Raw genomic sequence first — 72,089 nt, forward strand, 5'->3', positions numbered from 1 at the left:
CGAGAAAACACTGAATGAACTTCAGCAGTTTTTAATATACTCCAACAGAATACATCATAGCACAGATTCTGGAACACAGGAACATGAAGACATCTAACACCCGATGCAGGACACTGGATTAAGTAAGGCAAACAATGAGGACTTAACTAGTTAATTAACAAGACACACCTGGAACTCAATAAATACAAATAATATAGCGAGAATCAGAAAACCAAATATGGGCATACATGTGAGGAGCAAAACACAGGGCAAGGGAACACAAGTCTGACACTACTCCCACTTCTCAGAAGGTGTGTCCTCGCACCTCTAACGTCCAATGGTGAGAGGAGGGTGGGAGCTAGGGAGGGGGGTGGACACCCGGAGGGGGGAGACAACACAGTTCAGTGATCATTCAGTAAATGCACAGCACATTTTTAGTCTGGATTTAAAAGTGGCTAACGTTTTAGCACATCTGATCTCTTCTGGAAGCTAGTTCCTACTACGGGCAGCTAAAAGTGGCCTCCCCCTTGTTTTGTGTGAACCCTTGGTATTTCTGACTTGATCCCGATGAGTGGTCTGTTAGGTTTAAATTCATTGAGCATATCTGCAAAGTATTTAGGCCCTATGCCATTAAGTCATTTTTAAAAGAGGAAAAGTACTTTAAAATCTATCCTAAATATAACTGTGTTCAGTGTAAGGACCTGAAGACTGGTAGGATATGCTCAGGTTCTGATTCTGGTCAGATTCTGACAGCAGCGTTCTGGGTGAGCTACAGCTGTCTAATGGTCTTCTTGGGAAGGAGGAGACCATTACAATAATCCACCCTGCTGGTGATGAAGGCATGAACAAGTTTCTCCAAGACTTGACTGGAAACAAAACATCTAATTCTTGCAATGTTTTTGAGATGATAGTATGCTGATTTAGTTACTGTTTAGACATGCCTACTGAAACTATGGTCTGTCTCCAGAATCACACCAAGATTCTTGACTTGATTTTTAGTTGTTTGAACCCTAGAGACAAGGTATGCTTTCACCTTTATTGCTTTCATCTTTGTTTCCAAATGCTATGATTTCAGTTTTCTCCTAGATTAACTGAAGAAAATTCTGGCACATCCAACTGTTAATTTCATCAATGCATTGGCGGAGGGAGTCAAAGGGGCTATAGTCATTAGGAGATAAAGCTAGGTAAATCTGGGTATCATCAGCATAGCTGTGATAGGCAATTTGGTTCTTTCTCATTATCTGACTTAGTGGGATCATATACAGGCTAAACAGGAGCGGTGCAAGAATTGAGCCTTGTGGTACTCCGCATGTCATGGATGTTCACTTAGACTTATGCTCTCCTATGTCCACATAATAACCTCCCCCTTCCTGAACAATTTGAGTACCATCCCATATTTGATATTCTGTGAAATCAGAATGAAAGCAAATGCCATTAATTATTTTAATGAGTTGTTCAGCTGATTAAAAACTACCTTTTCAGTCTTGCCTATGAAAGGAAGATTTGATATAGTTCTATAGTGGCTCATTATGGTGTTATCACGATTGCGCTTCTTCAGAAGGGGCTTAATAACTGCAGTTTTCAGGAAGTTTGGAAAAGTCCCAGACAGAAGTGAGGTGTTCACCACTTCTAAGAGATTTTCTTCTAAACAGTTAAGAGCCCTTTTGAAAAATAAAAACTGAGAAATTGTGTCAAGATGACAGGTTGACGATTTACCGTTTCTTCAAAAACAGGCATTGTTTTGTTTTTTTTTAAATTGTGGTCAAATCTGTGTGACCTCTGCACAAGAAGATGTCCCAGTCGCCTTTTGATGTTTCTGATCTTCTCAGAGAAGGAGGAATTTGACTTGAGGAGTTTGTCAGTCTGTCAACCATAGCAAGAAGAGTGTGAGTGTTGTTTAAGGTTTGAGTCTCACTGTGGCTACATTCGTATTGAAGGCATGAAGGTTGTTTTTATAGATGATACAGTAAGTTTTGTCTTCGCCACTCTTAGCTTTTTTTTGCATTGTCTTTTTAAACCCTGAACTGCAAATGTTTACCGGAGCAATTTCATCAATTACATTAACTTTTATATTAAAAGAAAAAAGGAGAAGAGTTTGCAGAAATGCTTCATGTTAAAGATATAGCCTCCATAAATAGCTTCATGGTGTTCTCGTTAATGTATCTCTTTCTGACATCTGGATTCAATGGTAACAGATCAATATATTAAAGAAAATATAGAAGTGATCACATAATGATACATCCTTAATAACAACAGATGGAATGTTTAGACCTCTACTCTACTCTACTAAATTAAACCTATAGTGTGCCCACAAATGTGTGTGGGTTCATGCACAGGCTGTTATAATTTCTTTTGTAGTTTTGATTATCTATATGAATATTAAAATCCCCTGCAAAAACAATCAAACTTTAAAGAAATCATTGATAGCAGTACTGTGAACTCTTCAAAAAAGGCTGGAGAATATTTTGGAGGCCTGTAAATAATGATGAACAGAATGCGTGGGGGACCTTTGAGCGCAATTCAAAAGGCTGACCAAATGAATCTTGCTTGCACTGATAGACATCTTTAAATAGAGCAGTTACCTCCACCTCACCTAAATGTTCTGCAGACACTTATAATTTTAAAGTTAGGATGGGCTGTTTCATTGAGGACTGTTGACTGAAGCTGTCTTCTAGCCATGTTTCATTTAAGAACAGTTATTAAGTGGCTGATCAGAAATGATTTATTTTTTAGTGATCAAATGTTTAAAAATGCTTACTTGGTGGCATTATTTTGTCTCTTTGTGAGTTCTCACCGGAGGAGAAGGAGGGCGAGCTGGGCCCATAGGCTTTGGTGGTTGTGGAGCCTGTTTTTTGTTGTTATCTGGGAGCTTGCAGCGAAAGAGTGGGAGAGTTTGGTCCCAGCATACACCAGCTCCTCCATTTTCTGTAAAAAGCTTAGAAGTTGAGATGCTAGAGACATAGATAATGTGTCTGGTGAGATGGGCTCTGGCGTTTTGTGCTTGTTGTGGCTGCGTGGCGTTATCTGTGTCCTTGTGGGATGTGTCAACCACATGATGACTCAAAAGCTGATATGAAGCTCTCTGGTCACTCATATTCTGTCCATGTTTGTTTGCCATTCACGTTGAGTGAATTGGCACACACTGCTGAAGGATGATGAAGGGAGAAGTAGATATTGTCCTTTAGCAGTCTTCCACCAAGTTTGTTTGGGTGGAGGCCATCCAGCTTAAACAGTTGTCTATAGCCCCAGAAAAAATCGAAGTTGTCGATAAAAATTGACTCCTTTCATGCTGCAGGTTTTTTGTAGCCATGTGTTCAGCCCAAGCAACCGTGAAAACATGTTAGTTCCCTCTTGCTAAGAGTGGTACACTGACCTTGAGCGCCTGTTAGTAACCATGATAGCTGCTGGCTGATCCGATTTGATCACATATGAGGATTCCTCACCAACATTCTGTTCTGGATGTCCCTCTACTCTTGGTAAAATCTGTTGAGATTCACTAGATTCACAGGACTCACTGGCTGAATGCTGAGGGGGTCAGTGATGATGATGTGTGCTGTGTGTTCTGGGGGTTTTGAAAGTCCAACTTTGTTTCAAGAACCACAATCCTTTGTAGAAGTTTGTGGAAGTTCATGGAGCAAATAGATTCCACAAGAGGCATTTTCTTTCTCGTCTGTTTGACTGTAGGCAGTTGTGTTTTTCCTTCTCGGGAATGTTATCTGGATGCAGTATTCCAGTCCCGAAAAGTTTTTAGTTTAAGTGTTTCTGCCAAAAATGTGTTGTTTGAGCACTGTGCTGATCTGCTGAAGTTAAAATCTTAAAAAGAATAGAAAAAAGTACATATGCAGGGAGTATAACACAGAGCATCCAAACAGTAGCAAAGCCGGAAGCCTTCAGTCATCACGGCAATATCTAAGAATTTATACATATATACAATATACATGTGATGATCCAGAGTTTGTCTCAACATCTTCTGAATACCGGGAGATGTACAAGAATAACAAGCAATAAGGTATGAGAGGCTGGGTTGTATCGTGAAGGGCATTGCTAGGCACGACTCGAAGCTGAGAGAGATGTTGGAGAGGGGGATAATGTGTCTGGTGAGATGGGCTCTGGCGTTTTGTGGCTGTGTGGTTTTATTCTGTTTTTATTTAAGCTCATCTAATGAAGCTTGAATAAAAACAGATAATAGCTTATCACCCGCTGCATCATTTATTTTTTAACACCATATCCGATATTTTCTCTCTCACCGACGCGTCTGCTTATCTTTCAGCATATTAGAACCTCTGTTTGCTGTCTTTTAATTTCAAAACAGACTGATTCATGCGGCATAGTGCAAGATTGCAAGCATCATTACTTTGTAAACTGATGGACATACCTGAAACAGAAAGCTAGTAGGTACAGTAATATTCCCTCATCACATGGAAAAACCGCAGGCTGTCACACAGATGCGCGACGACATCATATATCCGCATGAGAACCGTTTATTAGACGAGGAAGGTTGTAGTCTCAAAATTAAAGATGAATGATGCAAAATAACGCAAGCAGGGGTCACTCATACTTTATTAAAATAGATAACATTTAATTTAGCAGAAATACATAATACACGGAACAGTTTTATGCTGTATTGTTGATTGTTTATGTTGCTAACGGTGGTTGCTAAGGGTATTGCTCAGCTGATACACAGAGTTGTTGAGTGAAGTCATATATATATATATATATATATATATATATATATATATATATATATATATATATATATATAGCTTGAACAGTAGTGCATAATTAATAAATTGTATAATTTCTATAATTTTTTGTAAAAAAAAAACATGGACAGATACATTTGTATTAGGTTCAATATAGATCTCCTCTTTGTAAATATTCAAAAAATTCTAACTCTTCCTTTTAGTTTCTTAACTGGTGATTGTAAGGCTGAAAAGAATGTAATAAAATTGATGCTAAGACTATAATATGCTCTCTTAAACATTTATAGATGATAGATCCAAATGCCAAATGGGTTCGTTCAGGTCAGAACTTGCAAAAGCAGTCTGACTCTATAACCTATTCTTTTAGAAAATACCCCAAAAATTTTTTATCAACAATAGGAATAAAGTAGAATAATTTTTGAGCCGTATCTTGGAGGAAAGTGACTGTATGTGCCTGATTAAACATCTTACCAATATCCCTTTGTAATGTGAGAAAAGCGGTAGAAAATGTATGACGAAGGAATCTGATTCAAGTCTATTTTACAGCATGTAGGGTTCAAAATTTTTCTAGCTGCCTCTGGTAGTTATCTAAAGATCTGAGAAATTACTAAAGATCTTTTGTATCATAAAGAAATTCGACAAATTTTCATGGTTTTTCCAAAGCATTTTTGGCCTAATTGGCTACTTTAATGTAAACAGCTGATTAAAAACTACCTTTCAGTCTTGCCTTATGAAAGGAAGATTTGATATAGTTCTATAGTGGCTCATTATGGTGTTATCACGATTGCGCTTCTTCAGAAGGGGCTTAATAACTGCAGTTTTCAGGAAGTTTGGAAAAGTCCCAGACAGAAGTGAGGTGTTCACCACTTCTAAGAGATTTTCTTCTAAACAGTTAAGAGCCCTTTTGAAAAATAAAAACTGAGAAATTGTGTCAAGATGACAGGTTGACGATTTACCGTTTCTTCAAAAACAGGCATTGTTTTGTTTTTTTTTAAATTGTGGTCAAATCTGTGTGACCTCTGCACAAGAAGATGTCCCAGTCGCCTTTTGATGTTTCTGATCTTCTCAGAGAAGGAGGAATTTGACTTGAGGAGTTTGTCAGTCTGTCAACCATAGCAAGAAGAGTGTGAGTGTTGTTTAAGGTTTGAGTCTCACTGTGGCTACATTCGTATTGAAGGCATGAAGGTTGTTTTTATAGATGATACAGTAAGTTTTGTCTTCGGCCACTCTTAGCTTTTTTGCATTGTCTTTTTAAACCCTGAACTGCAAATGTTTACCGGAGCAATTTCATCAATTACATTAACTTTTATATTAAAAGAAAAAAGGAGAAGAGTTTGCAGAAATGCTTCATGTTAAAGATATAGCCTCCATAAATAGCTTCATGGTGTTCTCGTTAATGTATCTCTTTCTGACATCTGGATTCAATGGTAACAGATCAATATATTAAAGAAAATATAGAAGTGATCACATAATGATACATCCTTAATAACAACAGATGGAATGTTTAGACCTCTACTCTACTCTACTAAATTAAACCTATAGTGTGCCCACAAATGTGTGTGGGTTCATGCACAGGCTGTTATAATTTCTTTTGTAGTTTTGATTATCTATATGAATATTAAAATCCCCTGCAAAAACAATCAAACTTTAAAGAAATCATTGATAGCAGTACTGTGAACTCTTCAAAAAAGGCTGGAGAATATTTTGGAGGCCTGTAAATAATGATGAACAGAATGCGTGGGGACCTTTGAGCGCAATTCAAAGGCTGACCAAATGACTCTTGCTTGCACTGATAGACATCTTTAAATAGAGCAGTTACCTCCACCTCACCTAAATGTTCTGCAGACACTTATAATTTTAAAGTTAGGATGGGCTGTTTCATTGAGGACTGTTGACTGAAGCTGTCTTCTAGCCATGTTTCATTTAAGAACAGTTATTAAGAGGCTGATCAGAAATGATTTATTTTTAGTGATCAAATGTTTAAAAATGCTTACTTGGTGGCATTATTTTGTCTCTTTGTGAGTTCTCACCGGAGGAGAAGGAGGGCGAGCTGGGCCCATAGGCTTTGGTGGTTGTGGAGCCTGTTTTTTGTTGTTATCTGGGAGCTTGCAGCGAAAGAGTGGGAGAGTTTGGTCCCAGCATACACCAGCTCCTCCATTTTCTGTAAAAAGCTTAGAAGTTGAGATGCTAGAGACATAGATAATGTGTCTGGTGAGATGGGCTCTGGCGTTTTGTGCTTGTTGTGGCTGCGTGGCGTTATCTGTGTCCTTGTGGGATGTGTCAACCACATGATGACTCAAAAGCTGATATGAAGCTCTCTGGTCACTCATATTCTGTCCATGTTTGTTTGCCATTCACGTTGAGTGAATTGGCACACACTGCTGAAGGATGATGAAGGGAGAAGTAGATATTGTCCTTTAGCAGTCTTCCACCAAGTTTGTTTGGGTGGAGGCCATCCAGCTTAAACAGTTGTCTATAGCCCCAGAAAAATCGAAGTTGTCGATAAAAATTGACTCCTTTCATGCTGCAGGTTTTTGTAGCCATGTGTTCAGCCCAAGCAACCGTGAAAACATGTTAGTTCCCTCTTGCTAAGAGTGGTACACTGACCTTGAGCGCCTGTTAGTAACCATGATAGCTGCTGGCTGATCCGATTTGATCACATATGAGGATTCCTCACCAACATTCTGTTCTGGATGTCCCTCTACTCTTGGTAAAATCTGTTGAGATTCACTAGATTCACAGGACTCACTGGCTGAATGCTGAGGGGGTCAGTGATGATGATGTGTGCTGTGTGTTCTGGGGGTTTTGAAAGTCCAACTTTGTTTCAAGAACCACAATCCTTTGTAGAAGTTTGTGGAAGTTCATGGAGCAAATAGATTCCACAAGAGGCATTTTCTTTCTCGTCTGTTTGACTGTAGGCAGTTGTGTTTTTCCTTCTCGGGAATGTTATCTGGATGCAGTATTCCAGTCCCGAAAAGTTTTTAGTTTAAGTGTTTCTGCCAAAAATGTGTTGTTTGAGCACTGTGCTGATCTGCTGAAGTTAAAATCTTAAAAGAATAGAAAAAGTACATATGCAGGAGTATAACACAGAGCATCCAAACAGTAGCAAAGCCGGAAGCCTTCAGTCATCACGGCAATATCTAAGAATTTATACATATATACAATATACATGTGATGATCCAGAGTTTGTCTCAACATCTTCTGAATACCGGGAGATGTACAAGAATAACAAGCAATAAGGTATGAGAGGCTGGGTTGTATCGTGAAGGGCATTGCTAGGCACGACTCGAAGCTGAGAGAGATGTTGGAGAGGGGGATAATGTGTCTGGTGAGATGGGCTCTGGCGTTTTGTGGCTGTGTGGTTTTATTCTGTTTTTATTTAAGCTCATCTAATGAAGCTTGAATAAAAACAGATAATAGCTTATCACCCGCTGCATCATTTATTTTTTAACACCATATCCGATATTTTCTCTCATACCGACGTCTGCTTATCTTTCAGCATATTAGAACCTCTGTTTGCTGTCTTTTAATTTCAAAACAGACTGATTCGCGGCATAGTGCAAGATTGCAAGCATCATTACTTTGTAAACTGATGGACATACCTGAAACAGAAAGCTAGTAGGTACAGTAATATTCCCTCATCACATGGAAAAACCGCAGGCTGTCACACAGATGCGCGACGACATCATATATCCGCATGAGAACCGTTTATTAGACGAGGAAGGTTGTAGTCTCAAAATTAAAGATGAATGATGCAAAATAACGCAAGCAGGGGTCACTCATACTTTATTAAAATAGATAACATTTAATTTAGCAGAAATACATAATACACGGAACAGTTTTATGCTGTATTGTTGATTGTTTATGTTGCTAACGGTGGTTGCTAAGGGTATTGCTCAGCGATACACAGAGTTGTTGAGTGAAGTCATATATATATATATATATATATATATATATATATATATATATATATATATATATATATATTTTTGAACAGTAGTGCATAATTAATAAATTGTATAATTTCTATAATTTTTTAAAAAAAAAAAAAAAAACATGGACAGATACATTTGTATTAGGTTCAATATAGATCTCCTCTTTGTAAATATTCAAAAATTCTAACTCTTCCTTTTAGTTTCTTAACTGGTGATTGTAAGGCTGAAAAGAATGTAATAAAATTGATGCTAAGACTATAATATGCTCTCTTAAACATTTATAGATGATAGATCCAAATGCCAAATGGGTTCGTTCAGGTCAGAACTTGCAAAAGCAGTCTGACTCTATAACCTATTCTTTTAGAAAATACCCCAAAAATTTTTTATCAACAATAGGAATAAAGTAGAATAATTTTTGAGCCGTATCTTGGAGGAAAGTGACTGTATGTGCCTGATTAAACATCTTACCAATATCCCTTTGTAATGTGAGAAAAGCGGTAGAAAATGTATGACGAAGGAATCTGATTCAAGTCTATTTTACAGCATGTAGGGTTCAAAATTTTTCTAGCTGCCTCTGGTAGTTATCTAAAGATCTGAGAAATTACTAAAGATCTTTTGTATCATAAAGAAATTCGACAAATTTTCATGGTTTTTCCAAAGCATTTTTGGCCTAATTGGCTACTTTAATGTAAACATGCAGAAATGGACCAAAAGTATTATAAGTACGTTTTCAAAAACAAAACAAATCTCCATAAAAACGCTTTATGCATATGATATATTCCCCTGTAGTTGTCGGAAAATAAGAGGGGAAAAAATGTAGCATAGGCTGTTTTATATACAATATTAATCAAAAGCAAGAAGCTAAACACATTCTGTGATGCCCACTGAATGTCTTGATGTTTAATAGTGACTCTTTAATAATGAATGTTGTTCTAAATTATTTACTTTTTTCTGTCTTGGCAGACCGCTTACAGCATGGTGTACAATGTTTGTGTTTGACAGCTAAGTTTGCTTGTAATTGGCCAGACCGGTTCCAAACTGTTGACAAAAAAAAGACAAAAAAAAAAATGTACTCGCTTCCAAAAACAGAAATCGAAAACGTCCAGTGCGGCAGCCTTTAGCAATCCCAAGCTCTTTCCTTGTTCCAAAGTGCTAACCATGTGCTTGACGCCACCACAAAACAACGGATAAATGGGTTTCAAAGAAATGTTTGCTTTCAGTCAGATTTTCTTTTGATATAAAAAGCTTTGACTTGTGTCCTTTGGAAGGTCGCACGCTGTCTTCTCCAGCTTTCCATATTAATGCATTCACCTTTAATCGAGCAGACCCATAAGTACAGCTCACTCCAGAGAAGAGCCTTCTGGAAGACGGCATTAGTGATTAAGCCTTTGACAGGTGACTATTAGGCTGTGTACTAGTGCTGTCTCTTTGCTCTCTTTGGATCTGTTTTCCATCCCTATATCTCTTCCCCTATTATTTGATTAGCATCCGAGTTATTGTGCTCGCAGTGTGTTGTAGTGGGTGTTACGTTTGGTTGATCAATACATACAAGACAGCGACAGAGCAATGCAATTAATGTCTTCCTTGCTTTTTCAGCAAGCTGTTGAGAGCTGTAAATATCCTCCTTTTCCGTTGCCAAGTTTAGTTACCCTTCACCGCCCGTGATAATTTGCGCGTGAGCTTGTATGTGCATGTTTGTAAGCCTAGGTGTCTGCTCTTGAACTTCTGTTCTTAGAAAATGCAAAGTATATACTGTTATGCAGTGCAAGTACGTATGTTGTATTATACCGTTATTTCTTATTTAATTGGCTTTGCTTTCCATGAAAAGTCAGATGCACTTCCTTCAGCCTGAGGCTCGTTCTTTGCACTTTTGGTGTAAAAGGGCTTTACAGTAGTCAAAAATATAACGTATGTTTTTTTTTTTTTGTAAATAAAAATACATTTACTAAATTTACTAGGTGTAAATACACATTTTTGGAGTCTGTTTTACAGGAGAGAAGATGGAAATAACAGCAAAAACTAATAAAATAAAATGCAACATGATTCTACAAAAGTTGTCACTGTGTTGGCTTTTATTAAAAGCTACAAATACGCACCTATGAGATACAATATTCACCCTTTAGGTCTAAATAAGGTACAGTGGTGCACCTTTCGAAAAACTACCGCCTCAGTGACATCTTCTGTACCTTTCTCTTTTTTCAGAGAGAATTTATTATATGAAAACTCAACTTGCGATGAGATGTTGAGCCTGGTAAAACAGCACATTTTCTCCAGATAGAAGACTATTAAAGGCAATCAATAGAAAGAAAACTCAGCCCAACCCGTGTTAAAGTTCTAATTCACTCAGATGGAGCAGGCAGAAATGATCAGTTATGAGAGATTTCCTTTATTACTCTTAAAATGTCACATGCTTATTGAAGATATTGCCAAGGGAAATGCATTTCTTTCTTCCCACAATCACACAAGGCTAGAACTTTTCGTGAAGCTCAGCGTGCTATTTAATTTGTGAACTTCAATCCAAAAAGCCTGTTATGACGTCTCATAATCATGAAATATTTATGATGCCCTGGGAGAGATATTGAGAGCCATGTAATTGGCTTACATCAGCATAGCAGAAGCTCTTGGTGTTGTTTCAAGACAAATGGGTGACAATTGGTTTCCTGTCTAGGCTCAGATTTGTATTTTTTTTTTTTCACTTATCATCACATCTATCATTCACTCTCTCCACTTAATCAAAAGACCGTTCTTTATAAATCAGCAACTGCTACATATGTGATTTTTCATTTTAAGGGCGATCTGTTAGTTTAACCTAGCCGGTTATGCAACGAAACTCTCGTTAAAAGTCTCGCTATTGTCCTACATTTGTCGGTGGTTTAGTTAATAAACAAACATCTTTCAACACAGCATCTAAAACAATGATGAATTAAGATATGCTGCCAGCGGTGACCTTGTTTTGCCGTCGTCCATCCTCGCATCGCCACCGGCTACTGCCTGTTTGCGCCTAACTACTTGCGCTGCTTAAACTGGATAATCCCCTGCTAAAATATATTCCATTGCTTAAAATTATCTGCATGTCTTCAATGCGGCAAGAGATCAAATAAAGCCACAGCATCCTTAATCCACTCATATCACGACTGCCAATGTGCAAGTTCCAAGGATTCGTTTTTTTTTTTTCTTCATTGTGAAAATCTTGTATAAGGCAGCCAAGATGGAACTGAGTTAAGGAGAAAAAAAAATAATGGAAGAGAAAAATAGCTGTTCTAGCGAAAGAAGCGCATCGTATTGTTTTTTCACTTGTGGATACTCTGCCAGAAACGGGTCGAAAACATCAAGAACTGTAGGTGCACCTTGTTAACAGGGCTTGTGACAAAATAATTGACTTACGGAGCGTTAAATTAGATGGGTTCGCAGGTAAAGATCGGATGAAAACTCATCAACATGCATTCATTTCATGTTTTATAACCAGCTTTAAGTACTTTGCATTTATCCACCAGGATGGTTAGAAAAAACAACAACGTTCCAACCATTAAAGTAGGGTTTTTTTTGGCGGTTTTTAACTCTTTGCTTTGCTTTGAAACATATATGGGAGTCAGGTCAGGCAGAGAACAAGAATAGCTTGAAAGAAACCTGCTTTTGAAACCAGAAGATGAATCAGAATAATTGGTTTACACAGATTGCATGAGTGTTTTCTTAGTTCGGCTGCTGGTCTCTCTATTTTTTACTTGTGCTAAGTGCTCATACTAATCAAGACATGGAGAAATGTTTGTGACAAAGAACATCAAAAAAATAAAAGGGTATGAACATAGAAACTCTTCTGCTTCACGTTGACGGACTGACAAAACAGAACGAACGCAAAAAAACATTATCCTGCTTATTATGCAGTTTTAGTAAAAAAAAGGCATTAAAAATGGATTGGGATTATTTGAAGATGTGTGATCAAAAGGCTTCCAGATCAAGGTTGGCATGGTCATATAAATAAATTAATTTAAAAAAACCAAATAAATACAAATATCTATGCCGAATTCCACTATGAAGTCGAATATTAAAGATCTCTTGAATTTGTTTAAGCAAGAAACATTTTTCATTTGCCTAAATTAACCTGAATACGTGGCATTGCATCGATCAAAGCTATTTTAAAGTTGAGGTTCGGTTAGAATTAGCGCTGTGAAGCTTGGGCGCATTATGAAACGCGTTAAAATATTTATTAAAAAAAAAAAAAAACTAAAATATTTACTTTTCAAATATTTTAAATGTGGTTCAAATGCATCATCGAAGTAGTGACCGTCTACTGTAGTTCATCCTGTTGAGTGTCCCGCTCTAAACAAACAATGGAACCCCTCTCAAAACGCTTAATGGGTTTAACGGTTATAATGACATTTATAGTAGTTTTAATGGAAGCTGTTATGGTAAGTGATGGTTTTCGTCGGTGGGATTTTAAATACGATTGGAAAAATGGCCAAAACGCACTACAAAAACATATTTTGTAATGGTTTTACCAGAAAACGCTAATGGCTCATGATGGCATTTTAATGGAAACCGTTGGAATTTCTGTTAGATGGTTTCTATTGTTATTTTATTAGCGGGCTGGACCTCCCCAAATCATAAATCTTTCAATGAGACAATGATTCCAGGCATTATGACAAAGTAATTGAACAGCTTGGTAAAAGCTAGTGTCTGGATGTATATTAAAAAGTCTCTTTCTGTTAAGAAAACAGTCAGACCTCGTTGGTGACCAAACCTTTAAAGGCACGCGCTGGACCTCTCTTTCGATTGTATAGTGATTAGCAGGGAGTCGTTTACATTCATCAGCTGTCCCGGTTGGTATGTTCTGGCATTCTGCTAGTGTTTACCGCAGCACGTTTGCCTCCGGGTCACCTTTATTATGACTGTAGAGGACCTGAGGGCGGGAGCGCACAATCATCACGGTCTGTGATATTTCTCAGGGACGGAGCAGCTCCGAGACTCTCTACTGCGGCGGCGAGCACAGCTTTCCTCTCACGCAAAGCCCTCAAGACTCAGTCTTTCTCGGCTTTGCTTACCTCTGGCACCTCCGGTCGATAAGATCCGCACGATTTAAACATTATCGTTCCAGTTATGCGACCCAGAACAACTTTTGCCCTCATCTTCAGTCAGTTGCTTGCTGCGTAGCGAGAATCCGTTCACGTTCCGTTTGAACGACGGATGGCCATCATGTTAATTGCTGTTGGATATACACCGCTTTGTCGCGTTGTTGGATTAAACGGGGGACGCGGCGCGTTTTAAAGTGTTTTGCGATATGGAGTCGGATCGATAATGATTTTAGTTGGGCTTTAATACTGCTCGGACTAAAGGTAAAAGTCTTCGTTGGAGTGGATCCTGAGAGACTGAATATCTGTGCAGTAACCGCAGGGATTAAACGCGAGCGGAATCAAAAGCGCGCGGCTGATATGGGTGAGTACTTGGCATCCTGGGATAAAGTTTATCCATTAGTATTGATGAGGATTCGTTCGTTTTAGATTTCAGATCGATGCTGTATCATTAGCAGATTTAAAACATTAATCGGTCCATTTCTGTAAAATGAAAGAGGGTTATAAAATGCACTCTTAAAATTTTAACGTCCGAAATGAGGAAACTACACGTTTTCTTCTTATGTAGGCTATTTGTTAGACAGGTATTGTTCGTGGAAATATGAAAATCATCTTAGGCACAGGCATGTAGCTTATAGCGTCGCGTTTCAAGGAAACGTTAGCTTGTCCGTCAAAATGACTGGCCCTTGCTGTCATTTCAACGTTCAAATTATGGGAAGTTCGATTTTCTCGAATCGGTTCTTTCGAACAAATGCTTTCAAAGAAGCGGTTCGAAAAACTGCGTTTTACGCAAGCACGTGGTCTCTGACAGTGTGGTATGCAACAAGAAGATAAATCTCTTTTTATGCAAATATTGCTTTTTATTACTGTTATTCTGTTGTGTTTTGGTTAATATGTGTTTCTTTTTTTATTTTGTCCCAATTGAGCTTGCATCAAAAAAGACCCTAAATATAATTGGTATTAAACTATTTTACAAATAATCTCCGATGAAAGCAATAGCATGTTTTGATTAAAAAATATATATTTTTGAGCTAACTTCTAAAACGGATCTTTGGAATCAGTTCACTCGGTTCGTCACTCTGTTCTCTCTCGGTTTATCGGTTTACTTGTTTATATATATATATATATATATATATATATATATATATATATATATATATATATATATATATATATATATATATATATACGTGATATTATTACTATTGCTTATTATTACAATTATTATTATTTACTTGGTGAGCCTTTAACTGGATCACTGGGAGTCGAAAGATCCAAACTATGATCTTACTGATTCAGTTCGTTGTCCAGACCGATTTTGTCAACTGTTTAAACATTTCAATAAAAGATCCGACTACAAAAACGATTCGTTCGTGAGTCTGACATGTAATGTGTTGTTTACAGATGACGAAACTGTAGGTAATAAAAACTAAAAAAAAACACAACTCAGTAGTAAACGCACCACACCGTTCATTTTTAAACAGAATAACAAATGTCATAAATGTGTTTGATAGTTCTGAGGAGATCCAGTCACTGAGGAACATTTTGGTCTGTTATATTAGCTTTCATTTTCTGGACCTTTTTTTGCCTTCAAAACTAAGAAATGAATGTGATATTTTATAGAGATTTTTTCTGTGTGGTCTTAAAAACATTCATATTTCATCGATGTATCTTTTAATGTATATTGAAGTATAGATTACCTGACAAAACACAGTTTTTTTACATTGCAGCATAATATGTAACCTACAGGGGAGACTGGGGCTAGTTGTCACACTTTATACACAAGTGATTATTTCTCAGAGTAATTTTTTTTTTTTTTTTTTTTTTTTTTAAAAATCTAGTTATTTAAAGCCTTAGCTACAAGAAAGCCATTCAATATTTCCACTGTTATTTCAAAAAAAAAAAAAAAAAAAGACACACTGTAAAGATTGACCTTTGCCCAATAGTATACATTTATAACATAAAACACATCTTGCCCTGGCTTGACATTTATGAAAAAAAATAAAATGTCCTGAGTTTCCAGTTCGGCCTTTTATAGTTGAGTCCTTTGTTTACTATAGCTGACCGTTGTCTGAATTTATGGGCTTGGTTTTTATTTACAAGTCATTTGTTTAATTAATGAGATAAAGTCCTTTTGAGAACTTCCTTGTACTCTTTATGCATATTATATTAAATTGTATTATGACTTGTAATGCTTTTACAGTGAGTGTGGTGACTATTACACTAGTACACGGTTCTTCATGTTTTAAACATTCTAATTCAGTATTGGATTCCAGAGTCCCAAGCATACTAACCTCGCTAATATGATTTCACATTTATTCCTGCTGAGTGAAGAGTAGAGATGGGCCATGGCAGGGTCGGGATGATGGATTGCACTTAGAAATTGCCAGTTGTCATGAAAATACACGTCTACATGAATCAGATCCATTCTTGAGGCCATTATGTTGATCACTTGCATACTTCAAAAGCCTACAGGGAAGGCTTATATTAAAACTACAGTGCTTTATCACTTTACCATGCTGAAAACGACTCTTTAATATGTCAGCCCATGCGTTCTGAGAAGATCCAAGGATTTCAATCCAAGTGTGGACTAAAGATCCTTTTTCTAACATAAGAAAAACCTTTAGGGAGGCAAAGTGACTCGCATTCGTACTCTACTTACCTTGTTCCTTTCAAAGCGGGTATTTCTAGCTTGATTTGCTTTTTAAAGAAGGCATTATACTCGCTTACCTTGTTAATGCAACGCCTTAAGTAAATACAACTGAGAAAGGGTGTTAAAATCACTGCAAGCCTTGGAAATCTGTGGTTATTCCACTCCAAATTGAAAATTTTGCCATTAATCACTTACCCCCGTGTCGTTCCAAACCCGTGAAAGTTTTGTTAGTCTTCAGAACACATTTTAGGACTGCCCAAATAATACCGTCAAGGTCCAGAAAAGTATGACGTTATGAAGTGATGAGAAAAATGTTTGTATGAAAAGATAACAAAAACAACGACTTTATTCAACAGTTCAACATTTTACGGTATCAAAATGGAGCTACGGTGGCACATTTTTTATTAAAGACGTTATTTTTGATTTCTTTCCATACAAAAAGTATTCTAATCGCTTCATAATGTTACGGTTGAACCACTGATGGCAGATGGACTGTTCGGATGATCTCTTAAATTGTGTTCCAAAGAAGATTTGGAGAAAGGAGGAGTTTTTTTCAGGAAAAAAAATTCATTTGGGGGTGGACAGTTGATAATAAAACTAATAATGAAACTCTTGCCATTGTTTACTCACCCTCACGAAGCTCCAAATTTGTATGAATTACTTTCTTCAGTGGAACAATACAATCAAATTCACTTGGGTCTTGTTATTTTGATCCCTACTGAATTTCCCTATATTGACAAAAATAGTGAAAACAAGAAGAAAAGAAGGTTTGGAATTATGACAGAATTTTCGCTTTGGTTGAAGCATCCCTCACAGCAGAGTATAAAGCTGCACAGTGAAGTTTCTCTTCTTAATATTGAATGAAGAAACATGACTGGTCTCTGCACGCTTATCTTTACAGTTATGATCTTATTGGAGCATGTTTAATTTATTTGCGAATAATCGCCACCGGGCTTTAAGCATGTTTAATCCTGAGCACCATCGTGAAGCCTGTCTCTTACTGTGTACGATTCAAACGTACAGTATATCTGCCTTACTGCAGCACACTTTATTCATAGCGGTGGATTAAGCTGATTTTACAACCACAATTGTGCCATAAATAGTGCTTTTAGTATAAATCACGCTATTCGGCACTCCACATCCTGACTGAGGCACAGTTACGGCACTCTTCAATCTCGCAATTAATGCGTGTTGAATAATGTGCTTTAAGTATGCGGGAGGTCCATCGTTTCAATATTGCAGCTTTGGTTTGACCGGGTGAATTATGTGCTTGAGCTGTGGTCTCGAAAGCATAGAACACAGCAGCCCAACTCTGGAGTTAGCTCTCTTGATAATTACTGGATGTTTCCCATCCTGCCGAGTGATCTCTTATTTAACCGCCCTAAAATTTCATTATCCTAAAACTTTTTATGATCTTGAAACACTTTAAGCAGGTGCTTAACATTGTTACAGAAGAACCACAGCGTGCTCCGTCCAAATAAAATGGCAATGCCTCTAAAGATGTTGTTTTGGAATCTATTCAGAAATCGCCTACTTTCTGTGCAGAGCACTTTTTATCCTGCTGTACCATTTTATTGGGTTTTCTTTACTACATTGCATTTGACATTATTTGCACTCAACATGTTGGACCGAAAACGAATACCTCGTACAGATTAAACACTGATTAATTTCCGTTTCACAGCCGTGTTTTGTCCTCGTGCTCAAGAATCAGTGAAATGAAAAGGTTTAAGAGTCTCTTTTAAGAGTCTCTTTGACTGTGTATGTTTGTATATGTTCTGTGATTAGAACCAAGTCGTGCTCGAGAGGGGGATACTGTAGAGAGGCAAAAAACTTGAGAAGGGCTTAAACGCATTGTGCAGCGGCTGTGAGGCGTATTTCATCATGCTTGTAATTCGAGGGAAACCTTTGTAATGAAAATTACCGTTATTTTACAACCCAAGTATAGGCATTCGCATTTCCTGTGGCCACTTTGGTCTCAGGTAAGTCATTAATATTGCATTTGCACTCAATTTTCGCCTCAAAGTTTAGCGTCGAGAGATATTCCGTAAGTGCAGTTCTTCCATTAAACATTTACCCAGTCTATCGTACAGCTGACGTGCCATTTAAAATTAGTGTTGATTTGACAGCTGAGTTTTATGCAAGCAGCATGGAGTCGGTTATAGATTTTTTATTTATTTATAAAAAATTTTTTTGAAGTAGTCTGCTGAAACTGATATAAACGGGGAAACGTATCCATCAGAACCATTTGATTCCATTCTGTTACAAAAGTTCACGTTTCATCCAGGTTTTGCCATTATCTTGGCACTTTGGGTAATAGCCTTAGCTTCACCGTAGCATTTATATGAAATATCAGGCTTGTCACAGTGCCAAGGAATACGACAGCTGACTCTGCTGTATGTGCCAGCATCTTCCTAGCCATTTGAATAGGGGCCTGCCACAGTTGTACAATGTTTTAAATGAGTGGCTTTTAAATGAACTAACCTTGGATGAGCTATGGCGCATGGACCTTCAAAGTATTTTAGTTCGCCGAGTAAAAGAGTGGTGTCTGGATCGATTTTTATCTGCAGTATTACTCACAGGTGGCAGACTCGCCACCGAGCTCTGCCGTAGATCTCTGATTCGTTCGACGCCGAATGACATTTGCAGTCAAACGCTGCCGCGCCGCTGCATTTGTAAGTGGCTTGTTCGTCGCTCTCTTCATTCGAGTTGTATCATAGACAGAGTCTGAGGTTTGGTTTATGAGGTGTATTGTAAATATTTAAATTTGAGTGCCATTGATTGGCACTGCCTTGGTAGATAAGCACCCCGCATTAGAGAGTCAGTGCAATCAGCTGACAGCGTGTTGGTTTGAATAGCAAATGTTGCAACTGAATAGCTTCGTACCAAATTGCTGCAAAATGTGAAATGGTGACCAAGGGGATTTTGTAATTGTAACATGCTAATGTAGCTAACGCATGCCTGATGGAAAAAAAAAAATAAAAATCAAGATTAGTAAAAACACGTGATATTGCATGTGTATGTTTAGTGCTTTTGAGTCTCTTATGCTCAACAAGGATGCATTTATTTGATCTATTAATGATAATAATTGTAAGCATTTTATTTTGTGAAATTTTAAAATGTAAAATTTCATTTATTCCTGTTATGCAAAGCTGAATTCTTAGCATCCTTACTCTAATTACCTCCAAAAATAATTCTAATATTCAAGCACCAAATTAGCTTATTGAAATGATTTCTGAAGGCACAATAATAAATGCTAATAACATTTTATATTGTTACATGTTTTATTTTATTTTATAAGTAAATGCATCCTTGATGAGAATAAATGACTTATTTGAATTTGTTTCGCAATGAATTCTTTAGTATTATGTATCTCCTTACCATTTTTTTGCTTGATTAAATCAGTGAGACTCTTTTTATTTTCTTTTTCTTTATTCATAGTTGATCAGTGTCTTCTTAGTTTTTGAAGCCTCTTTAGTTTACCTAGTTTCAGAAAACATTTTTACGAATAAACAATAACTATAAATGCAAAATTATGTTAATTGGGTAACTATTCTCATTGGATCAGACTTCTGGTTGTGCAGGGTTTTTTTTTTTTTTTTGTTTTGTTTGGTTGCTATTATTGTTTAACAGTCATCTGTCATCTGCTTGCAGTGCAATTTCAGTTTTTTTCTTATTTAATTTATTTCAGCCTGGCAACTCACATTCCACAGCTTATGTAGTTTGTGATTTCTTTTGCTATGTGGCACTGGAGAATCAGGAGAAATATGTTCTTTGCGGCCAGATGGTCCAGTTAGGGCATGCACAAGCCGGAGATAACAGGGCCACGCTTTCGAGCCAATCCCTGACCCCTCGGGTTAATAATATCCATTACAGTAGGAAGCGCATAAACAGGTAATTCTTACACATTTTCATTTGTACCTGCAGAGTTTTTGCTGGAATTTGAAGCCGAGTACAAGACCACATTAGTATTTTTCCGGCTGCAGTATGTGGACGGCTCAGTGTGCTTTTAGGGAATCGCTGTAAAGGTTAATCTTGCCTCGCTCGTGGTACATCTGATGTTTCCTGTAGCTCTTACAAGAACACCTATAAGAAAACATGCCAGACATAGTGTCACTTCATAAATGTGTGTCCTTGTGTAATGGACTACCAGCGAAGCATAAGAATTGATAATAGCCGACAAGTCATTTGGAAACACAGAGAAATGTCCCTGGGTCATTTTTTTTCCTCCTCAAAAAGCCTTGGAGAACGGTTAATAGCCGGTGTTCATTGCCATCCATATATTTACAGGTACTTGGAAATCTATACTGAGCCACTGCATGCTAACACAATGATATGCAATTATGAGATTGATTGCTCGGACTCTGAATTGTTTTCGAAGAAAAACTATAAAGAGCCCCTAAAACGACTGTACTGTTTAAAGATATAATGACAGTGATCTCTAGGTTTTTTTTTTTTTTCTCCAGTCTTCCTCTGAAATTTTCTTAACAGCATCAGAGGGATTATAGTTTGGTAAAACTGATGACTCTGTAATTTGCTATGTATGCTTGGATGGCCTCCGTATTCCTTTTTTTTTTTTTAAGTAGACAATGAGTTCATGGTACACGCAGTGCAGATCTTCAAATGCTTATACATTAAAATTTTGATCAATTTTTTTTTCCTTTGTTCCGCATATTGCTGTATTTTTTTTTTTTTCCTGGCAAAGAAAACTGTTGCACTTAAAACGTATGAGATGCAAAAGATTGTAATGAAATTTTCCATTTTGCATCATCTTTTCTGGCATGGATAACACGGTATGAAACACACTTCAGATAGCAGAGGTAAAAGCTTCGGAGTAATTATGTTTGATGTAATGATTCAGCTCTAAATTGACTAATTAATTTCCATAGAACGGTATAAAATATGGTATTAAAGATATTGCCGGACATTAGTCACTTCTTAAAGTTGATTAGAGCATAGGTGATGATTACTTTAAAGAAAGCTTTAAAAATGTTCCTAGTAAATTAATCCAAATGAATCTCTTGAGACTCCTTATGTAAGTCCAGTGTAATTCAAAAGAGAGTGCCAAAGGCTAAACAACAGATTTAGAGTGATATAGAGCTGTGAGCTGTAGAATTTCTAAATCATGGGTGTTATGTTACTGAATAATATATGTGTAGATGTCATGATAGCTGAATGTGTACAACGTCTTCCATTGGTCGTTTTGAAGTCTTCCTAGGATATGAGATCATTATGAGGTCTATATGAACCCATATGCATATATGAGATCTCATTTTCTGAGACAGGTGTCAGATGCAAGCCGTTCAGAGCTGTGTGTGATAATCTTGACGGGGAGAGGGAAGGTTTTATACATGATCATGAATTAATCTATTACCTCTCAGTTTGAAGAGACAGACAAACCACAAATCCCAATTATGTATTCAATCAGCCCTGAAATATATACAGAACAAAAATCTGCATTTCGTAATAAAAAAAGAGAATTATTATAGTGTACAAACAGAATCTGTCACTATATGCAGATAATGCTGAGTAACATTTAACTAAATACGTAATTCAGAAGCACCATGTGGATTTTTTTATGTTTTAATATTATTCTTTCTTTTTTAATTTAAATTAAAATGTTTATTTATTTGGTGAGTATCTATCACATATAATCAGCTTTTCATAAATATAAATACTCCAAAACAGAAAGCAGTCCTCTTAAAGACCATTTTTATTTACCGCTCTTCCCATTAAAGGAAGTTCACCCAAAAATGTGAATTGTGTTATTAATTTCTTACCCTAATAGTGTTTAAAACTCAGTTTAGGACCTCATCAAAAGAGGTCACAAATTAAGATATTGTTGATGAAATTTGAGAGCTTTCCAACCCTCCATAGACAGCAATGCAGCTGACATGTTCAAGTGCCAGAAAGGTACTAGGGCCATTGTTGAAATAGCCCATGTGACATCAGTCAATCAACAACAATGTTATGAAGTTACGAGAATAATTTTTGTAAACAGAGAAAACAGAAATAATGACTTTATTCAACATTTACCATGATGCATGCATATATATTTCACCACAGCATTGCAACACTGTAGTTGCATTGTTGTCTATGGAGAGTCAGAAAGCTCTCAGATTTAATCAAAAATATCTTAATTTCTGACTTAGATGAATTAAGGTCTAATGGGTTTGGAACAACATGAGAGTGATTAATTAATCACATAATTTTCTTTTTTGGATGAACTGTCCCTTTAACATTTCTGTGAATGACAGCATTTCAGTCCTGGGTGAAATTCAACTTGAACTCGTTGTTTCGCTAGAATGCTAATTAAATTTCACCAAGATTGCAGATGAGTCATACAGAAGAGTATCAAAGAGTTATGTCACATTAGATAATGACCCCTTGACCTTAGAAAAATATAATAGGTGTGGATGGTAAGCAGCAATTTAATCATATGAGCCTTGACAGCTGAATATTTTGCAGTAAAATTGGTCTTCTTGTTAAACATGATAAGCTGATGTTGTGCTCTCTCCCTCTGCAGGTTCTGTTATTTGTGACAAGAGATTAGCGGGCCTCCTCCTCCTTCAAGCCTCCTCCCTCCTGCTATTCAGTTCTGGGGAAAGGATGTGCCCCTATAGTTGCCGTTGCGAGGGAAAGATTGTCCATTGTGAGTCGGTTGGCTTTCAAGACGTCCCAGAAAACATTTCAGTTAGTTGTCAAGGTCTATCCCTACGCTACAATGACCTGCACACAATGCTCCCTTACCAGTTTGCCCATCTTAACCAGCTACTGTGGCTGTACCTGGACCACAATCAAATCATGTTTGTGGATAGTCGTGCTTTTCAAGGGGTGCGACGATTGAAGGAGTTGATCTTGAGCTCCAATAGAATTTCACAGCTTCATAATGCCACTTTTCACGGAGTACCTAACCTACGCAGTCTCGACCTCTCCTACAACAAGTTGCAAGAGCTGCAGCCGGGCCAGTTTTTTGGTCTTCGAAAACTGCAGAATCTGCACTTGCGCTCCAATGGGCTGACCACAATCCCTGTCCGGGCATTTCTAGAGTGCAGAAGCTTGGAGTTTCTAGACTTGGGCTATAATCGGCTTCGGGTTCTTACTCGTACCGCATTCCTGGGTTTGTCTCGTCTTATGGAGCTCCACCTGGAGCATAATCAATTTTCACGAATCAACTTCTTTCTTTTTCCTCGCCTTGCTAACCTCCGTTCCCTGTATCTACAATGGAATCGTATTCGAGCTGTTAACCAAGGCCTTCCGTGGAGCTGGTACACCTTGCAAAAGCTTGATATCTCTGGCAATGAGATACAGGTACTAGATTCTGTAGTATTTCAATGCCTTCCCAATCTTCAGGTGCTCAATTTAGAGTCTAACAAACTGGCCAATGTGTCTCAGGATGTTGTGGCTGCCTGGATCTCCCTAACAACCATTAGCCTTGCAGGCAACATGTGGGATTGTGGGCCAGGCATTTGTCCTCTTGTTGTCTGGCTCAAGAATTTCAGAGGCACCAAGGACACTAGTATAATCTGTAGCAGTCCTAAGCACCTTCAAGGGGAGAAGGTCATGGAGGCTTCGAAGAACTACATTGACTGTGATGACTACGAAATTACTGCTCAGTCACCTTTGTATCTGCAGACCTTTGATCCAAATTTTGACCTTACCCTCGAACCAACTGACTCGACAATGGCCCCTACAACACCACCTCCACCCCTGCCTTCACCCGCCTCTGAGGCGCCATTTCCACCTCCCCATCCTCGACCGCCTCAGCGCCCCACCTTCCCCAGCCATGCAAATCCAGATCCCAGAGACTCCCATCAATGGACACCCTCACCATCCGACAGCTTATTGGTCACAGCAGCTCCTGAGCAAGACAACGTGTCATTTCACAAAGTGGTGATGGGTGGGGTGGCACTGTTCCTCTCAGTGTCCCTTGTCTTGTCGGTAATTTATGTCTCCTGGAAACGTTACCCCGGTGCCACCCGGCTGTTGCAGCAGAGTACAGTGGGTCGTAAGCGAAGGAAAAAGAGTCAGGAGCCAGAGCAAAACCTGAGCTCCCAGCTCCAGGAATATTACATGAGCTACAACCCTGCAGCCACGCCAGAAGCCTTGGAGGTGCTGGGCAATGGGACAGGTACCTGCACCTGCACCATATCCGGCTCCCGGGAATGTGAGGTATGACATGTGAAAGCAGCCTAAAATCAAATCAGATCAAAACAAATGAACGACTCAGGAAATAGAGGTAATTCTTCATTGTGCATGCTGCAAATGTTCATCAGAGCAAGGGTAAGCACCCTTGACTCCTTAGGTTCTTGAAATGTCTCATTTAGTCTACTTTTCTTGACTCCCTTTTTTAAATTAATAGACACACTATCTTGGTGTGTACTTATATGAGCATTTCTGTCTGGTTTCAATAATTTTTTCCTGACGCAAAAATGAGAGCCACCATTTGCCAATTTTGTGGGTATATATTTTAACAAACCAGAAGCCTCACCCATAAGCTTATTTCCGCGTTCAGGAAAAAGGTGGATATTTGGAACCGGTTTATAGGCTAATATTAGCTGGCGGTTGACATCTTATTTTAAAGATCAAGATACCTCCATGCTTATACTGATACCAAACGTGTTATGAACTATATCTGCATTTTTATTTATCAGACTGATAAACAGTCACATTTACTTAGTGATACCAGTATGGCCGCAGAAACATTGGGCATCCCCATGAAATGTAAACCCTCAACCAGGAGTCAATGGTTTCTTTACCAAAAAGCACTGCCCTGCCGCACACATCTGCATCTTGGTTTTGGCCTCATTATTTCACTTGTGAAAGGCTTATTCATTTTGTTTGTCCTAATGATTATGATTAGTATGCTTTGTGTTTGAGACACTGATATTCACTTGAGATGTAGGCTAAAAGGGTTTCTGAATTTGATTATTATTATTATTATTTACTTGCAGACAGTCAAAACCCAGCCTATTGCACTGGGAATGGGTTTGCATCATTTAGCCTCTGAGAGTACAACAGAAAGAACTTTAAAAAAAAAAGACATCTGTCGATAATTAAAATTGCAGTGCGGGCTAATGATATATTGATTGTCACAACCCATTAGAGCATGCAAAATGGCCCCTACTTTACTCTCTAATGTCATGTGTTTAAAAGCATCGTTCTCTCTATCTGTCTAAATCCATAATTGGTTTTTATTCAGCTCTTTTGGAAGATTTTAAAGACTGCATTTTAATGTGGGATATTTTTCATGTGCGAAGCAATGGATTTTATCTTTTAATCACACTGGAATGACATAGGTGATGAAAGGCAGGGAAATAGTAAAGTTTGTCACCAGCGTTAATAGTGTGAAGTGAAGATGCTGTTTTTAACAGTCATGCGAAATCCCATGATGCGGATCTGCTTCAGTTCAGCCAGAAATAGTCTGTAAAAAATCTGTAAAATCGTGATTTCCGTCTTCCCCTCTTTGATGCTGTAAAGAATATCTCACCGCAAAGAGATAAATCTTATCAATGGACGTGCACAGGGCATGTTTGAACAAAAAGGTTTATTTGCACTTGAAAGAGAATCTGTATATGGCAAGGAAACCAAAATACTCAACTGGAAGTAATCTACTTATTCAAATTAGATAATGGAAGTAACCAAACATGAGTGAATAAGAAAAGCTATTAAACTCTGTAAATGTTTAGTTTGAGCAATGAAATCACTGAGTAGAATTAATGAGACAATGAACATCCGTAATAGAACAAACAATAAGAAGTGCTAATACAATGCCACTCAGTACAAGTTTCCTTTTAACTGGGGCTTCAGTTTTCAGTGTTATTTTAGAGATTCTGTGTGAAACCACCTCCATAACAAGGTGGGTGGTTACATGGCAGATTCATTTGCACCTTGTCAGTGCACTTGGTGTTACCCCAAGAAGATACGTCTTGTTTTGAATTGTGAGAAAGCAAATGAACACAAGTTCAGGTACTTCAGCAGCTATACATCTTTCTAAACGGATTCTTCTGAGAGAGTCGCGAACCTAAAGGTGCCTCTCGATCCTATAGAAGAACTTGTCTAAATGGTTCCATAAATTACCTTTAACATCTGAAAAACCGTTTTGCACTTGACAAAAAAGGTAAGAAAGAGATGGTTCTATAATTAACCGTTGACTCTGGTTCTTTGTGGAACCAAAAATGGTTCTTCTATGGCATTGCTGTAAAGAACTTTTTGAAGCACCTTTATTTTTAAGAGTGAGGGGATTCAGTGGAGCTCCATGATACTGTATGGATGCTTTTCATCACTGTAAAAAGATGTCCTCCCCAGCTTTTTTCTAGTGACTCTTTACATTTTTTTTTCTGCAAATCGATTATTTTTTTCAATTGTTCTCTATGAGCAATAATACGTTGGGGCAAAAATAAATTTACCAAATAATGTTATTGGCCAAAATTAATTATTTTAAATAGTATTGGCAGTATTGGCATACTTTTTTTGTTTTACCTAATCTAAAAATATACATTGGCAAATTTATATTGCTAAAGCAACCTTACTGAATTGTTTATTCCTTGTTGCCCCAAAAGAAAATATAAAAAATATTAAATGATGATACACATGATACACATGAACACACACATTTGAATTAATTTTTTTTATCAAATCTACAACAATATTGTAAAAATACCTTAATGATAAAGATTCTACACAGTAATGCATTTTAATTCTAAGATACACTAAAAATGATTAAAGGTCTTACGGGTTTGAGTGGGACATGAGGGTAATTAATGACAGTTTTCATTATTTTTGTGTGAACTCTTGGGGCTCTTGGAGTGCAACTGCTGCTGCTTACTCTTCCAATTTTCACTGCAGTTGAAATAGCAATATCGATATAAGTGTACATATAACTTCAGTAACTTGACGTTATTGCACAGCCTGTGTAATGCGCACATTACACAAATTACACATAAGAGGTAATAGTATTTGACACAAATATGGAATAAACAAATTCAATATGAGTTAAATAGTCACTGAAATTCGTAGTGGCTGCTTTTTTCTGACTTGTGACTAAATGGTGCCTCGTAAGCTCAGACCTAGCAATGGTGAGTTACCCTGAGGGGAACAAAACAAAAATTATACCAGAAACATTTTTCTTGTGTCTCATACATTTAATATAATGATCTTAGAGTGAAAGAAATATATTAGTTCAATACGTATTAACTTATTAGAGATATTGCATGTGCAATATAGACAAAAATGATATTTCAGTATTTTATAGGATTTCATCGATAGCAGTAGTTAGACAATATTTTGCTGTGTTGGGCTGACATTTTGACTACCATGGACTCCTACAATTTTGATATTCTGAATATTCTGTGTGGTGGTCACCGGTCAGTTCACAGCTGTCATAGAAACTTTTCCAATACGTTTAAATTGAATTTTACCTTTTATGGGCATTTTTACCTTCATAAAGTCATTTTTGTAAAAGTGTGCATCATCTTTGATGTCAGCTAACCTCTGCTTTTCCGCAAAGCGGTTGTACCTTCACACCGGAGACTTTTGTGGAAAATGAAGGAACAACTTGAAATAAAAAGACATAAGCTCAGATTTAAGACTAATAATGTTAATGTACTTACAGTCAGGTTCTTTTTTGCGAACATTATCCTACATCTTTCCTTTAGATGGTTGGGAGGTTACCCTGCAGCAATGTTACAGATTTGCTTTTATATTTGGATGAAAACGTATAAATTATTTCCATTTATTCCCTGCATAATTTCTTTCGGTTTTTGCTGTTAATATCGTAAGTGAGTACACTGTGTAAATTCTCTGTATATTTACCTGCAAGAATAGTTGTTCTACAATAAAAAAACACAAACTATTTTTTTTACTATGGGAAAAATTACATGCACACAACAAAATTTTTTAATAATAAATATTAATACTAGTTTCGCATCCATAAATGCAAATGATCTAAAAAGAAACCCAGTATTATCTAGTCCAAGAATAAAATTGCTTTATATACGATTTTCGTTAAAAGCTATATGCTTTACTTGTTTTTATCATTAAAATTGTATCACGCTTATCAAAATAAAGTGAAAAACTGTGCTCTGTGGCACCTCCTGCCTAGGTACAGTGGCCCCTTCTAATACAAGGAGGTTGTTTTTGCTACCCACTCTCGTCTATTGACCAGGGGGACTCCATGTAGTCCTATTCCACCCCAGTGTCTTCACTATATATGGTGAAAGTAGTGAATGGAGTTCTTTTCCACCCAAGGTCTCTTTACCATTCCTTAGTCTAAGTCTTAGAAGAAGATTTTGAATAGAGGCAATAGATTCCCCACCGTGCTATTCACACCAAATACAAACTATATCGCCCGCTGAAACTTTTTTTTTTCTTTCTCCCTTTAGTGGTGAGTCCTTTTTATTTCCCGTGTCCAGCATTGAAATGCATCGGTTATTAGGATGTTCAGAATTCACTGTGGGCACACATATCAGGGCATAATTTGTGACCGACGTGTTCTAATAATTGGATAATTGAAGTGAAATGACAGTCAAAGCGTAGGCTATTCTACAGAAAGCCTACCTGCGGAACTACTCTGCAAAAGAGCTCTTTAAAAATAAACATCATTAAACATTGCGTTAAAGCCATTTTCATCTACACAGTGCACAACCTGAGCCACAACATTTGAGCCTTACATTTTTTTTTTCTGTGTTATAAAATCATTTCACCCCTCATAGTCCAGCGCCTCGGTCCACATCACTTTTATATCCATTTATTTTGATCAATTTATAAAGAGTCTTTCTTCAGAATATAATTAAACATTACCCAACCTAAATTTTTGCCAAAACGCATCATGAAAAATAATCTGAGCAGGGTAACCAGTGCATTAAAGCTACTATTAGCATCAAGGCAATTTATAAAATTGATACTGTGCTTTTATTCAAAACTCTTTGAAGAGGTTTAATGAACCATCGAGTGTTTGTAATAGCTCTTGCGGTCGTGGTCCAATGTGCTTTTTTGGTCATATAATGTTGTTGAAATGTTATTTGTGGCCTTTTAATAATCACTATACCTGATTACTATTTTAATACACAAACATCTTAATTGTATGAAAATGCCATGAAATACCCTTCCACGAAAGTCACATACAAATCGTATACTATCATAATCGTGTTTATTAGCTTTATGTTTCAATAACAGTAAGCAAAATATGAGTGACGTAAGCAGCAAATGATCTTCATATGAGTGATGGTGAAATACAAAACACTACACTAAATTCAGCAGATCGCACCATTAAGTGTGAAATGAACAGAAATTATGATTCTGTCAAAAAAAATATTAAGTCAATGTGTAAATTTATTAGTTTTGCTTCAAATGTGCACTTTTTTTTTGGAGCTCTTAATAGGCCTGACTTCAGATGTTTACTTGGTTACTTAATGATTGTATTAAGGCGTTAAAATTCATAAACGTTTAATTTAATTCAATCATGAAGATCATTACCGAGCAAAATGTGTAAGAATCATAAATCATTTTTCACATACCATTATTTTCACAATTATTTCCAAAAGTCGAATCCTGCTGGGTTTTTGTCAAGGGAGTCAGGGTGATGTTAACTCCTGACGTGGTTTACAAAAATATGTTATTCCCTATAATTGTCGATTTTTGTTTACTTATTTATTTATAACTAGAGTTTTCAACTCTGAGAAGTACAATTTTTTTGCTGCTTACTTTCTATTACGTTTAGTTTTTAATTCTTAGCCCAGATATCATTTTAGTCATCTCTTAGAGCTGAATGTCTTCGTTCATACATCTCATTATGACTCAATAATAAACATACTGTAACCTCAACAAGAGAAGTAAAACTTTTAAAGAAGCTTGCTTAGTATGATATCTTTTTATTCTTACGATTAAAGCTCTTTTGACGATTACCAAAAGAAAAACAATGAAAAAGCAAAGTGTGTGTGACAGAAAACATACTTCAGATATAACAGCATCACTTACTAGACCGATCAGGTTCATGGTCTCGGTAGAACCTCTGTTTTTGTTATTGTGCCGGTTCTTCGCGATGTTTAATAATACAAAAGCAGACGTCCGTTCTGCTTATGCGAGCACAGTGCTGCCGCGCCAGGTTCAAAGCTTTTCATTTCAGGCCATGCGCTGTGGAGGCTGTCCCTGTGGATGCCGGTAAGACGCGCTGATCATGAGCGGTACCCATGTATCGCAGTGTGCTGAAGCTTTTGGTCTGTAATAGAATCTGCAGTGGCGAGCAGGAAGGGGAGAAGGAATGAAAGCCCAGGCAGCTCTTTGGACTTGAATGAGCTTATTCATCTCTTTCTTTCCCACCGAATGCATTAGTACGATTCAGATATGTTGGCTCTGAATTTTCAATGTGCGAAAATAAAATCACAACGTGGATGGGGAAACACGCTTCAGATATCTCGGGGATAGAGTCAGCAGCTCTTTAGACCCCTGTATGATTTAATAACATTTCGGTGAAATAGTTAAAGAAATGTTACATTTAGATGCAGGAAGACTGAGATGGACTCACCGGAAATATACGCCTTGAAACTCCATTTTCACCCAATTGCAGGTTCACGATTTACGATTAACGATGAAATTTATGGACAAGCAAAGAAAATGAACACACCAAGATAAAAATAAATAAAACCTTCATTTGTCAGCGGCCGATATTTTGTATATTTAGTGAATATCTCCATGAGATTCAATTGCCTCTATTCAAAATCTTCTTCTAAGATTTATGGTGATGACTTTGGATGATTTTTGAATTACTCCATGGATACATTTGTCTAGTCTATTACATACTTGCTTATAATACTCATGTTATAGGCGGTGTACTGAAGTCACTGTATTTCATATCTGTTGTGTGTTTTAATTCAGTCCTTGGCAGACTGTCAACTCAGTAACATGCAAGAACACTGACATATTTTTCGCAAAATTATGGACTACTGAATACATCCTGCCAGACTTTAACACATGAACAAAAAGATGCAGCTATGTCAGCAATAAGGACAAGTCCGAACAGAAACATTTTTTTGCTAAAAACTAAAGGTTCTGAACATCTTTAATCTTTGAAAACCAACTAGCAAAATCACAGCTCCGGTTTTTAAAATAGTTTAATAGTTAGTACAGTGCATTATAAACTGCATTTCAGGAACAGCTAAAAAAAACACATTAAATATTAAGTTGTATACAAAAAGGTCACATTCTAACACTTCTGCAACAAATTCGGTTGTTTGAACATTCAGTCAGTTGAGCCTGTTTAGAATTTTTTTTTTTTTGGTCATTAAAATTGATTTTTAGCATAGCCTTATGAAGTTTTAAATAAATAAATAATATAAAAAGACTAAGAGGACTTTAAGCAAGAACTCTTTAAGGGAGAGCGACTATGCCACTATTCTTCAAAAAAAAAAAAAAAAAAATAGGCCACATGCTAAGTTTGGTAAAACAAAAATAAAAATTAGGATCAGTTTAAGACAACTAGTTATGTGCTCTAGAGAAACATGTCAAATGTATTTAAATGACGTTTGTTTCATGTATATTACAAGTACATTTCTGCATTTATGTACCTAACAAAAATGCTAGTGTACTGTATGCTTAAACTGCTAAATTGGAACAACTCATTTTGTACTTAATGTACTTTAATTGTGCAGAAGCAGTGCTCAAGTCAAACTAAACATACAAAGAAATATATCTGATTGCGCTGAAGTGATGTATACCTCAGCTACACTTTAAACCATATTTTTCAAAGGTCATTCATTCCTCGACAATGGTGCAATCAAAAGACATTTTAGGATTAATAATAAGAAACAGCAATAATAGGCTCTTATAGTTTGAGATAATAGTGACATGCTGTATAATTCATGTCTCTACTGTAAGCCAGCTTTTCTTTCTTTTCTTTTTTTTGCATATTATGAAGCAGATACAGCACATATGCCGATTGATTTTTATTGCCTCATCAGACTAAAATGTCCATTAAATACTTAATGCCTCTAGATGTCAAAATGAGTCGTCATTATAAATGTTACGAATTTTATGATTTACGTCTGTTATGTTTTTAAAAGCCATTCTTATAACACCCGTTTCCTTTCGCACCTCCTTAAATTCCCCCTTAATGTGTTTAATCAATCATTCGTGGAGATTATTAGTAGACTGGACTTTTAAGAGTAAAAATAGTTTCAAGTTAAAAGGTAACGAGAGAAGTAGAACATGTCTTTCAAACTCGTGTCTCCTTCTACCCTTAAACAGACGTCCCTTCAAAAATAAATACAAAACTAGGCCACGTGGTAAGTCAGGTGTAGGAAATTATTATGTGTAGGATGAATTTAATAAATTAGGCCAGACGTAAATACTTTTCTACTTTCAGTGAACCAAGCGTGAAAGTCTTAAATCATCTTGTTTGTACATTGTAAACGACTCTAGGCTTGCCCCAGATTGACATTTTATTGTACAAAAGGTCTTGCCTTTTATTAAAAGCCCCAGCTGGAACCATCTACAGTCCTCGGGCGAAGACAACCGGGAAGCCTGATTTTCTTCTTCTTGGTAGAGCTTTAAAATGAATGTAGCGATTTGTGAGAAAGAGAGAAAAGAGATACTCTTGATGTACTGCAGTGGCAGAATAAACAACTAAATGAGTAAATTGACAAGCTGCTTTCACTCTGGGCATGTTGAAATATTTAAACTTAAGAACATTTGATGAGCACACAGATGGAAGGATGCACGCTTTAGCCCCAACGTGCCAATCGAACGGGGCATTTCAGCTTTGTTGAGTGGAGCCTCGGTGTTTGGCCAATACAGGAAGCATATTTAATCACTGAATTCTTTATCGTCTTCTGTTATTGCGTTATTTGGACAGGCCAGTGAAATCTGATGGCAACACAGTTGAATTTTTGATGTCTTGGTTTGTGGTTATATAGTTTACGCTTTCCGACCATGAGTTAACGGAATACATCTTTACCAAACAGCTTCAGTGAATGTGCGAGGATGGAATACAGAGAAAAGACAAAAATATGTGTATTCTCTGAGGCCTTGGGTTTACTTTAGTGCAATTGAGATTGTGTGGAGTGGATGCTCTACTGTGTAAAAGTCTCAGCAGGGCTTCAAAGGTCAAAGACTGTTATTCTTCAGCTTTTGTCTTGAGCACAGAGTACAAATCAGCTGATCCGTTCATCATTTTCATGGCAAAGATTCAGTTTTTACAAACAAACACATGCCCCATTGTACGAGACCTCAGCCAAGTACTTTGTACTGAACTGTGGACAACTTTCTTTTTTTTTTTTTTTTTTTTTTTTTTTTAGAAAAATGTGGAATATTATTTAACTAAGTAACCAAAGCAGTTGGGGTTTGGGTTTTTTTTTTTTTTTTACACTGTAGTCACTTTTCTTAGAGGTGCAAGTCTTTTCTTTGTATTTATTTAATTGTAAATTTTATTAAATGCAGTTGAGCCTGGGAAGATAGAGAAAACATTTTATTTAACCTTGTATGATATTACAAATGGCATAAATAATGGTTGCGATATGCGGTATTGACGATAACCGCGATACTCAAATCGTGAAAATATCGACGTCTTGTTCATTTTGGGTGTAATGATATACCGGTTTTGGTGAAAATTCATTCAAAGATTTGACGAGTGTGACATCATTCATTTCTGTGAATAAATACAATTTAAATTCCCGTCTCGCAAGCTTTTCAATGCCCTTTGAATGGAGCGTATACTTCTGCTTTGAACTGGAATTACGGCGTGATAGCCTGATGTCCGCTTCGCAGGCCACTTACGTTCAAATACAACAAACGTTTGAAGCGATAAGAGAAACATATCAAACTGAGAACCTGAGAACCGTCTACATATACGTCTCCCTGCAGATTATGCCTTTTTAAAGAGAGCCAAGTGCGATTATTTTACTAATCATGGAATGGGAAATGTTACATTAACCTGTTAACCTGTTCGCTGCATGGGTTAAAAATCAAAAAACAATTTGACTGCTAAAGTTTTTGTCTCCAAAGGTTTCTATAGATATCGCGATATACCGATATCGTGAATCCTTTTGGCCACAATATCTTGTTTATACTGTGATATATATACCCTGGCATGTATTTATTTATATATAGCTTAATCTTTTAGTTACTAATTTCATAAATTGGCTTTTAGGGTATAGTTTTTTTTTTAGTCGGGGGGAAAAAAAGATCATTAGTCATATTTCATAAAGCTACCTTCTATTAAATTTTTCACAAATCCATGAATTATTGAAGGCTGATGAGCAGCGCAAAGATGGTTGGAGAGGTGCTTTTTTTATTGCCTGTGGGCGCACGAATGCATGTTTCACATATGGAGGCTGCAGTCCGGCGAAATGAAACAATCTCTCTCTCTGCCTCTTTTTCATATCGTGCCACAAGGGACAGAGATACTTTTATGAAATAGGGTTTTTTCCAGCTCTTCTCACACCGAATATGATTCAGTTGAAATGACTAATGGGAAAATAACCCACACTTTTTCCATGACTGTATGACACTGGTCTGTTGGGGGTCATTACTGTACACTATGTACGCGTATTAGCGGGAATTGCTCAACTGTAAAGCACATTAATGTTTATCTGAAGGGTCTACTTCAGAAAATCGAAGCGAATGTTCTCGAAATCTGATTTCATGCCTTTTATTCTTTTTGACACGCGCTACCAATATTGCTTTTGATAAGGCCTTCGATCAGTCTAGACGAGATCGTTTTCTCAGAAAGCATTTTCAGATAAGTTCACAATAAGAGTAGATAAAATAAGAGTTACAAATACCGTCCCCAATACTTTAACAAGCTAAAATAGTTTGCAAAATGCGTAAAAGTGCAAACTGGTCTGTACGTTATCTCGAAAGTAGGGTAATTACGCTTTTGAAAATCCCCTATCACTGTAAAATAAGGTCTTTCTGTAGCATTTGATGGAAACCGTGACACATACCGCAACTTGTTAGCATCGCTATTGTTAGTGGAAGAAAATGCGTCCAGTTCTTATTGTAATAACCCTCTCTACTGAATTTCAATATTGCATTTCTCAAGATTGGGACGGAAAGATTAGCGATATCTGTCTTGTGGTGAATAATGTGTCCGGGTGCTCAGATGTGGCTCAGCAGTAATGAGCTCAATAATGCAAAAATAAATAAACACAGCCCCAGGGTTCAAACAGACCGCCGCTGTCCTTGGATCAGAGAGATTGGAGGGTGGAAATGCCCCGTGTAATGTGATTTGTTCTAGATAGTGAACGAGTCCAAGGGCACGAGAGCAGAACGGACTTCCTCTTCCTCCTAGACACACTAGGGCTGCGAGCGATCGGCTAAACATTCGGGATGTGTTCTCAGTCACTTTGTTGGTCGTATATTAAGCAACGCTTGGGATCATGTTAGTTCAGTTTTGATTTGGACGTTAAGTTTCTCGAGGTGAGATAAATTAGATCAGTTCAGTGATTCCTGATTTGAACTTCGTGCCCAAAAAGCTGAAAAGTCGATAAGTTTTGATTCACTTCTGAGAATCATTTCAAAACTCATTAAATTTTTAAATACCTAAAGAGAATTTAATTAGATTAGCTTTATGATTTTTAACTTAATTGGCAAAACATTCAGTTTGAATCACTTCTATGAATCATTTCCAATTAATCAATTTAAAACTTTGATTCTGTAGCTCTCCAGTTTCTATGGAACGTTTCATTACATTACATTTTTACGAACGAATTAAATGAATCCGTTAAAACTTTCAGTAATTCTAGCTAATAATTCAGGAATGTTTATGCAAGACCCAATTGGGTTTGGTATTGTTAATTAAACTATACTAAAATAATGTTAGTAATAAAGTAATAAAATAAATGACCAAAAAAAATTGCTAAAAAGCTTTAAAATACAAATGAGAAATGTGGCCTTGGTAAGTTAAATCAAAGTTGAAATTAAAATCGGCTAAAATTATATAAATAACAATCACAATGACAAATACACATCAACTTATGAAATGTAAAAGAAAAAAAATAAAATGACAAAAAGCTAAATAAACTAATCAATTTGAAGCAAAAATGATAAAAAAAGCTAATTAAAATAATCATAAAAAAGCTCATTTAAAATAACAATATAACTATACTAAAACAACAATGCCCAACAATTTTGGCAATTGCATAATGTAAAATGTTTTACTTCTAATATATACAGACCACTATTGCTGTGCATTACTTTATCCATTTATTGGACCATATCAATTTATACATTTAACAAAACAGCACCTTAGTTACATTTATTACCTACTCGTTTAGTGTTTAACCTCTTGATTTAAACATTTTGAACGTTGCTGGCTCGACCCGACTCTTTTATTCAAACGATGCTCAAGATTCACCTCAAGATTCACCTCAAGTTATTTTGACAAGTCATATGCATAAAAACACATCTATCTGAGAAACCAACAGATGATCACACATCCAGCCTCAGTTCAAAGGCGTCAGTTCAACAAGAGCACAGCTCACTGTAAGGTTGGAGCACTTTTCAAAGGCAACCTTTTCTCCTCAGTCTGAAACTTCTCTCATTTGCTGACTCTTTCATGTGATATGCGAAAAAGGAAAGCAGGAGACCCTGCGCGCAGCAGCTGACCTCCTGTTGTTTGGCAGACACAGTGGGGGTAATTGGAGCCTTGGGCCGGAAACTAGTAGCAAAACAGCGTGGTTTTACTGACAGGTTTAATCTGACATATGTCTCACTTAGCGCTTCATACTCCTGACGCAATGCAAACTAATTACTACATATTTCTGCTCCTAATTAAACCTCGCTAATATGATCTAATTACCGCTCTGCCCACGAGGAAAGGAGGTTAATTTTACTTTCCTAAATCAAGACAATCACCTTGGCCTATAAAGCGGAAGTCTAAGTGATCATCCATTATTTAACTTGGCTTTAAGTCGCGTGTGTTGTGATAATTGGAGGTGCCGAGGGTTCAGCCAGGCAAAACTTATTAGCACACTAATTAGTCAAGTCGGCTTTACCATCGGGGGGGGGTTTCTGTGCATCTCTTTGTTGGAATGTTTCGCCAGCCGCGTTCACCTCTTTAACTGTCTTTCACCTCGTCTGATTTATCGCATCTTTTGCCGTGTCATTTTTGATTGGTGGCTGGTCTGTTGTTAGTAATGACAGGACTGCACTGTTTCCCCTGTCATCGTGTCCGCGGCTGCTGTCATAACAGCAAATGCGTTTCCGATCGCATGCTACCATACTTCTATTATTATTACTTCTGCAGTGCGAAGCATGTATACTACGCGTTAGAGCTGTAAGGATTCATCTATTGATGAGTGATGCTGCATTGTGCGGCACAATAATAAGACAAAATATTATGACCCTGGAGCACAAAACCTTAAGACTTAGCCAAAAGTACATCGTATGGGTCAAAATTATTCCAAAAATCATTAGGCTGTTAAGTTCATGTTCCGTGAAGATATTTTGTAAATGTATTACTGTCAATATATCAAAACTTAAAACTTAGTGATTAGTAATATCTATTATCTATAAATAATTATTAAAGAATGTAGAAATAATCATTGTTATTAGTAGTGTTATTATAAATTGGTGTGGTAATATTTTACTGTTAAATTAAATAAAATATATAGATTTTTTTTCTGCATTTATTTTTGGGGATATTGCAGCTGTTATATATAATTGAAGCACATTGGTGTGCCGTACCGCTTTAAAGTTGTTTTAAGGGTCATTACAGCCTGCAGCAGCAAAAGAACCAAAACCCACAATGACCAAGCAAGGATGATTTTTTTTGTAAAATTCAGCAGTCTGTAGTCAGTTATTCCTTATATCATTTTTTCCGAACAGAGCCAATGACGGATATGCCATTTATGTTGCATTGCAAGCCTTCTGAAGTTAAAGGTCAAGCTCAGAGGTTGCTAATCGGATGCTGATTTCAGCACAAGGAAATAAACATCACCTATTATGCTAAGTCTGTTTTTAGCATTCTAGAGTGTGCATCTGCTCCCAGCTTTGTCTTGAGTGTCTTGAAGTGCTTGCTTTTTCTGTAAGGATTCTTCATTCTGTGTATTACAGGGCCATCCATGTAAAAATATCTGAGGAAGGATGGATGGATGGATGGATAGACAGATAGATAGAGAGATAGATAGATAGATAGATAGATAGATAGATAGATAGATAGATATTTTACATTCTGTGGTAGATCTGACATTTTCAGGTGTTTGCAAATCCCCTCACTAACTAACAAATACGTATGCTCATGAATATTTAATGCGTTACTGGACACTCTCAGAAGGTTACCCAGCAACATCTGCATGACCCAATTAATATTCACACAGTATGCTTTAATTTTACATTGGGGCGTACATACTGGATGCCGTTTTTAATGGAGGAGAACGCACGGTTGAAACATAATTTGCATTTAAGGTCAGATGAATTACGGAGTTTTGATGACATTATATCAATCCACGAATTTTACTCAGTAATTTTCCACATACACACCTAAGTCATTTTCAGCGGCTGCATATAGAGCCCTGCACACAGGCTGTGTTGTATGTCAGCGAAAGAACTCGCTGAAAACACTTGCAGCCTCAATAGAATTTCATTTCAATTGTAAGTCTAGGGTACAGCTTGTGTCAGCCAGTTTGACTACAAGAAAATCAAAGCTCCTCCTCAGGCGGCTCAAACGTAGTCTCGCAATGGTGGTAAAAAGCTGCCATTTTTAGTTTTCTGAGGTGTTAAACACAAAACATGTCTTCATAACTAAAAAGCAGATTCCCTTACTTTTGCAGAATTCCGGTCTTTCCGAGAGCTTCCTCCTGAAGAATCTGCCACTTGCGCAGTGTGTGCAGAAACTGTCCCATTTCTCAGTTCAGAAAACATTTAAGTGGTCACTGTTTACGTGTGTACGGCTTTTTTTTTTCCCCCCCGTGGCTCGCAAAATGAGATCTTTAGCAGACTGCACATTTCTGTAAAAAAAATGTGTATGGGGTCCATTAGAAAGTTACAGCAACTTTCCCTTGTGCCATTCACTGTGTGTTTTACACACACACACACACACACATATAAAAGCGAGAAGGATTTCATGGTTATTCTCAGAAAAACAGTATTCATTTTAATTACTTGAAACTTTGTATGAAAAGATGTCTTCAGGTTGACTCATTGGACAGTGGCTGTTATTCCCATGGTTTCTGAAAGAACCTTAGTTGAACTTGGGGATAATTGAGATAATGATGATTGAGCTCAATACATATGGCTAATTAGTATTCGCTGTGGTTTGTTTAATCCATTTAAGACAAAGTGCTCATGACAGCAAGGTCACTTGAGCTGAGTAAATTCAGTCGTCTCAACTCTAATTAACATCTTAACAAAGATGGCACACAATGTGCTGCCATATTTCGATTTTTTTTTTTTCCCCTTAACTGATAGCAGACAAATCATCCAGCACTGCTTCACAAACTCGTTTTTTTTTTTGGCCACGCATGAGCGTTTCGTTTTACACTAAAATCGCATGCGGCCGAATCGGCGTGTCTGCTGTATAATCTTTTCTGTAATCAGATTGATCATTAATTAACATTTTATTCGGTGGGTCAATGACAAATAAGATACAGAAAATGATTTTAGAAATGTGGTTTTTTTTTGCAGTCACTGGATTCATGTGGCACTGACATGCTCGCATTTGCATCTGTCATTTTTGCATTTACTACATAGAAAAGTGAACAAATATCGCGTTGTGCAACCGTCAGAGAAAAGGCTTTTTGTTGAGTGTCCTACAAACCGTTATTTTTCAAGGTTTTCAATGAAGTATCTATTAGGTTTTCTTTTTTCCTTTTTTGTTTTCTCGTCTGTTTGAATGTCACACCATGTCAAGTATTAATAAGCAGTGAACCAATTTTGTAAAAAGAATGTAATTAATTTCTCTATATTAAATACAGTAAATTATCATATGAAGTAAAACAAGTGAAACCTATTAGAATTTGGAATAATTTTATATAATAACACACACACACACATATATATATAAAATACACCATATATACCTTATAAAATAATCTTCCATCTATATATTAATAACATATGTACAATTTGTACACGTTTTACTTTTACAGGTATTATTATAAATGTGTATGCGCATGTAAAAATGACACATATCGCCTCAAGGGTGATACAGGGCAACATGTTCTTATGTTTTTGTTCTTTATTCTAAGAATTTCTGCTCTTTTATACACGTTTATTATAGAAAAAGTTGTTATACGTATGGCTTGCGTTTATGGAAAAATAAATGCATAAAAAAACAGTGTCATTGACCCCTGTTTCAGTACTAACCTGACCCTCGTGTTATGGTTCGCGGTGATCGTCTTACGTCTTGTTTGTTCCCCCGCAGAATGAATACACATGTCCCAGACCGTTACCTGGAGCCTGGATCGGAGACATACCCACCATACACTGAAGGGACCGTTTTGTTCCCCAAAATAATCCACTGGCAGAGGATTAGTGCCTACCTGCATTTCATCAGTCGCATCAAGCTTTGTTCTCATGATACCACTCATGCTTTCAGCGCTTTCTTTAATGGATTGTGGTGGATATTCTTCAGTCAGACTCTGCAAAACGGACATCTGAGAGACAGACGGGACAGATGCCTCAGATGCATATTTTACTAAAACACATTTGGATGCCTCACTTTGTTCTTTAACGCGCTTGGATACATTTGTCAGGTTTATTTCGGAAGCCTTCGGTGGAACATACCAATGAAAGTTATCCAGCCTTCGACGAATCGCTCGGCGTCGTCTGACGTTTGCGTGGACTTATACATAAACTACAAACTTTGTTAATACACCCTTCGGATTTAAAACAGGACTTGCCCTTCCCTTTATTATTTAATGTACATCCTTGGAAAATTTGTGTATCGGAATAACGAAATAAAAGTTCAAACCTTTATCTTTGCTGCCTAATACTGGATTTGTTATGCTTGGCGTTTCTGCAAACTTCTCTGTACAGTTTTATTTGAAGAGATTCTCGAGTTTACCTGCCCTTCATAACAGTAATAAACCACATGCTGTTATTCTGAGTCATTTAAACATAACTCGTGATCTCAATTGACTATGCCAACGCTGTTTGAAATGTTTGAGTGTATATATGTAGTCACGTTTTATAGGAGCGCGTGTAAGGAAATGTCAAGATCTGAATATAAAGAATATAAAGTCCTACTTTTCAAAGGTGAAGCTTTAAGATTTGTTCCCGTTCCATCAGGCCCCTCAGTCCTCGGATGCTGTCTTTTATTTATATGCTTCTGCATTTTAATTTAACAATGACATTTTGTAACCAAACTGTGTGATTTCAGCGAGAACGTTGTCAAAATCGATGGTGAGAAATATACATTTGTCAAATGGAAATTAGTATCGATCAGCTTTGTTCATTTTTGATGCATTTATAATTAATACTTTATTTAAGGATATGGATTTTACTGCAAAAGCAAAGGCTGGGTTTGTTTTTCACTTGTTGAACATCTCGTGTAGCTCATTTGTACATTAAAATGAAAACGAAACGACTGTAATTAAGGAAAATTAAGCTTTAATTTAAAAACAATTGGAATAATTGAGATTGCTTTGGAAGTTATATTTATAACCACAAGGCTATCGACGCCAACGTAATTAAGGTAAGTAGTCGTTCATGCTTACCAGCGCTGCCTTTTGTCCCACTTTATTTTAATTGGCCCTGATACCGGTGCACTTGCATAGTAACGTGTGTAACGATGTGTATGTATGTAACTACAGTGTAGTTACACATTGGTACATATCCTTAAACCTACCCTAAACCTCTTCTTGTTCCAATTACTCTCCCAATTACATATTGTATAAGAGTAATATAGTATAATTCCTATTACACGAGTAAAAAAAGCATTGTTACCAATGTCCTGTTACACATTTGTACCGTTCAGCGGGTTGTTACAGATATATTAGAGCTGTAGATACTTACACTGTGGTTACATACTACACACACGTCTACTATGTAGGTACACGGGTATTAAGGCCGCTTAATTTAAAGCGGGATCGGATTATGTTTAAAAATGTCATTTGTGAGTGCAAAGCTGAATTTTAGTTTTTAATCAGAAAGTCTCAGCTTATTTGGCTGACTCTGAGTGCCAAACTTTGTTGCGCTAAAGGGGCCGTTCGCGCTGACCACGAATTGCAGCGACGAAATCACCGCAAGCCATTCATTTTAAATAAAAGCTCTGGCAACGCGGCCGACGGTGCAGGCATTTTGTCTCATTCGTGATTCGTTTTCAAAAAAATCTACAGCCAATTCCCGCACTACCAGAGACCGGCGGTGCCGTAACCTTCGGCGGGCGAAAATCTGTCATTGCAAACAAGTTAGTCGAAGAAAGTTCAAGCCACTCAAGCCGCTCAAGGAAATGTCTTTCCATACATCTCCTCTCCGAGATGCCGTCAGATCAATATTGGCCTCGTGACCCCCCCGAAAGAGAGCCTCTTCGATTTGTGCCAACCCTGCCCTCTCCAAACAGACAAAGCTCTGGATGTTCAAGCCTCACCCCAGCGTGTCATAATTAGCGCTAAATATGCCGTTTCCCAAGAGGGGGTGAACATGAAGACTTTGCCCTGCGTAGAGTCCTCCAGGAACATGTCAAGCTGTCTGATATGAGGTCCAGATGGCAAATCAGCTCCGGTGTTTTCCTGCAGTGTTGTATCTCCCCCGTCTCTCTCTTGCCTGCCGAAGCGACAGCTAAACAGACACAGCACTGTGTTCGACCGAACCCTCCCCATGCATTATTCATCACCCCCCCCCAAATCCTTCTCGTTCGGAAAGGAGTCTTGACATTTTGCCCAGTCAACGGCCTCCTACTGGAAGAGTGCTGTGTTCAGAGGACCCGACTGCGTCCAGATATTGGCTGTTGTGTGCTCTATTAACCCCAATCACGATGCCCCAAGAGTGCACAGGCACAAAAGACCAAAAATCAGTTTTGTGAAATAGTCTGTGTGAGCTGAAGTAAAAGGCTTGCTAAATGTCAAACTAAAAGTTGGAGGAACGCTTTGTTCAGTTTGTGCATTGATGTGATTTCGGGCTGTCCTATATCTTCGAATGCTACTGTATTTTCTTTTAGAGCGTGGCCATGTTTTTAAGAATGCAAATCATGCCTGCTCCAATAAATAATGCAAACGTCACTTTTTATCGCATGCCATGACTGCTGCTGTAGGTCTTTTGTTTGAGACTGATTTATAACAATCGAGTAAAACTACTTTGGGTAACACTTTTAGATAAGGTAACAATAATCACTATTAATTTGTTGCTTATTAACATGCTTGTTACTAGCATATTGGCTGTTTCTAAAAAAAAAAAAAAAAAAAAAAATATATATATATATATATATATATACGCCAACAGGTTACTTCTGGTATGAAACAAAGCGTCAGCTTTCAAAGGTTGTCGTTCCTTAAGAAATTCAAACAATAGATACTTTTTTGTGTCGTGACAGATCTCTGTAGTGCCTCAGTGCCACATGCAGCGATCATCTGTTCATATTTACAAGCAATAGCATGAAAAAAAACATGAATTAACATCAGGAGGTATCTTGTTTGAACCCCAGAAAGCCGTCAGTGTACACCATTCAAATGATTAAAGTCCACCGATGTTAATTTACTCTCCTGTCTGGTTTGTCTGTCAGACAAAGTGGCAGATTGAGCATTTCGTTTGGTCCAATTGCCCGTCAAATCAAGGTCACCGCGAAGGGTAAAATACTGTAAACTATATAATTCTGAAAAGCTTGCATCCCACTGCACTGCTTTTTTACGTAAGCATGATCAGGCTGGGTGCAGGTGAATATTTCTGAAATATTTTAAGAGTTTGTACTGCTTTATTTATTTTTTTGGCCGAATAGAATTAACAGACCAATCACCGCAAAGGGGTGTTTCACGACTACCCACATTTCGAAAATTAATTTTGAAGTAATTTATCTATTTTCTACCTGTGAACCAAAAACTGTCAAGTTGAGCGGAAGTGTGTTATGTTTTGTTTGTTAGGTTTTTTTTTTTGCTTGTTAGGTTGAAAAACACATAAAACATTCTGTGCCCTGTGTGCCTTTTAAGGGCAAAAATGGCCCTAAAGTACAGATAGAGCAGGGTTGATGCCAAACTACGTTGTTGAGAAGCAATGTTTTGTACAAACTGATTGTACAAACAGCATTGTTCAATATTTTATTAGTAATTATACAAAAGTTGGTTCCAGGTTTCACCGTGTTATGTCGTCCAGCGGCATTGGGGACGGTTCGTATCACTCCGCTTATTTGTGTTTGTTCCAGATTTTTCTGTTTGACTTGTTTTCCAGGTTACGTTGCCAATAGCTGATGACACGCATCTGTTATTACGAGTGAGTCATTTCATCATTTATTCAACTGATTATGTTTGCATCTGCATCTTTAGCTGGACACGATCAACAAATCTTGTAAAAGTTGCTGAATTTTCACTGCACTCGCAGAATATGTTGATGAAAGAGAAAATAATTGCAGCAGTTGTTGTTTTTAACCTGATCAGAAAAAATTAAATATGTATTAATAATGCATTCATTGTGTTGCACTCAAAGGGAAAGTTTTGGTTCCCTTTACCTTCCATTATAATTTTTGTCCATACAACGGAAGTCAATAGGAACCGAAACTTTTTGTCTAGATACTTTTATGTATACTTTTTTTTTTTTTTTTTTTTTTAAAGCCACTCGGTTTGCTGTATGCATTCGTATATTTTCACATTTGATTTAAGTGGCCGAAATGTGGCACGGTATAAAGATTATTTGCAGCTCCGGGTACGTTTTAGAACAAAGAACAAAACTCACTTGCATTTTCAAATTCAATCTTTCGTTACATGTAGACAGACGTGATCGTGTCACGGTTTAAAAATACTCCTTATTATGGATAGATGAGATTTCAGAGTGTCATTCGAAAAGTGCGATTGCATCACGGATGATTGACAGGCGATCTCAGATTGATGTGGGTGTCGAGTGACAGCACTGTTGAGAAAAATTAGGCCTTGAGGGACTATGTCTTGTGGGGAAGAAAACGGCCCTGTTCTTGATCTTCAGCAGCACACGGTTGCACGCTCTCCGGGGAGCGAGAGGTTGGGAAAACCTATGCAACATCCTGCCAGACAGCGTCTTTCCAGAGCACATATCATAGCTAATTAAAAGCTGAGATGATCTAGACTGCCCGGTTCACCCACACAGTACAACATGTACAAAAAAGACCAAGAACCTATTAATTAATACGAAAACCAGTAGCCTGTTTCATCCGTAAGCTAGGCAGATGAGGTTGACGAGGTTAAAGGAAGAGTTAAGCCAAAAACACATTTTTATTGAGCATGCGTTAAATTATTGATTTAGTCATTATTCAAAAGCAAGGGCTTTTTGGGTATCCCCTCCAGTCACAATGCTCATAAAGTAACGATGTGAAGCTCTTTGTACTGGCGTTAATAGATTTATTAAGGTTTATTTAAATGAGCTTAAGTAAAACGGATCGACTCAACAGTACATTACAGTGTCTTGTTGCCGCACGGTTTTTAACTGGATCAAAAACAGACTAAGGGCCGAATTTACTAAACGGTAAATTAGTGTGACAGCGCAATCCCATAGAGGCACAGTTGGGAGTGGAAAGGTCCGCTGGTGATCTACTGACATGAATAAATTAAAGAATGCAGACGCAGCCCGCACATTTCCGTAATAACCATGTCAAGAACAAAATAGTTTTGGGGCATTGAATAATGCCGTAAATAGTAGTAAACTACCACAAACCTTACAAAATCACGTTGCTCGTAAATTTCGGTTTTTAAAAGTAAAACTTCTGCAAATGCTAAAAGGTCAGCTTAAAAAAAACTGTTCGTCGCTAATATTTCACTTTTTCTCTTTAGTAAATCCAGAAGGTTGTTTTATGCAACCAGAGGAGGGTTTGCGCGGGTGCAAGCTGTCAATACAAGGCCTTAGACTCAGGCTTTTGTCTCTCTTCAGCTGAATGAAATTTTGATGGTGCATAAATAAGCTTTTGTAAACGTCATGGTTTCATTTTATCGACACACAGCTGAGACGAATGAAAGAGCAGCCTTGCGCACTGTTTTCTCAGGTGCAACCCCTGCAAATTAGCAGGAGCATGCAACTATATTTGTTATTAACTCAAATTCCTAGCAATCACTTCACAAGGGTCGCCGTTTTATTTCTGATGAACGTGGAAAATAAATGGCATTTTAAAATGTACTGAAACGGGGAAGCCGACTTACTGATCTAAGCTGTTTTTTCTGAGCTAAAATTTAATCAGCAATTTTTAAAGCTGCTCTAAATTTGCTAAACCAGACTGTCGTGTTAAAAACATCCTGTTTTAACATGCTAGCGACATGCTAATTGTGCTAGAAACAACAGTTTAATAACAGATGCCATACACGTGCTAAAACATGACGCTAATCAAGGTAGAAACAATAGTTAGCAGCATGCTACCCATACGCTCATCATGTTGAAACATCCAGTTTAAAACAGCATCCCAAAACATTCCTAACCAGCATATGCTGGCTTTTTTTTTTTAGCAGGGTTGATGATAATCATGCTAACCACGTGTTGCTATTATCGACATCTATCATTACAAACCATAAGTTTTAAATAGTGCTTCAAACTTTCAGTCAAAGCTTTTTCAAGCAAACTTTGTTGTAAATAGCAATAATATTTTATAATACTATTGCACACAGCAGTATTTAGAAATTAGACGTCCTTCAGCTTAACATGCTGCATCAGCCGTTTGTACTGTATATACACAGTCTATTTAGTTTCGCCCGGCCTACTGTTCTTCTGGATCCGTCTTGCTAAGTTGGGTTCTTTGACAACTTTGTGTCCCCACTTTATGGATTCCTGCTGCAAGAGCAGCAGGTTTTAGGCTCTGCTGCTTTTTTTTTTTTTTTTTTTTTTCTGCAGAGAAAATGCATGGAGCGTGTCCAGATCGGCCATCGGCTCCTTGTCAGTGGAAGAGGGTTTGCGAGGCTAGTCAAGAAAGAAATGCGCATATAGACTCTCTTTTGAAAACCAGCTTTGTGAGCTGTCTTTTCTATGGGTCTTTTGCATCACAATAAAAGTTATTTGAGGAGTCCTGAGCGCTTTGAACTCGGTAAGGCATGTTACAAAAGGCCTTTATGCAATATTCATTTGAAATATTTACATTTAAACCACCATTCCTTTCTCATGGAACATCAATTTAAGGGTTGAATATAAATGCTTTAAATGAATTTTTCATTACAATGCGTGAAATCCAAAACACAAGGAGTATAATAAAAACATCACACATCACTGCAGGTGATTGACTCAGTTTCGCAAGTCTGTGATGGCTCTTGTGTGCATGCTTCAGTTTAACCCCTTCAAGTCATTCGTAAGTCTGTCTTTATGACTATTACAAACCGCCGTGTGTTGCAACGCGTCATATCCCAAAAGAAGAGCCCAAACGACCCCGTGATTCTCCTCAGGGGCCGCCTTCCGTCTTGGCAAGGACGCACCTAATATGGAGTTGGTGTGTTGCTTTGAATCAGACATCTTCAAACCGCAAACCGATTGCAGGCGATCTGCCAAAGCCTGGGACAAGTTGTTACATTATGCAATATTTAGGCGGTTGATCCTTTGAGACGCGTGCAGCTGCTTGTGGGACGTCCAAAATAATAGCCAATCCACACAGCGGAAGTGGCTCTAAATGAAGACTTGTGGCCAGACGTGGAGGTAATCTAGCAAATGGAACGGAAAATCAGATTCACGATCACAAGAGACTCATCTTTTCCGTGGCTTCTGGCCAGAGCGAGCGGAGGAAGTGCCGGCTGTGTCATCTCGCCACCACTGGAGCCCACAAATTGGACGCTTACAAAAACACGTTGGTCAGGCTAGGGATTGATCTTGATGGGGTGGGCGTGCGAGCAGGGAAAATGAAGAGTTGATCCCCCGCGAGGCGGCGATAACGAAGACAAATAATGCTCGGTTAGGGGCCGCCGGAGGAGTTAAATCGCTCCTTGGAGAGCATCTGAGCTTGAGCTCTTTTTTTTTTTTCCATCATCTGTGTAATCAAGCACTAGCGATTAAATCACTTTCACAGGGACGTTTGTGCGGTATGAACGGCTCATCCATCTCTCACACTCCTCGAGACGTGTCTGTCGTGCATGTGTGGGCGGCCACACGTGTGTCCGTGAGTGTTTGATCCGCCGAGCTGTACGGATGAGTTTATTTCAAAGCCGCAGTGGCAGGATTTGCTCGAAGTTTCTTCCAGATCTGGCTTTGTCTATATTTAAACCCCTCGCTCTCCTTTCTTTTTCAGTCTGCGCGCAACAAGAGCAATTACACACGTTTAAACAGGCCTTGACAAACTTGTTGCGTGTCTAGCGTGCTTTATTCTACTAAAGCACTGAAACCAATTGACATTCCCATGGGGTTGACAGAGAGAGCACTTACTGTGCATGACAATGGCTTTTATAGCTCACGGTGTGTTTGCTTCAGCTCTGTGCTTTGATGTTTCGTATTCCCTTCACATGAGAACATCGTAATTATATGGCGGGGCACCGAAAGCAGCTTAGAAGATCAAATATGGAAATTTCACAATTTAATAAGATAATATGACTGATGTTCCGGTTTAAGTTGATTTTTAAAGATTCGTGCTTCAAGTCAACAATTTAAGTTTGCTGTGCATCTCGAACGCTTCTTTTCTTTTAGCCATCTGGCTCTATAGAGCGCAACAGCCAGCTTCTGGAAGTAAAAATCCCATTCGTTTACTTTCCCCACAGGGGAATTGATTTTTAAAGATAACTTCTAAATCTTTAAAGACAGACCAACTGAAGGTTGTTCTTGATGTTTTTGATGAAGCAAGCTCAATCTTTTTTTTGTTTTTGTTTTTAAAAGTGCTGTAAGTTTTCGACTAAAGCATAAAAATACCATATGTCTGCAGATACATGCCAAGTTAACATACTCGTCTGAAAAACAATGCTACAGTCAGTTATTCTCTGAAAATGAGAGAAAATGAGTTCCGTGCTGGGATGTCTGGCTCTGTTTTGGTCTTAAACGTTTCTGTTCGCTGCCGGTTTACGCAATTGTATCCCGGGGTTGCCAGTTGGCGAAAAGCACAGCTAATTTAATAAGCTGCTAAGGAAGGCGCGTTTGTTTCTGTTGGAAATCTGGCAACCTGCGTGCGCATCAAGTCTGAGGAAGAGGGGGCCGGGTATAAAAACCCTCTCCAAAATGTAGAATTTCGACAGTAATACCTAGTTCAACCACTACATACAGCAGCTTTAACAGTAGAATTATTGCTGAAAAACTGCATTACCCATGGTTCTGCAAAAATCTCCACCAATCAGAGAATCGTAGTAAAAGCTCCGCACAATCCCAAGAAGCACTGAGAATGAAACCGTCGTACTTCAAGTCTTTGTTAAATAAATATCTTGTTTTCCTCCGAAGTAAAGTGTTAATAGCTCTAATTATTGTGCAATTAGTCAACAAAAGCTGGGGCAAAAGGCATCAGGTTTATTTCATTTCATCATTTTATTTTAAACATACCACTGATGTTCCAATGCAAGCTATTGATGCTTATTTTTATTTTTAAGAAAAACAAATAAAAAATCACAATATGGATTAAATGCTTAATTGTGCAACTTCATATAAATCAATACTCTATTATTAAGCATTAATTTCAGAAAATTGTACCACAAAAATGATAATAGATACAACGCTGATAACGGATTAGAAACATATTCATTTGCTGCTAACGTAGTGCATTTCCAAACATGTTGGCACAAAATGCGACAACATAAATGTAATATTAGCTGCACCTTATAATTTGCATAAGAGTAAAGAAACACAGGTGAACATGTAATATAGTAAACAAGTATACACTATTACTAGTATTACTGTTGTAGAATGATATTGTTTCTGGGATATTGTATATGTTAACATATAATAATGTTTACACATTTGTACAAACTGTCTGGCAGTTTGGCTTATAGTTTAAAACATTTACACTGACTAAATTATTGTTATTAACCAGTAAACTCATTTGACGTGTTCAAAGAGGCCTTGACAAACTTGAGTGTCCTAAAAACAATGGAGCTGAAAGCAAAAGTGGCACTTGTGTTTGACAAAAATAAAAAAAATAACGTACTTCACTGTGTGTCTGCTTCACTTCTGTGCTTTGATGTTCATAGTTACAATTATATGAGACACTAAAAGCGAATTGGAAAATCAAATATGGAAACCTTCCAAGTCAGCGTCATTATTAAGTACAAGATACAAAGAAGCGATTATACTGTAATTATGTTTGATTTTACAATACTGATACTTAAACTCAATGACTGACAGATTTTACTTTATTAATTCACATTCGTGGCATGCACGATTTAAAAAAATAAACTGTCTGGGTTAACTTTCTGCACAAACTTGTTGTGCATCTGAAATGATTCTTTCCTTTTTGGCTGACATCTCCAAGCCCTCTTCTTTCTCAACACCTTCCCACCAACCGTCTGGCTCTATTCTGGTAAGCAACTTTCCATTATCCAATCAGTTCCCACCGTTTTTACTTTGAAATTGCCGTTTCATTGAAAAATGCGCTGTAAGTAAATGCATGTTGCGCGAGTGAAATGGGTCAAGTTGACATGAATCTGTAAATTACTGTTATTTTGGTCGTGTATTTAAAGACACAATAGCCAATAATCCTTTTTAAATCCAATGAAATCCCAACTCTGGTTTGGCTAACAGGTAGGCTGTCACCAGAGCAGCTGCCGTCATTGCCATGCCGAAGAGATAGTAACACTTAGACGACTTGCACTTCGAACCCTTTCTTTGGTCACTGTGTTTCAGGGAAGCTTTCACTGCCTCCAGTTCCTCCTTGGACAGAGAAGAAGGGCACATCTGAGCCAGGACCTCCATAGCCGCCCTCTGACCAGCCTGAATTGCCCCATTAATGTATCCACACCATTGGGTGGCCGTCTCAGTGCCTGCCCAGTGAATCCTGACAAAAGAGACAGACAATTAAGAGACAAGACAATTACAAAATTAATCACGTTTAAAGCGTTTAATCACGTATTACAACTTCCTATATTCTTTAAAACCACTATGACTGAGTATCAAGACCTGGAATGTTGAAAATGTCAAGGTGACTGGTAATATAAAGACTTTGTGGTTGATGCCTATCAAAATGAATAATGGCTATATTAGTTTGCGCTAATAGCGTTCATGAATCTTTAGGTAAGTATGTCATTGAACACTCAAAGGCCTTAAACATAACTATAGCATCTACTACAGTATAAATCGTATATATATATATGAGTATACAAGAATTGTGTGTTGTGTGTTTACACAGGTGAGTACAATGTTATTTTTAATATCTTGGTAATATTGCACACGCTACAATCTCCGTAACGCGCGCAACGCATTTTCTCCCGAAATAATATGCTTCACAATTTACTTTTTTTAACTGATTCTTATTAAGATGCATGTCTGGATCTAAGTGGTTTTATGAAATGTAATTTTATCAGCCCCTGAACGAAGTCACAGAAATACACCCGAGCGGTTGAAGAATTCATATTTCACAATATATTTCTATTTTTGTATGTTAAATTAAAATATTTCTTTCTAAAGCTAATTAACAATTTAATGATAACGGCATGTTAAGAACCTTATTTTGAGATGAGTTTTATAACTGCACTTTAAGTAATTAAAATAATTCAAAAGAAAAAAGGTTTATTGCTATATAGCTTTATTGCATTTGGTGTCGCTGACAACAATTGACCTACTTTTGTCATTTTGATGGTCATTGTTACTTAATGTATAGTGCCAATGACATTATGCTCTAGATCTGGAGACCTACATGGTTGTACTATATATACCATGCCGACATTTTACTAGAATTATAATAAGCTGCAATTAATATTTTAGCTAGTTAGATAGCGATTTAGACATTAGTAATATATAATGCATTACAATTTGGTAACTTGCCCAACTCTGCTTATTTCAAAATGTGAAACGTTTAAATATTGTATATTTATTACATGTGAAGTATAACATATTAAACATTTCATTTTTTGTTTTAATTTTGATGATAAGAGCTTACAGCTCATGAAAGTCAAAAATCCAAGATCTCAAAATATTAATATATTTCCTAAGATCAGTCAACAGCAACACATAAATAATGGATGTGCAAAACAGATGACAGTTCAAGTCATGCACTTAATACTTAGTCGAGGCTCTTTTAGCACAAATTCCAGCATCGGTGAAGAGTGAATGGAAACAATCATTCTGTGGCTCTCCTGAGGCACTATTGACCTTCAGTTCATCTGGATTGTTGGATCTACTGTTTCTCATCTTTTTCTTGAAAATTTTGACACTGTGGGCAGGTGCTAAAGACCTCAGCATCTCGATAAAGCTTGTCAGCAGGTGGAAGCATAAAGCGCTCTAACACCTGATAGCAGGCCTTATTGACTTTGGACTTGATAAAACACAAAGGACCAACACCAGCAGACGTCACGGCACCCCAAATCACCTCGGACTTCAGAAACATCAAACAGCTTGAATTCTGTGCCTCTCCAGTCTTCCTCCAGACCTTGATTTACAAATGAAATGCAAAACTAACTTTTATCAGAAATGAGTTCTTTGGCACACTAAGCAACAGTCCCATTTCTTTTTTCTTCTTAGCTCAGGCAAGGTGCTTCTGATGATGTTTCTGTTTCAGAAGTGTCTTGGCAGCCCTTTTCTTAAAGACGTCTGAGAGGGACTCGCAAACCACTGATTTCAGCTTCAGTCCAGTCCTCATGAAGCGAACCAACGTGTTTGAATCAGCTTTGCTTGACAGTATTCTCAAGCTGGCGGTCATCTCTGTTGTTTGTGCACCTTTTCCTAGCAAATTTCTTCCTTCCTAATATGCTTCGATACAGCACTCTGAACAGCCATTCCTTTCAGTAAAGACCTTCTGTGACGTACCCTCTTTGTGGAGGGGGTCAATTACTGTCTCCAGGACCAATTCTAAGCGGTCTCAGCGTTCTTACGCTTTATTGTGGTATCAAAGAACAAGAGAAAACCCGAGTTTATGCTGTAGGGATGGTCATTCAATGAAACTTAAATGCAAATATTCTAATAATTTGAGATACATCTGACAAAGCTCTGTCTAAAATGTAACTGTAACTGGCCCCAAAACTGAGCCTGGCTTCTCCCAAGGTTTTTTTCCCTCTATTCTGTCACGGTTTTGCTTCATTTCCGCTGTCACCCCAGGCTTGCTTAGTTGAAGACACTTAATTTCTAGCGATTATCTTCGATTTGATTACATAGACCGTCTCTGCATTTAACAGAAAATTAAGTGCTTAATCTTGTCATGATACATTATACTATCGCTCTATTCTCCTATTTGATACTGTTCAGTGCTTTGACACAATCTGTATTGTTAAAAAGTGCTATATAAATAAAAGTGATTGACTGATTAATTGATTGATTTTAAAACATGTTGGTTATATATTAAATAGCATTAAATATGAGCTATAATTTATATATACTTCTATTCAGTGATAAAGCATTAAGCATATCAAAATAAAGAAAAGGCAAAGGATTTTCAATAAATTATGATCGTCTTAAAAAAAAAAACAGCATTAAAAATTCTGAAGGATGTGATGTGAAACTGAAAACTGGAATAATAATGCTAAAAAATTCAGGTGTGCATCGCAAAAATTAATTACATTTTCGAAAATATTCACATTGAAAACTGTAATTTTAAACTGTAAAATATTACGCAACAATCTGCATTTTTGATTACATAAATGACAAAAAAACACAAACGTCAGAACAGTATTTACATGCATAAATAATATAAATGTATTTTAAATATAAATATAGAATTCTTCTATTAATACAAAATTCATTATATGAAAAATATTCAAAGTAATAAAATATAAAATGTATTAGTAACATGAGCATTGGTAAACTGTATTAGAATGAAAAAACGGCAGATTAATCATTTACATTTATGCATTTAGCAGATGCTTTAGTCCAATGAGGTTCATTAAAAAAGCAAAAGATATTTACTAAAGTAAATAGCTAATTTGACATTCCTATTGACTCAGTAACATGCTTAATTTATGCACATATAAAACAGATCTGAAAAACCTCCAGAAGACAATGCACACATTCATGTCTGCTGTGAATTTAACAGAAATAACTTTTAATTGGGTTCTCAAAAATGCTTATCGCTGCATCAACAACATGTTTCCCATGCAAGGCTGTTTCTCATCCACCACGCATTTAGTCTTCATGCATTATGGATGCGTGGACTTAGTTGTTCACGAAACCCTGAGGGATATCCTTTACCCACAGTGCTTTTCACCTATGCTCTTTGTCAGTGTGAATCACTAAGACATAAAAGCAGTTTGTTTTCTATTTCACCATCTATGGCAGGCGAGATGTGCTCTTCTAACTTTGGAAGCACTGCATCAAAAGAAGCCAGCATCTTATCTTAGAGACTAGTCCTACATTTTTTAAACTTTTCAGGCCAAGTATCACCTTAAAACAAAATCGGAACATCCGAGTACCACCTTGTTATAACATTGCTCCCTCCAGAGTTATTGCGGTTTACTAAAACCGAAATCTTAAAAAGCATTTGTTACAAAAATTTCCATTTTAGAAAGATAGATTGGAAATTACGATATTTTTGGTGAAACATTCCATGTGACATCAGTGGCTCGACCATTCTTCTCTCTTGAGTTACGTCTTCCGATATTACTGTAATCAGCATTGTTTACGTTTGAGGGAATGCCCACATAAACCTAATAAACGTTGGTACTCTCTAAAATGGCGGAAGACATAACTCAGGGGAGAAGAATGGTTGAGTAAATTATGTTATTTTTGTTTTCTCGTAGCATCGCATAACTGAAGTTGAGCCACTGATGTCACATGGACTGTTTTTCCAGTGTATTTCCTATGTTTCTGATTTCATCCAAAATATCTTAATTTGTGTTCCAAAGATGAACAAAGGTCTATGAGTTTGGAGCGACATGAGGGTGAGCAATTAAGTTAAGTTTTAACTAACCATTTAAACACACAAATGAACATGTTAAATTGACAGCCCTAATTTGATCATTTAAAAAAAAAAACACCCTTTTTATGTATTACAATGTACTACAGAACTCTGCCGAGACGTCTTGACTGGGATGCTTTGGAGCTCTGTGCTAGTGGACCTGTCATTATTTCATGCTTTAGTCCTTTTAATTATTCACATCTAATAGAAATCATTTAAATTTTCAGAAGCTACAGTGAGGAAGAATGGATGGAGATTTAATGCATGAAAGAGTCTTGTAGCATCAGAGAGATCAAGAGCTTCAAGATCTCGTTGGTTTCCAAGTGGGTCAAGGACAGATTACAGCCTTCCTTCAGGAAGCGGCTCATCACCCGCACAGGTACCAGACGAAATGGGAAGTCTGTACATGCCTCAGCCACCTTTATATGATGAACTCGTTCCTCTCCCTATGGATTTAATTCTATTATGGAAATTTTCCTTCGACTCTAGCCACCGCACGCTCTGGCTTCCTCTCTTGCCCGCTCTGTCTGTACGTTCTCCTTGGGCGAGCATTAGTTCAGCCCTGTCAATCGCTTAACCGGGCCATTTCAAATAGCTTTTGAGACGCTTTCCCCTGAGAGCACTGTCCTTTTGACATCAAGTCATGCATTTGGGTAGAATTTGCACTTCAAGGTTAAATGGGCATTTATGTACTACTCTCATTTTGATCTTTGTCTACAGGTAATGTCTGACGACGTCAAGGAGATCTGTGATGAAAGCAATAATTTATCCAAAATGCAACATTTGCACTTGTTTGTGTCATTCTAAACATGTATGCTCCTATTATTATTATTTATTATTTATACTATTTTTTGTATTTTTATTCATTTGTTTTGATAGATTGATTGAAAACCCACGCAATGTCAGGTAATTTGTCTGTCATGCTCGAAAAGTAACAAAAAATAATAACCACTATTATTATTATTCTTTTTAAAATAATAATAATTATAATTATAATTATTATCTTTTCATCATCATCCTCATCATTATCACAATTTATATACAAATTGTTTTGATGCCTGGAATATTGTTATTATTAATATCAGTGTTATTATTATTAATAATTAGTAGTAGTGTAAAATATAATAGTATCACAGTGTCTTGACCACTGTCATTATTAATAACCTTTGTTATTAAATACTACTATTTTTACTACAACAATAACAACTACTACTACTACTACGTACTATTATTATTATAATTATTATTAATTTTTAATAACAGTAGTTAATAATAATAATTATTATTATTAGTAGTAGTAGTATTAAATATGTTATGGCATATTAGTCCCCTGGAGTACTGTTATTATTAACATGAACATGAGTGGAATAATAGAATAGAATAGAATAGAATAGAATAGAATAGAATAGAATAGAATAGAATTATGTAGTGGTCATGGAGCCACAACAAAGAAAAGTGGACTAAGACCTGATTGCAACCAAAATGTGATCTGAGCCACTTTTATAGCTTTTATTGGAGTTTTCTTTCCATTGTAGTTTTTTTTCACTCCAAGACCATAAAGGTAATCTATAAGACTCATGCTCTGTATCCGAAGTCTTCAAAAGGTGTTCAATAGCTTTAATGTAGGCTTGGAGTCGAGTGGAATTCTTTTATAGGGCTTTTTTGGAGCTTGCCAGCTATAGCCACTCTATGAAGTGCCATTGTATAGGAAAGAGCAAACATCCTTTTGTGTTCTATAGAAAAATACCACTGGGATTGGAATGACATGATGGTAAGTACATAATGACAGAATTTTTTTATTTTTGTGTGAACTATTCCTTGAAGGACAGAGGATGTGAAGGAAATGAGGCACTGGAGCATTGAAAGCGGCTTTGTTGAACATGAAGGGATTTGGTCAGCGCAGTGGATGGGCTTACCTGCCGAAAGGCTTTCGAAGACTCGGGTGGTAATACGTTAGCATCCCAGGGGTCATTACATTCACAGGACAGCCTCCGCTCCACTCCTCTTTTGCCCAGTCCTGAAAAAAAAAACAACACCACCACAATTACCATTTTGCAACAGTCCGAGTCAATGTGAACTCTAATTTTGGTCTAATAAATGATCTGGGAAACATTAGGACTCTGTGGTTGTGATGTAGCCCGTCCTTTATTTCCCAAGAGAGACAGGTTTAATATGCAGGTGCTATTTGCATTGACACTGACAAAACTTTTCGCTGTCTGGCACACAACATTTGGCAGACACTCTTGTTCTCTTGTTTCTCTTTACAATGAGCAGGGTATTTTTATATTACTGCAGCTTCACATCATCATAAACTCCCTGCGACCTCCTATTTCTCTCTTTTAATAAGGTCACCTCAATGAATTCTATGTGGATTAGACTAAATGTTCCCTTCAGTTCATGTTCAAACTAAATAAAAAGGTCTACAAATTATTTATAATTTAATTTAATGAAGAATTATTCATTATTCATGGAATTATTCATCATTAGAGCCCTGTAGCCTTTCTTCGTGAAATACCCTGATGGTCTTAAGTAGGCATCTTAGTTAATGTTGAATGTTCTTAAATGTGACTGTAGATTTTATAAAGGTACTTGAAGCAAAACCCTTAAACTAATCTAAGCCTCTTAGAATGATTTACATGTTAGTAATGTATTTTTGGACTTGGATGATTATATTAAAAGACGGCTCTCTTTTCTTAAGCAGCTCTAATATGCATCACCTGTCTATGAAAATATTAATACCACCATTAAAGTTAATCATTACTAGTTTAACACAATCAGTTGAATACTAAAAACATTTGCTACCTCCACACCACTAAGTGTCAGTATAAGTTTAAGTCCACTGGCCAGAACAACCATATAATACGTAACCAACATGGATTCAAATATACAATTAAAAAGAAAAGTTGACGACGGACATTTCACCATCATCTAATAAATTGAATGTTAAAAGGTAACACACTGCCTCACAGTTATTTAACAAATAAGACTCAATATAGTTTTAACACAGAAATGCAGCGCATGATTTGTTGGAGAATAATGATACAGAATAATTGTCTTAAAATAAACTATGGAGAATATGTCGATGTTAATCTGATTTACTGTTTTCCATGTATTAAAAACGGAGTTGACCATTATGCTCCAGATGCTCAGCACAGACCCTTTAGCAAAGTGACAGACTTGGCTTGCAGTATCTGTGGATCACCACTTCATGATAAAAGGTATGAAGATTATTAAGATTTTGATTTGTAATGTTGGGTCTGAAAATAAATAACAATAGCAGACACAGTAATGGTAAACCGGTGTACACTGTAATTTCAGTTACTTACTGTAAAAAAGCCCAGTAAAATACCATATATATAAATGATGGTTAAGTACTGTAATATGCACTGCATTCTAAGTCATTCTGATTCATTTTACAGTAATATAATATACTGTATGTTTGAATTTGCAGTACTTTACTGTTTACACAAAATCAGTAATGCTACTGTAAATGAAGAAGCTATATTTCTTAAATGTGCTGCAGACATTTTAATAAGCTTAAAACATCATACAATATGCACATAGCCTTATTGTACTGATGATTTAGGCCTATTAAAATGTCATATGATAATATTTTATAGTTTTCCACATATATATATATATATATATATATATATATATATATATATATATATATATATATAGACAGAATGATGAAAATATATAAGATTTAATAAAGTATAAAATAAAGCAAAACTACTTTAGTGTTAATATGGTAAAACTAAGTTGCAGTAAGGGTATCATACTAAAACACATTTACAGGTAAACTACAATAGAGGAGCAGTTACAGTAACTTACAGGCAATAGTGCTGCCAGTACGTAAAAATACATTAAATAGAAATTATAACTCTCTAAAGGGATGGAACTATTGCACCATGTACTTTTTAAAACCATCTTTAGTTTCACATTATGTTGTTGGCTTGGAAAAGAGGTAAATACGCCTAGTAGCCACAGCTGTATCCTTTCTAGCTTGAGAGTAGATTCTTCGGTCAACTTCTGTTGACTTAATCCTGAAAAATGGTGTGTTCCATGATTAAAATAAAATACTTTCTGATGTTTATACATGTTCATATTTTGCTTTAAGTAAATATGTAAAGTAGTGATGGGACTTTCTTGAACGATTTTTTTTGTTTTGAATGAATCTTTAAAGTGACTCAGGAAGAATGAGTTGTCTCAAGGAGTGATTTGTTTATTTGAGCATGTGCAATAACCTATAGGTTCTTAGTTCAGTTTGGAATTAGTTTGAAAAACTCTGGAGATTAGCTAATCAATTATCTTTCCAGATCATACTGCATTGGTTAAAGCTTATGGGGTTTAACCAAACCAATGTTGAACGAGTGACTCGAACCTAAAGACTCGAGAGATGAAATAATCAATTCTCTTTCTGGCCCATACCGCCTTGGATAAAGCTTATTGAGTTATCACACAATGAACGTCTCCTTGTTTATCAAAATCTACTTAATAGAAAGAAGAAACATTACATTACCGAAAAAGAAGAAGAGGAGAGGCTGCGGAGAGGCTGGGTGCTCTGTGGCAAGGAAGGTTGAGAGTGATGTGGAGGAATTTCTCGCTACAATAAGGTAAGCTGGCACGACTCATTCCTGGGTGCTTGTTTTCTGCTGGGGTTGGACGAGGACACTATATGCTGCGATCTTCCCACAAGCAATTATTCCCTGATCAAGCTATTTAATCTTGTCCTTTGGTTAAACTGTTCAGACTTCGAGGTAAAGTCAATGTTTTCCCTAAACGCATCTTCTGGGAGGGAGGGGGGTTATGTATGAATTCTTCTTTTCTGTTTCTCGTAGCATTATAGTTTTGTATCGTTTGTTGTGTGATCAGAATTTGCATATAGTAGATATGTTAGGAAAGTGAAGTGTAACATTTTAATTATGTTTTGCTAAAATGAACAAAATGACTTGAAAAAAGGCTCGTTCAATTTGCTGAAAGGAGACTCAATGGTACGGTAAAATAATCTGAACTTTCCATCAAACGGTCCAACTGAGGTGCTACAGCGGTCCGTCGCGATACATCAAACATTTTAATGATGAATTTAGTCTATTTTGTTCATTTTTAAATGCAGGTTAATTCATTTAAAATGTAATTTTCAATAACCAAAGTAGAATTTATGACTTGTAATGTTCTTACTTCACACATTTGTTTTTTAATTTACCTTTAACCTAAACAATTATGACTTGGTGTTTAATCATTTATGTAATAATACTATTTGTTTTTTATTAAATATGTAAAACGTCTTAGAGGAGAACGAATGTGCATTAGCTCCTTTACACTATATGCATTAAACACCATCTGGATATTTTTTGTGCTGAAGCGCCTTTGCTCTCCACAATGCACCCATAAGCCCAGCGCATGAGACCTCTCAGGGCCCTCCAGGTAATTCTTTATTTGAAAAGGTATTGTATTTCTTGTCTCAGTTGCAACTCATTGGAAAATGGCCTTACCATCAGTAGTCCAATCATCCTCTCCCGCTCTCTCCATCCACAGGCCACAGAGTAGCTTAAGGCTATTCTCCCTTTTCACTTGCAGTGCTAAAGTGGCCTGACACCCCTTTCGCACCGAGGCAGTAAAATGTTAACATACTGTAGAAGCTGACGGCTGTCAGACCAATGTGCCCGTTTGTCAATCTCAATTACGCCTCCAGTATAGTCCATGGCGCCTTTTTACCTCTCAGGGGAGAGAAATTCCCATTTCTTTTGTGAAATGGTGCATTTTAGGCAAAGTGGAACACTGGCTCTCAGCTTTGGTCAACGAGGAATAGAGGTGGCCGCAGAGATTTCCATTTTCAGTTGGCGCCTGTGGCGAGTGTCACAAGGAGGCTTGTCAAGAGTCATACAGGAGATCGGACAGAGGTGATAAACTCTAGCAGGTATTAATAGGTTTCATGCCTTATTCTAGACAATGTGTGTTATTTTCACATGCTGACTCATTCAATGCGAACAGGAACTGCAAACTGAGAGCTTTGACATTTGGATCCATTCGAGATTAAAAGATGTTTTCGCTGCCACTCTTTCATCTATCCATTTCCCGATCCGTTCATCCAATTTATTGTCGTAGGGATGCTGGGTGTACCTCTGTATCTCAGGCCGTACACTGTAACGTATTAATTATTAGTAGAACTGAGCTAACATGAGAGGAAATCATACTTGTTAGAGTGTAAATTATGCGTCTGACACCCCCGATTAAACACTGAACCAATGAAAAAATGAAAAATTGAGGGAGTCTTAAATTCCTGCACTTAGCCGACTTATTTTTATATACTGCATATGAGACATTTCTGTAGCTCTGTCTCAGTGGCATTTGTAATATAATTTCCAAAAATGGAAACCACAAATAAATTGTGTCATGCTGTTGACATTGCCTGAGGTCCAACTCATAAATGTATAAAAAACTAGTTTTGCCATCCAAATGAAATTGTATTCTATTAATGCATCTGCAATGATTTGTTGTTGCATTGAGCTAATTCAAATGAACCTGTTAAAACTGATCCAGAACATTTTAAACTGAACACTACTGGCTAATCCAACCTTAGCAACTGTTGCTATCTGCCACTTTTCAGCTTTGGCTGAGAGTTTTTTTTTTGTTTGTTTTTTTTTTAAACTATTTTAACTCCCTATATTATCCAAATCTGCCACAATGAATGGGCTGAAGGGTAAGTACATTTTCATCAAATTGTAATTTTCGAGTGAACTATTTCTTTAATGACGCTAAAAGGTTCCTTTTATTTACACATTGATTTGGTCACAGTGGTTTACAGTGGCATAGTGACTGTATTATAGAAATGTTAGTTTTTCACTCTAAAATTGCTGCTAAATGAGGCTTTTTACTTGTTTCTTATTTATCTTAACTCTGGGAAGCATTTATCATGATTATGATTTAATCATGGTACTGCATAATTTATTTTATTTATATATTTTTTGCAATGTAATTCATCTCAGATCCCTTAAGAATGCTATCCAATTCATTTTTACCAATTTATGAGCACAGTCTACTGATAATAACACTGGTGACATGCATTTCCAGTTATTTCCTATGGGCTGTTCAGCAATCTGAATTAAGAGTTAGCAGCAATTACCAAAGAGGGTGCAGCTTAGCTAATAATCAGTTACCACAAAACAGTATATTTAATAAATAAAAATAAAACTAACCACAATTTCTCCACAATCAAGGATTAACATAATTTACTCAGACAATTGCAGAGACAAACCTCAACAGACTCAGTGGTGTCCCCAAAATGACCTGAAATAAAAAGCTTCCCGAGTCTAATTTCCACATTTTTCTGCTGTAACTACGGAAGCCACCATAAAATATTTTTCTGCATAATTTTTCGATTTCCCTCAGCACTTTCTTCCCTTACACGCCAGGTGCTTCTAGATGCTGCTAAACAAAGCTGAAGCAAAGAGTTTCTCAAGACAATGACTATACTTTCTGTGACTCAGTGCACATATTGGCTGAAATTTGCCACGTACCTTTTCTTCATAGTGAATGTAGGTGGACGCCTCCGGACCAAGGTACTTCACCATGCTGGAGATCACAGCATCTCTTCTCTCCTCCATCTAAAATGAGCACAAAAACATTTGTTCATCAACATATCACAAAACTGTACTTGTAGATAATATACTATAAATGAAATAAAAAGCTACATGTAATAAAAAGTATAACATATTTATTACATTTTAAAATATATATGTCTTACTTAAGAGGGTAAAAAAAGAGCTTGTAAGGCCGGTTTTAATATAAAGGGCACCTCAGTGCAAGAGCACAATTCCAAGATTTCTGTGGGTGATTTACTAAAAATGTGCAAATCTCATTTACATATTGACCAACACAATATACCAAGCGCAGTACAAATTAGCATAGTCGCAATTAAAGAATAAATAAATAAAGAAGTCCCAGTAGGCTATGCTGAAAAGAACCTTTTTTAGTAAATCCTGATAGTACAATTTTAATTGCAAAAGATAGTTCGCACTTAATTTAACATTTAGAAATGTAAATGTAAACATTAATACATTTTTAAAACATGCAAATAACATGTCCAGAAACATTTTTTACTCTTCTAAAATACAAAGGGTATTTTGTATCTTTGGTCTCTGTTCTTCATGAGTTATGGGCAAAAAGGGGCCAGGCCGCGCACCCTTGCTGTTACGATGCCAGCGAGTGACAGATGTTAAGGGAACACATAAAACCCTGCATCTGCATGTTGTGCACACTTCCACTTGAACCGAGTGTCCCGGCCCATAATTCAGTCTACAATTATGGCTTCGCACCAGGTAGGGGGCCGGGCGGCAGAGAAAGCATCTGTGTTGGGGTTTAAAAGTGCCCATAAGGAGTTGGAGGACTAGCCACTATCTCTAATCCCTAGCCATAAAACAAATGGTACAAAATTACATTTCATGTCCACACTTCAAACATTGCCAGCTCATTCATGTGGAGGTAATGTCGAGTAACGGCAGAAAGCACACGGCTCGGGCATATTGCGCTGAGTAGTCAGTCTGGGTTCTTCGCACATCTGCAACAACTGAACCAGAGCTTGTCGACAAATGCATTATAGAGTACATTACTACTCTTCCTCAAATTATGCAGGTGACAATTGGGTATTTCAACATAGAACACTAGCAAATACAAACTAGTAATGCTGTATTAGCAAATGAGAACCAGAGCTGGCTTGTCCATCTGATTCATTATGAATGAAGCGACCGTAAACTCACTGCTCTTGTCTATTATGAATGACTACAGACGGTCTTAGAAGAAGCAAGATGGAAACATGTTTATCAGATCAGTTCATCTTAAAAAGGAAATTCTGGTCTCATCTGTTTTTCATGGATTTTAGCTGTAGGCTAGCTATTTTTGTATGCAAGATGTGTGGCCATCTTTGTTTGATTGAGTGATGAGTGATAGGTAGATCAATAGTTGGCCACATTATCAGTCAGGAAAAGACTCTTTGAAGACTCAGAGCTGGAAATATTTGTTTTCCCAAGATAGCGCTTCCAGTTTAATCTGTACCAAAGACATTTGGCTAATCGCTAATCAGATATTGCGTGTTTACAGACAATCAGGTTTCTAATAAAATCGCATACAAGTATTTATATCCAATTGTAGTGTCTTAATGTTGTCTTAATATTTAGATTTTTGGTCATTTTATTTTGTAATTTTTATTAGCGTTCGTTTCTTTTAGCTTTCTAAGTTTCTAGATCTGTTTTAGTAATTTTAGTAAAACTTAAAACTCAAAACACAACTTAAAACTGTTTTAGTTAGTTGCCATGTAAGGCAACATTTCTAAAAACAATTGTACAATATTTACATTTTACTTCAAGTTGATATTAATAGCTGACATTAACAATGCCGATGGACCAACTAGTCATTATTTTCTCCAGCAAAATCGTGCTAGCGCTGGTTGAGCAAGAAAAATGTAGCTATTTTAAATATAATAATTGGTCAGCTTTTTGTTGGGTAGCAGTCATTCCCTAGATGCTGTAAGTGGAATCAAATTACTTCTAAAATGGCTAACCACCCATGTATTATAGTACATGGTTTTGAAAGTTCCCAAAAGCATGAAATCAACTTAGAACTGAGAAATTCAACAACTTTCTCCACATACTGTAGACAGCTTTTATAAGTTCAGCTAGATAAAGAAAACCCCCACACGAGCTACCAAAACACAACATATGGTTATTTGCAGCTCTGCCGGCCTCTCCAGCAGGGTATTGTGACTGTTATGCTTTACATAGGTGGCTTTTGAGCAACTAAATGTCAACATGTATATCTGTTTTCACCTCTTGACTCACTGTCTGAGTATTCCCTGAAAGTGTGAAACCGAGAATAGACCTGACATATTAAACTTGCTTTCTGTATCTCTCACTTTCTCTTTCCATTTCTCACTCCTGCTATATGCTATTAAAATGCGCTGCTCTCTTTCCAAAACCCTTACACTCATTCTCTCTATCTGTCTCTCACCTTTCTGTCGCACCAGTCACGGGCTTGTACTCCAGTGATGAACCCCACCAGCGCGGGATTGCCTCTGGGGCTGGTGGCATCAAATGTGACGCTTAAAGGGCAGTCCTCGGAGGGACGTACCACAATTTCCCCAGAGAAACCTTTTTCCTTCCAAAATGCCTGTGAAGTCAGATCAAAAAAAAAATCAGCCTTGAAAATGAAAAGCATTCATTCTTTATTAAAAGAGACCAGCGCAATGCTGCAAAACGGACATTGTCTGCATAAATGTCAACTAGATTTGCATAAATCTTAGATTTATGAGCAGTTATGTGTAATATCTACATGCTGATTAGCAACCAAAGATCAAACAGGTTTGAAATTATATGTAAATGATCACTTAATATTCAAGTTTTATGTGAACGACGCCTGTCAATATGATTAAATATGTATTTTTTAAAGGTAGAAATTCGAAATAGAAGCTATTTAAAATATATCTGTTTCAATGGCAACATTTTAAAACAAAATGTGTTTTGTGATATCTATAAATCGATTTGGATAAAAACATATGTTAAATTGATACGTTTAAAATGTAAATTAATGTTTTGCATATGTAACTTCGACAGCATTCGTGAATGCGTTATACGTAATTCATGAATATATGCAATTAAAGATAATAATAAGCACTAAGGCAGAGTTTATCAACAGGATTGATCAATCATTGTTACACTGTTACACTGTTAATACATTGTTACACTAATTTTGCGCACGTTTGCTTTTCGGTGGACTCCAAACGTATTAATGTATCGCTACTTTTAGCTTTTTATACACAAGTAGTGAATGAATGAAACCTATTATTCTATTTAATATGCAAAAGATGTTCCAAAACATCTTCCACAGTTAACAGACAAATCTTATCCACTGATTAAGGTGGCATCTCCAGTCACTGCAGAGCCCAGATTAAATATTAAATTAAAGCATGGGCTTATACTGAATATGCTAGTCAGAGCACTAGGAGGCAGCTCTCCATGCTTCTGCACATTTTAACTTCATTATAGAATTTAATGCAATAGAGCCGTAGGGGTAGTGACTGCACTTTGCTGGGAAAGCCGGTAAGCCAGTTGTGGGTAAGTGGATGTGTTATGCGTGTTACTCACAGTGGGGTATGTGATGATAAACTTCGTCATGTGGCCGACAGGAAGGCACTGGGTGAGGTGCTGGCGCTCGAATGGAAGGGCAGGCTCATAACGAATCTGGGCTGAAAGAGAGGGCATAATTAAGAGAGCCACTGAATTAAATAAGCAACAACAGCGGAATGATGCTGACATTAACAGGCAGCTCTGTCCTTACAATTAACCCTAGTCTGAAAAAACCCGCCCTCCTTATTTACTGTTGCTGTGTACGACAAGCCATATCTCTCTCGCACTACAGACCATGTTCTCGCGGAGAAAAGAGGAAACTGACAACTTGCCAGACAGACAAGACATAGCAGGGTACTTCTGGTATGATACAATATTTTTCAAGTTAAAGTTTAACAAAGTTTATCTATTCTCCTGTCTGATTTGTTTGTCAGGCAAGATGGCAGATTCTGCGTTATGATTGGTCAGATCGCTTGTCAATGGATAGACCCATTTCTCTAAACTTAGGGGGGAAAAGTGTAGAAGCAGTTTTCATTCAGAAATTCTCAGCAAGTTTAAATAACTAAAATAAAATAATTAGAAGTTAGGTCTTTGAGTTACTTTAAGGATACTTTGATGATCTTTGTTTTTATTTGCCTCAAAAAAAAAAAAAAAAACTACAAAAAAAGTACATTTATCCTAACACCAACATCGATTTTAGGCTTTTTATTTCATTACCATTTCCGCAGAAGGTGATTTACCCTTATGGAAATTGCAGTACAATTCTTGTAAATTCCACATCATTTTTTGGTTTATTCTGGAAAATTTTTTTTTTTCTTTTTACCAACCCTCATCCCCCATCCCAAAATTTTTGCGTTCCCTCAGGGCAATGTTGTGCAACAATGGTATAGAATCACAGAGAAAATTCAATAATGTCAGAATACAATGTTCAGAGAGCAATAAAACATCACAAATCTGTCAAAAAATCATTAAATAAAAAGGAAAAAATACTTTTTTAAATAAACATATGTAAGTTTGTATTGTAGTACAGGGCTGGGAAACTTTAGTCCAAACTTTAGAGTTTAGCTCCAACCCTAATTTAAAAAAACCTGTCTGTAGCTTACTAGTGATCTTAAAATGCATTCATTAGCTAGTTCTGATGTGTTTGACTGGGGTTGGGCTCAACTCCAACTCTGCAGGATGGTGGCCCTCTAGGACTAAAGTTTCTCAGCCCTGATGTAGTGTGTCCTGTCATATTGTGTACTTCAAGAAATGAGATTTTACTCCATGTTAAGCACTTCTTCCCTGCTGTAAAACAGAGGTGAAGTTTACTTTGGATGTTCCTGCGCACACAGGAACCTTGTAACTTTCCATTCCTTCACACCTGTATGTATTGTTAATGGAGAATTCTGGTTAGGTATAGGAGCCATAGACCCCCATTTCCTTACCCCTTTCTGCATACCGTAGTCAACGAAAAGAAACAGTTTATGACATTTTAAATAAGTTCTCACATCCTGTGCTCCTTTGGCTATGTGCTAGAAAAAGGACGTCCCACCTTCAAATGGTGCTTGATAGTGACCCCCAGGACTGTTCTTTGATACTTTGCAAACATATGAATTGGTTTCAATCATTAAAAAAACTGAACATGGGGCATAAGATAAACAAGCCATTGTCTGAGGGCAACTCTGTGCAGTAAAGGGATGTATCAAGTGTTTAACTAGTGTAGTGCATATGAAATTACCGAAAGTTGGCAAGGAGAAGAGTTTTGAAAAGGTGGTCCAAGTACGGTCAAATTTGTGAGCTTTTTGGTCACTGTCTTTATAAGTAGCTACCTTCTGAGAAAGCATCCTAACCACATTAGAAAGCAATTTGTAACAACAAATTGTACTCCAACTCGTATTGATGTTAGCATGCTGCTAAGCTAACAATATGAAACTATCTTAAAAACCGATAAATACTGGCTAAAATGGTAGCCAGCTGAATGACATACAGTACATGTTAATATGAAACATTTAAACAATTGGGTATTTTCTTAGAGTGTATATTTTGCTACAGTCTCAGAGTCAGGTACACATCTAGGATGCCTTAAAATTCTCCCTACGTAGGCAGCTGACTAGGTTTTGGAATGTCTCGCTGACATTCATCATAGGGGATTCTGGGATGCTGTTTATACATTGGATTTAGGGGGTATTATAGAGGACAGGACAGGACTGAATAGAAATATGTGCTTTAAAGAGAAATGGAAAACAGCATATGGATTCAAAGATATGAAAGGGACAAATGGTGAGCGCAGGAAGACAGACAGGAAGAATATGGTATAGAATAACTCATAGTCCTCAGATCATCCTTTGGTATTGATTCAGGTAGCTATACCTTCTAATCAAGCAGCACTTTCGCAAATTGGATCTAATACCCCAGTGACTAGCTCTCCATGAAATTGCCAATCTATTAAAGAATCCCTGTGATTTAACACTACTACTTTGTTTTCCTAAAAGCCGTAATTATGGCTTAGCCATTTTGCGAGTGTAAGTGTGGGGTATCCAATAACTTTATGTGCAGCCCTCAGGGCCATCTCTACGCCTGAGTAACACAAACAGTGCCAGAAGGGACACTGACCTCATTTTTGATGAGACAGCCATCTGGCGACAAGCCAACATGTCGGCTAGCCTTTTGAAGAAGGGGCACACAAATAAATTGTTGTCTGCTGCCCAGTCGGTCACTTTAAACATAAACTCTTAAACCCAACAGTAAAAGCTGTGTGGAAATAATACACTTTAAAAGAACATATTTAAGTGCAAACGGATGCAATTGCATGTTATTTATAATCAAACTGTTAATGTATTTTAGTTTTAACTTATATTAAATACAATTATTTGATAAGAATTTTTTAATATTGCGTTATTTAAAAGTTTTATTTGGGAATCAAGCCTTCTTTCGATTTACTTGTAATAGCCCTAACTGATTTTAAAATATAGTTTTGACAGCTCCTGAAATTGGACCCAAAGCTCTGCACACTTTGCATGTCTCACTAATTTACACACCTGATTCAGATCATTAGCTCATTAGGTAAGAGCTCCGTGAACTGAAAAGAGCGTGATTGATAAGGTAGACATGCAAAATGTGCAGAGCAGTGGGTCGCGAGGAACAGGATTGAAAACCACTGATCTAAAGATTCGTTACTGAACTATACATTCAGACCACTTAACTTGTTATTGGTTGCTAGTGACATGTAAAGGGACCAGCCTAACAAAAAATGTTTTTGAACCAATTAATTTGAAACATTTACCAGCTAACTGAGCATTACATTCGCGAGTCATAAGCATATTACGTTTAAGAAAGAATAAACAAATTTATACCCGTTAATATTCTAAAATATTACTCTACAAATGCGACTGCGGGAAGTTGCAGCGTTCTATTTGAGAAACGGCCTACATGCAGTGATGTGGAATGGGTGGGCGGGGCTAAACGATAGTGTAGATAAGCACCTGCTTCTACATCTCTGCCTCTAATAGAGCAACATTCCAAAAGCTGCTGTTTTGTCAGACAGCCTTCGTTATAAGATGTTTTTAGACTGACGACAACGACTAACGACAGTATCAACTCACTTGCTCAGTAGTCAGGGCACTAATCAGGCAGTCTGCCATTTTAAGGGCGGTCTCAATCGCAAAATCCTGAAATGTTCGCTACTCAAAAATATTCCACAGTGCACGACAAATTGTAGGGAGCATCAGTGCTCGCATACGCTTCCTTAATAGAAATTATGTCATGTTTCTGAAGCTTGAAACCACACAAGGCCAAACCGCAGTCATGTCTCAATGTGAAGAGAGCCAAGGTAATTACCAGTGATTGAATTAATGTTACATTTTTCCAGAACTCGAGTTAAAGTGATAGACTGACAGAAGTCTGAGAGGAACTTAAATATGGGCTGAAAAATATCTAGGGAATTAGTAAAAATATCTAGGGAATGAGTAAAACATATGCGTACATAAAAAAAAGAAATGGACTAGTTTATTCCCTCAAGACGCCTTGTACACAATATTATACTTCCCTATTTTCCAATTTTCAAATACGTTTTAGCTTTGAGTCAAATGTTTTAATGTTGCTATCCATTTGGGAGCTGGCTAGAATGGTTCATAGCTTCAATCTGTTCATTTTTTTAAAAAAGGAAAATGAGTAGGAAAAAAAAAATACTTCCAGGACCAACATTACTTAAAAAGCTGCAGGTCACTGTTATGCCAGCTGAATGTGTGTCTTGATATCTCAACTAAATGAATATGATTATCTAAAAAGCCAGAAGTACAAAACAATTACAAAATACCAGGGTTATTTTACCGAAAGGGACATAAAAGGGAGCTTGGATACTGTTGGGAAGGAAATTGTCACTACGTCCATCTGTAAAATATTTAGCAGATCACCCAACATCATTCAGGTAGATCCGGCACTACGCATAAAAGCATTTTAATTGGAAAGGATGTTAATAAATGTCTCTATCCTGACAATGAAAAATCAAACAAGACAACCGAAGCGGAGAGGCGCTACGAGTGTAATTTTATTAAACGACGGCAATCAGAAAAAGATATTTTGATTACATTATGTTTCACAAATGTTGCTAATTAAGCAAGAGGCTCTGATTAGCGCATTTCCGTTGGGTTAACTCTCTCCCGAAGGACTTTCCAACATGTAAATGAATAAAACAAACCACACGACATGCCAATGCATCTTTTCTTAAGCATGATTTATACGTGCAATCGTATACATGTGACCGACAATCCCATGTCAACCCACACAAATCTGTCTCTCTGAAGGGCCGTGATGGCAGACGAGGGAAACAGATCTAATTTAGCCGCAGTGACTGAGCCGTGGAGTTGCTCTCATTGATTGAGAGCGATCGCTCTCCGCCTGGCAGTCCATCATAACTGTGTGCTTATAAACGACAGCGGCTGTCTGCTTACTTCAATTTGCTAGACGTTAGGAAATAGCATTGCCGCAATACCACCCTTTTGGCAGACAAACAGAAGGACAGAAGGTTGAATTCATTTGCGCAGCTTTTGAAGAAATAAGACGTCCGTGTATGTTTTATGTCGGCCGTGGCAGCAGTAATTCATCTAATAACGATCAACTGATGGAGTGGGTGCTAAATAGACATAAACTGTATCGATATCGACAACTGTTTTAACGAAACAATCAATGAGTGACGCTGTAAGGGCCAGTGATCTGCACCAGATTGTTGTAATCCGCTGTATCTGAGCCCAGCTTGGAGGATGGGAATTTTTGGTGCAAATTGCTTTCAGCACATTATATGTGAATGTTGATATTTTGCGTGATTCTTTTAGTGAACTGTGAATAAATAAATAATGCTACACACATGCTTTGAGGCTGCAGTTCATGCTTTGGTTAATTCCCTGGATATTTCTCAGCCCATATTTTAGTTCCTCACACACTTCTGTCAGTCTATCCCCTCTGGATTTTTATTATTGTTTATATATCTGTGTTGCCTCTGTTCCCCCTCACTCGTTGGCATCTGTCACCTCTGTTACTCAGGTAGCCGTGAGTGGTGGAACAGACATTTATAGCATAACCTCAGGCTAATGGGCCACAGGTGCTCATTTCTGTAGGATTCTCCCACCTG

The 72,089-nt window shown here is 37.1% G+C and overlaps 2 protein-coding genes across 4 annotated transcripts in view; one reads left to right on the top strand and one right to left on the bottom strand.

The window, feature by feature from the left end:
* The first annotated feature begins 13,414 nt into the window (after window positions 1-13,414).
* On the top strand, window positions 13,415-41,811 carry lrrtm4l1 (leucine rich repeat transmembrane neuronal 4 like 1). 3 transcript variants are annotated; one of them, XR_006251967.1, is made up of 3 exons: window positions 13,415-14,047; window positions 22,860-24,572; window positions 40,692-41,811. XR_006251967.1 is itself a non-coding variant. In XM_043251164.1 (3 exons), the coding sequence occupies exons 1-3, from the start codon at window positions 14,044-14,046 to the stop codon at window positions 40,755-40,757; spliced, it is 1,716 nt and encodes a 571-aa protein (XP_043107099.1). In that variant the 5' UTR covers window positions 13,415-14,043; the 3' UTR covers window positions 40,758-41,811. The 3 variants fall into 3 exon arrangements, 2 of the variants coding, with proteins under 2 accessions (XP_043107099.1, XP_043107100.1); XM_043251164.1 differs by having other exon boundaries at window positions 22,860-24,505; XM_043251165.1 differs by having other exon boundaries at window positions 22,860-24,464.
* An 8,000-nt stretch (window positions 41,812-49,811) lies between these two features.
* Window positions 49,812-72,089, bottom strand: part of si:ch211-127i16.2 (amine oxidase [flavin-containing]) — a 34,926-nt gene continuing 12,648 nt past the window's right edge. Inside the window, exons 8-12 of the mRNA XM_043250529.1 lie at window positions 66,500-66,600; window positions 65,367-65,525; window positions 62,882-62,968; window positions 57,275-57,375; window positions 49,812-51,311 (exon numbers count right to left, since the gene is read on the bottom strand). Of these exons, the coding sequence (XP_043106464.1) occupies window positions 51,020-51,311; window positions 57,275-57,375; window positions 62,882-62,968; window positions 65,367-65,525; window positions 66,500-66,600 (740 nt within the window). The 3' untranslated portion in view covers window positions 49,812-51,019. The remainder of the gene's footprint in view (window positions 51,312-57,274; window positions 57,376-62,881; window positions 62,969-65,366; window positions 65,526-66,499; window positions 66,601-72,089) is intronic.

This window comes from Puntigrus tetrazona, chromosome 10, assembly GCF_018831695.1.
Source record: "Puntigrus tetrazona isolate hp1 chromosome 10, ASM1883169v1, whole genome shotgun sequence".
Lineage (NCBI taxonomy): Eukaryota > Metazoa > Chordata > Actinopteri > Cypriniformes > Cyprinidae > Puntigrus > Puntigrus tetrazona.

Coding starts and splice junctions, on each gene's coding strand:
- lrrtm4l1 (XM_043251164.1), top strand. Junction 24,506..40,691: donor CCGGCTCCCGGGAATGTGAG/GTATGACATGTG, acceptor GTTCCCCCGCAG/AATGAATACACATGTCCCAG.